Source organism: Zosterops lateralis (genome assembly GCF_965231275.1).
Source record: "Zosterops lateralis genome assembly, chromosome: 8".
Lineage (NCBI taxonomy): Eukaryota > Metazoa > Chordata > Aves > Passeriformes > Zosteropidae > Zosterops > Zosterops lateralis.
The window spans coordinates 10,908,243-10,980,331 of record NC_139768.1 but is presented as its reverse complement, the minus strand read 5'-3'; the positions used below and the strand labels follow the sequence as shown (position 1 = coordinate 10,980,331).

General features: G+C 39.1%; 2 protein-coding genes across 5 annotated transcripts; both read left to right on the top strand.

Moving 5' to 3' along the window:
* The first annotated feature begins 11,489 nt into the window (after positions 1 to 11,489).
* Positions 11,490 to 53,178, top strand: ERCC6 (ERCC excision repair 6, chromatin remodeling factor). 4 transcript variants are annotated; one of them, XM_083866446.1, is made up of 21 exons: positions 11,490 to 11,531; positions 12,293 to 12,726; positions 14,973 to 15,093; positions 17,078 to 17,186; positions 18,841 to 19,564; positions 26,621 to 26,746; positions 30,468 to 30,626; positions 34,538 to 34,673; positions 39,963 to 40,133; positions 40,582 to 40,758; positions 41,085 to 41,201; positions 42,244 to 42,339; positions 43,153 to 43,371; positions 44,100 to 44,210; positions 44,639 to 44,758; positions 45,762 to 45,856; positions 47,617 to 47,762; positions 47,846 to 48,547; positions 49,150 to 49,351; positions 49,676 to 49,754; positions 50,207 to 53,178. In XM_083866446.1, the coding sequence occupies exons 2-21, from the start codon at positions 12,296 to 12,298 to the stop codon at positions 50,630 to 50,632; spliced, it is 4,467 nt and encodes a 1,488-aa protein (XP_083722572.1). In that variant the 5' UTR covers positions 11,490 to 11,531; positions 12,293 to 12,295; the 3' UTR covers positions 50,633 to 53,178. The 4 variants fall into 4 exon arrangements, with proteins under 4 accessions (XP_083722572.1, XP_083722571.1, XP_083722570.1 ...); XM_083866445.1 differs by lacking the exon at positions 11,490 to 11,531 and adding an exon at positions 11,851 to 12,156; XM_083866444.1 differs by lacking the exon at positions 11,490 to 11,531 and adding an exon at positions 11,851 to 12,191.
* A 4,200-nt stretch (positions 53,179 to 57,378) lies between these two features.
* On the top strand, positions 57,379 to 62,699 carry LOC310912132 (bone morphogenetic protein 2-like; the record flags this gene model as incomplete). Its single annotated transcript, XM_083866396.1, has 5 exons — positions 57,379 to 58,170; positions 58,261 to 58,400; positions 59,153 to 59,269; positions 60,397 to 60,598; positions 62,257 to 62,699. The coding sequence occupies exons 1-5, from the start codon at positions 57,711 to 57,713 to the stop codon at positions 62,697 to 62,699; spliced, it is 1,362 nt and encodes a 453-aa protein (XP_083722522.1). The 5' UTR covers positions 57,379 to 57,710.
* Between the last annotated feature and the right edge of the window lie 9,390 nt (positions 62,700 to 72,089).

Below are 72,089 nucleotides of genomic sequence, written 5' to 3'. Positions count from 1 at the left end.
CTCCCCTATGACTTGCCAAGAGCATTTATTTCTGCTACACTAGGAACAAAATCCCAGCTATGTCTCTGGAGCATTACATATTGCAGACTCTGTCTCTTTGGCCCCCTGCATTAATTTTCTTCAAATGACACCAAGGGGCCAATATGTTAAGTTTGCACTATTGGTCTGACAAAATTTTGGCTTCTATTTATAATCATTTGTATAAAAAGCATCAGTTTGGGTAAGCTTAGGCCTATTGTGGAGGGAATCGCACTAGCACAGATCATTCCAAAACTGCTTTCACTTTCTGTACTTGCTGAGGTTTGTATTTTTGAGGGAGTGCAAATTGTATCAGGGATACTGACAACTCTCTGACGTGCAATTGGAGGTCTACACTGGAAGACTCTATTAATCCCAGCTTTGGTCTCCTGCCCTTTTTAAGAGGATTTCTTTATAGAATTAGGTATTGATCCTACTCAAGTTATTGGAGTTGATTCACAGCTGCATGACTCCATGGCCTGCTGGCATAAACAGACTAAAATCAGATGAATACTATGAGCAGCAATACACAAGGTGCAACAAGGGCAATTCCAATTACATACTAACGATGGAGATATCTGAACTCCTCTGGTCCTCTGCCCCAGTGTTTTACTTTCCTTATTGTTCTTTTTCTTTATCTTTCAGATAGATACAAGAATCTAAGATTATTTCTCACACGTTATTCTCTCAGGTTTGAGTATATCATGGTTGTATGTAACCCATGCTACGGGCCTTCTGATGTTTCTTTAGGCTGGCTTAACTGTAAAAAATTTAGCCGTCATTAAGTACTTTGATATTTAGTCTAAATTTTGGGGTTTGATATTGTCATAATACTTTCAGTTATAAATGAATGCTGTCCCTAGCAACTTTACAGAGAGAAGGACTGTAAAAGAGCACATCTTTACCCAAAACATTCAGGGAACACAAAGGCTTCCCTAACTGTGATAGGTGGATCCCACTCAATCAAAGCAATTCTCTCCTGTTCATTCCATGGTTTTTCATGTATAAGTTAAAAAAAATCTTGCAAGCTCCCTTCTGATGCAGAAGCTATGGGTTCCTAGATCTCCTAGCTCAGCCTGCTCACCTGGAAAGCATACTGAAGGCTGACAAGGTTGTATTGTGTCAGCAGCCTACCCCCAGGCATCTTTTCTGCAGCCTGATGGTGCACTGCATATCTCAGCCATCTACCCCCACCCAGCAGTTCTGGGAGGACCATGTTCCCTACACTGATACACAGTAAGACAGATGTTTCCAGGACTATCACACATCCTGCCTGACCGTGAGGGAAAAGCTGCACCGTGCCAACATTCCAACACACGGAAAGGATGCAAAGCTTCCACTAGAAAAAACTTGGGTTCTGTGAACCAATTCTTGATCTACTTTGTCTTATTCCTGCAGCAAGATACAGGATTGGGGAAGAAATGTGTAAACATCCTGAATGGATTTAGCAAGGACATATATTTTAATGCAGGTCTTACTGGCTCACAGTTCCTACTGTGTCCTGAAGGAGAGAATAGCAATACCTTTTGTAGATACCCAAACAAAGGTATTGCTGCCCAATCACGTGGCAAAATACAAGCCAGAGCTCCTGCATTCTATAAGTACACACTGTATACCCTACATTATAGCAAGCATCAAACTCAACAAACTGAAGATAAAAACATAGGACAATTCATTGAGGAATCTTGAACTGAAGTTCCGTCTCTTGAGCACTCGAAAACTAAGAAAATAAACTAATAAGGTAACTGATTGATCTACACTTGGGGAAAAAATTGTTTGATATATACAGCAAGAGAACATAGCTAATTAGAACTATCTCTTGCAAAAACAGACCAGCACATGGACAGGGTCCCACGCACCTCATGTCTGCCTGTTTCTAACTACATTCTGATCATATTTGTCAGCCTCTGGAATTTAGGAAATACAAGTTTTTACATGTGTTCTTATGAAAAGCCCAACAAACTTTTGCAGCCTTAACTTCATATTTTTATAATGAAAAGCATCTTAGCAGAGGCTCTATGGAGCCTGGATCTGCTCTAGTGTAGTCTAGGGAAGGTTGCTTACGGATTTCAACCTTTTAGGCTCAAATCTAAAATAGTTCATTCACACAAAGCAGCTCAGTGAAGTCAAATAATGAGGCTTAGCCTAGGCTGCCCTGAGATATTTTATTACAGATGAAACCAATTCCCTTTGAAGATAAGGGAATGCTTTAGTTGATGGACTCTATTTTGCTTTTGGCAAGATCTATGTAAATCTGGAGTAATGCCATTAGTTTCATAAAAACCTCACCCCAGATTTACAGTGATGTCACCAGGAGCAGGATCCAAGCCCTGGTTGATTGAAAAAAAAAAAACCAAACACTTTAATTGAAACTGAATCTTAAAGTAACCAGTGGGAAGATATTTTCTCAATTGCACTTGCGATTATTGTTAATTTGTAGTGAGTTATTAATGTAGTCATTAAAGTTGAAGAATTCACATAAATCAGTATAATTTATGAGAGGAATTGAGTGTGCCTAATTAACTCAAATTGTTGGTTATTAATTTTTATTTTTTTAAACCAAGTAACCAAGGCTCTTAATGCTATAGTCTGAGCCATTAAAAAAAAAAAAATCTAGTCTGTTTTGACAATGTACAGATATTTGGGATTTAGAGCATAAATGAAAGGCCCACATTTTCTTTAGTAAAATTTCCCTCAACTCAAACACATTCAAAGTGATATGCAGGCAGAATTAAGTTCTTTCTTAGTTAGTCTCTCAGTGTTCTGCTTCCAAAAATTTGAATTTTGGACAAAAATAGCCCAAAAACATATATGAGAAAAGCAAACTTTAAGTAAAAAAAAACACCCGCCATATTCTCCAAGATCATTTCTTCTGATTTTTGAGCCTCCTTTTTCCCTATGACTCTTAATGTCAAAGCATTATGCCAATAGTGAGCAGGCTAGAATCATCCCATACTTTTAAATGATATTACATATAACATTAGGAAATCATTTGAGTTCCTGGCAAAGTCTACTTCTTCCTTTATAAATGATAAGGCTCAGGGAGACCATTGTCATAATCTGGTCTGACCTTCTGCTAAACAGGCAGCCAAGCACTGAGAGGGAATAAATTGTGTGTGTTGTTAGTAGTGAGGCTTTGTATATTCTGGACATGGAAGACTCCATAGTGCCACTTAGAAGCTTGCACTGTTCTTATCATCTTGATCTGCCAGGATTAATTGATGGAAATTCTCTATATTTATTCAGCCATCATAAGAAATTTCATGATACAGAGCTAGGATTATACAACAGCAGAGACACCTCCTGGATCATTTTCATCTTTTCATCCCACTCTAAGTTGTATCCAGTACTGCCTACCATTAGACCACAGCCTCTAGAGGCATTTGATGGAGGTATGGGACCTTTTAAACCTCCCAACACACACAGTTAAACTCCTACACTGAGTAAGGACCCTCACTGATGCTCAACTTGGGTCATTGTGACACACAAAGCAGGCTGTGGGGGCATTGCTATTTCATCGGCGATGTCAGCAGTCAGAACATTTATCCAGATCCTATTTCAGGTTGCAACAGGCTCCTTGCCTCAGAAGATGTCATAGGGTCAGCAGAATAGATCTGGAGAAAAGTCCAGAGATGTGAAGGAGAACACCAACCTCAGAACAAGTCACAGAGGGGTTGTAAAGCACATTGTACCACAGGCGACAGCAAGACACTGTAAAGCAGAAAGATGAAAGATGTTTTCATATTATTCTGAGAATTTATACTCAGGGTCCAGTATGTAATCCCAAGCTTTACAACGGTATGATCAAGCACTTTTGTCTCATCTTTCTAATTCTCACCTCATGCCCCCTGGATCTATTTAAAACAGTGCAGTTAAAATTATTTTCTTGGCCTGGTATCTGACCACGTCATATAAACCAAATCTGAGCCAGAGGCAAATCCACTTCAGCCTGTGGTTCAGGTTTGGGTTTAAATCAAAAGAATGTTTGTGATTTGAGTAGATGGAACATTAACAAGTAACAACAATTTAATAGTCTATAATAATAAGTTTACTTTGAAAGAATAGAGTCACAGATGAGTCAAAAGAGGAAACTAATCCCCTGGGTGATATGGTTGTAGGATTAATATGGTATGAACATAGTTAGATCTTCAGAGACATGCAAGCCTATCCAAAATGCAGTAGGATTTGTTTGGCACCAAGCTTCCAACTTTGACTCTATCCTAATAAAAATCAGAGTTGTATATGTCTTTTTATTTTCCCCTGATTTATATAAATGTTTTTCAACAATTTAAAGAGCAAAGCCTTCCTGAACTACCAAAATCTCGGGGCCACTATTTTTGCAGCTCTAACAATTTTACTAAGACATCTCCTACTCTGTGACATTTTAATTATTCACAGCACCAGTGCACTACAAGTGAAACATGCTGTGTATTCTCCATTCACTCATTCATTAGTTTTAATTAAACCCTCTAATTTTATTTATGCTGTCATGGACTGATTAACAATTTGCAGCACAAACCAGGAAGTTTTAAACAGCACCTTGAGAAATCTTCTTTGCTCTAAACAGGGATCTGCTATAATAACTACAAATCTGCTGGATTATGTTCTGAAAGGCAAAAGGAACTACATCAGTGGCTTTTGCAATGCAATTTTATTTTAGCTCCTTAACAAACCATATCTCAAGGCCTTTGGTGAGAAATGCAGATGATGAAGTATCCAAGGGATTCAACAGAATGAAACTGCAGACAGACACAGTGAAAGTTCCTTTATTAGAAGCAGTCTAGGGCTGAGATGGAGCAATAGGAACAGAGTACCAAGTCCTACTCCAGCAGAGACTCAGGACATTTAAAGTGTTGACAAAAGGATGAGAGGCACTGCCTGGAACCTGTTAAAGGATAAATTAATGAAACAGCTTAAGTAATTCTAAACAGAGTCTTTGCACTCGTAATTTACACATTTTATTGTTCTTTTAAATTCCTGTTGTTCATTTGAAGTGTCTGTAACTTGCACCTGACAACAGACCTGTCTCTCAAGACTTCCATCTCAGTGATCTTTGAGCACCTGAACTCATCAGCATGTGTGCTACACCTCAAAATGCAAAGATTTAAGTTCATTCAAAGTAGCCACCCATATATCTGTGCAGTGTCCTGCTCAGCAATTAATTCTGGTCCCCAGATTTCTAGACAGACCTTCCTTCACTCTTCACATCTGTTGTTTCTGCTCTGTTCCCATCTACATATCTCCTTCTCACATTTGTTTCTGTCTCTACCGGCACATCTCAGCTGTGCTTCTCTTGCTCCTTCAACAGTGTTTCATTCCGCTCTACCTGATTGGAAAAGACTACCTCAGACCACTTTTTCCATCTTTTCCTGTGAGCTGTAGTTGAGCTCACCAACTGAGTCAAGGCAGATAAAATTCTAGGAGAATAAATAAGCATCTCCACTGAACAGGACTCATTAAAGATTTGGGCAGGATACCCAGAGCTCCTGGGCCCTTTCTTTTACCCTACTTTCCTTCTCAGCTCTCTGCTCAGAACAATATATGCTTTATACAACTCTGAGATACTGCCAGCTGCTGTGGAGCCCACAGATAACTATTCCCACTCTTCTATGCTCTTTTTGTGCAATATAGAAAAAATGCAGTTTACAGGCATTGAAGTCTACCACGAACCAGAGAGCTGTGCACTACCTCCCATTTTTATGGCACAGAATCCGTGCTGCAACAGGCCAAGCTAACAGAGCAAAGAGAGAGAGGGAAAACCTCTTCAGGGACAGCAATCATTCCTACATAGCCCACCGCCATTACTATCCCTTTGCTATCCCAAGCCTATACTTTGCTTATAGGCTTGAAATTAGGGAGAAGTAAATACAGAGTGAAGCACTGACATTTCATCTTCCTGACCTCTGCCCCAAGTACAAGCTGAGGCCAGACAGCAAAATCGGTTTGAGTGCATCAGTCCACACTAAAACAACACAGTCCTTTATCCTTTGGCACACCCTTCAAAATCTGGTCACACAACAATTCAGTGGGCTATTTATAGAGGCTGCACTACCTCCAGGCCTGGAGCAAAGCGTTGTCCCAGGAGACCCCAGCTAAGACAAAGCAGAGCAGTGCAGGCTGAATCTGCCTACCTCATCAGGAGGGTTGGATTTCACTCTGGCCAAGAGCGTTCCCAGCAACAAATGAGGCCTCCCATAATGTATTCCAATAAAAACAGAGGCTTTAAAAAGAAATCAGTGTTTTGTTCCCTTCCAAGACGTATAAATCGTTTTAAATTGTGCTATTCTGGAAGCATTTGTGATTTCTTTTAGGCGATGCCTCCCTCTAGTGTTAAAGCCGGCAGGTGGCCACCACCGGCTCTCTGACAGCCCAGTTTTTGAGGTGAAAAATTTTCAAGTACTCAAATATTTATAATGCTTCTCTTCCTGGCACCATCGACAGTTCAAACACAGCCTGAGCAAGATTCTGCCAGCAAGCTCTAAGGATCATCATAGGTGCCAGAAGTCATTGCACGGAGACCTACACAAGTCAACAGCAGGTGAAAAGCATCAGCCTTTGGCTGCCTGGGTAAGGCGGCAGAGGAAGATCCTGGTTCTGGGATGCAAGAGCCAGAGCCTTGTCCTAAGCTTGTCAGAGAACAACTATGAAATACACAAAATGGGAAAGGCTGGTTTGAAAAGACAATAAACACCCAGGTTTGTCTTCCCTCTTTGCCTGCAGAAGATTGATCCCAACAGCTTATTACATGCTTACTCAGTTCTTAAAACTTCTATATTTTTTTCTGCTTTTTATACAAGACCTTAAAAAACATTGTGCACACACACCTGCGAAAGATATGTAGCAAAGACACACATGAAGCAACAATCAGGCTGGAAACTCAGAAAAAGGCCTCTCATAAGCTGCAGCAGACTTACCTAGAAAGTCACTTTTTAATTCCTTTGGAGAAAAATACAGCCCAAATAACCAGACACAGAGCTTTCCTAAAAATTTGGTATTATCAAGAACTTCCTTACACGTGAGCTGTTGTCTAGCAATATTTGTGGGAAATACAAAAGGTGAGCAATCTAACCACAGAAAAGCAGTGGGAGAAACCTTCACTTCTGGAATTTGCAGTCATTAGTTTTCCAACCTAGTAGTGCATTAGGAGTAGATTTCTGCATTTAATTTCTTAAATGCACCACAGCAGGGAAAGTGAGGGAAGGAAAAAAACCCAATTTTATTTCTCTGCAATATAAAGAGTAACAGTTATTGCTTGCCAACTACACAATTATTTTCAAAGAGCTTAGCATCTCTCTTAGGTTGATATATTAGCTTTATTACACTGCCATGGCTCTGAGAGATACTTGCCACTCAACTCGTTGGTACAAAGAGATACAGATGCTTTATTACTGTGGATGGAATTCCCATTTCTGCCAATGCTGCCGGCAATTCTGTGCCCTCCTGAGAAGTAATGCAGCCCTCAAATCATTTATTATCTATTCTCATCACAACTTCACAGTTTTGGCATTTTGTTTTAAAAGTATCAGTGTGCCTCAGTGTATAGCATTTTCACCACCAGCACAGAAATCTCCTAGGGTGTTGGCTCAGACCCACAGTTGATACTTCATCAGGAAAGGATTGAAAAATAGAGACGCTAAACTGATATGCATTAAAATCTGCTGCTGCCATCTGTTTTTTAGCAGAACAGTGGTGCCTGTGGGTACTAGGACACTCCATACCTGACTAACTGACCCCTCCAGAATAGTGTTGGGATTTTTGGCTTCTAAGTTGGCCTCAGACAGAACAAGTGTAGCCAAGCAGTATTTCTAGGAACAGCTATAGCACCTGAAAGCACATAACTTCTTAGGGAAGTTTTAGGTGAAACCTCTGGTGTCCATCCCATTTCAGAACTCTAGCAGGTAAGGGAAAGTTTATTCTTCTGAAATTCAGCCTCAAGATTTTACAAAGTTGTGGCTTATTCTAAAATTCCATTGCAGTATTTCCTTCCTCTGTGTTTGACAGACCTGCCTCTCTTTTAAGCACATGACATTTATTTTAAAGATCATGTGTTTCAGGCTACATGAAAGATAGCTAGAAGAATCCGCCCCTGGAACAATCCAGCAAGTCATGTAGTGGATTTTCTACTGTTCAGTGTATTAAAATCAAAATGTGATATCCTGCCAAGCCATCAGTGCCACCTCATCTCCAAGACTCAGGCCTGATGTACAAGTTACTGAGTATTTTTAGTGTCAAAGAAGGTCAGAAAGAATTATCTAATGGTCCTGTCTGGGCTGAAGCTCTATGAATAATGAAAATCTTAGACTTAAGCACTTTGGGACAAAGGAACATCTTTAAATATTCAGTAAAGCACTGAATCCACTGGGACTGCTCCACTAAGAAAAGTGACAGTGACATGCCTGAGGCTCAGCCATCTCAGGTCACCTTAATGCATGTAAACACTGGTGTGATGAGAGCTCAAAGATGTTCAAAACTCATGGTCACTTAACTCTGAAAATGTACTGGTTCTGATTAGTTTTTTCTTAGTCTGTGCAAGTTTTTCTATGTGGTTGCTCCATTGTGATCAGTCATAGTCCACTTACAGTATTTCCTCAGAACAAAACCCTTAAATACATTCTGCCACAAAGTCCTTCCTTAGTCTCCAGTTTGGCAGAACACATACTAAAATCTGTGAAGGAAAGGCCTGCTTGAAAAGCAAGAATGAAGATTTGGCCAACTGCCAACTGTCACACCCTTGACAGCACAACCAGCTCTCAAGCACAAAGGGCCTGAGAGGATCATCTCCTGCTAAGAGCCAGCACTTAGACACAGGAAGTTGTTGCTGGTTATACTGGGTGCATCCCTGGGATCTGTTTATCACAGTTACATGGATAACTTTAGAGCAGGAAACTGAACAAACCATGGATTAAAAATTAAATCACTGCCCCTTTCCCCCTCATCACTGACCATAATTTACAGGACCTAATTTTTCATTATCCAATTCAGAGACCTAGAAACAAATTACTTTCTTTCTAAGTTGTTATTCTATTTGAGCTTCCTTGGGATCCTGAGTTTTTTCACATCCCTCCAGATCCAGTAGCTGAGCTCTGAGCTGCTGCTTTACAAGGTGTGCCAGGATTCTTCCCAGAAACCCCACAAGGCTGATCGTAAGGGAAGACACACAGTTTAACTTCCCAATCTTGCTCATTCAGGTAAAAGAGCATAATATCTGCATATTAAAACTTGCCAGGACCAGGTCTAGCAACAGTTGTCATCACTAATGCTCACATACAGGGGAGTGAAGACTGTGTCTATGTTACAACATTAAAAAAATAATTTAAAATAAATCAAATGAGCAGAACTTGTCCTGCCATGAAACCACACTGCCAATGGTTTTGTAGAGTAGCTGCACTGCAGCAAGCAGTTATCTACATGTAGAAAAATAAAAATAAAAAAAAAAAAAAGGAAAACAAAATTAACATAAATGCAATTAAATACTTTAGCAAAAGATAAACACGTATGCACAGATGCTATGTGAAAATATCAGAAGTCATATGCATACATAGCCAAAACCAGAACTGAACTTTTGGTTCATTAGAAGATAATTTTTTGTGTGAAAATGACTGCACTAAAAATATAACTTTAAAGACATTTGGTCTTATAATACAGATCTTGTACTTTTACACCCTTTTAGAGCAAGTCAGGCAATAGGAGAGAGTGAGAACAGAAGGAAATGATAGATCTCCTCTGCTCAGGTAAAACTGTGTGTCAAGGTTGGAAAGTTAAAGAAAGACACAGTGCTGCAAATGCTCCAAAGACAGATCACCACAGAACAAGCTTTACAGGCCTGTGGGGTCTCTCCCTGCTTTGACTTTAATGGAGCCATACAGATTTTCAGCTGCTGGAGGATCTGGTTCAGCAGACTTCAGTCAAACAGCCTCCATTCACACAACCTGGGAGCCTGACCCAGTTTGCCCAGACCAGCTGTACAATTTGATTTTTATTGATACACCATTCCCAGAGTCTGTGGTGTTTCATGGGCAGACGTCATTGATGAGCCCCCAAAAGGAACTCTCCCACATTTTTATATCATGGTTTCAGAACACTCCCAGAATGACCATTTTCGGTCCCATATATGCCCTTATATACAGAGCACAATAGGGATCTTTATCATCAAGCTCTACCCGGGATCCGTGGAGTCACAGTCAGGATACAGTGTAACTGTTTTGTTTTGCAAGTACCTGCTCTGATGCAATATTTAATGTTGCATTATAGCCCTTCTTCTGATTTTAGTTGTGACCATCTCTGACATTAATAATCTCTTAACCCATAGAAGTCTAACATGTAGGAAGATCTTCAATTTCCTTCTGTGCTTAGGAAAGAAGCAGGCTGTCATTTGAAAACTTTTCTCCTAGCTAATAATACAAACCTCTTTTTTCTGCTTCCAGGACAACTTCTCTTTTGACCTTCATTAATTACTATCTGGGAAACTGAGCCTATCCCTCCATGCTGCAGTTTAGTTTTGACTAAAACTAAAGCTTGACATTGCTCTGTCCTTAAATGCCCTGGTTGCTGCTTTTCTCAGTCTGCTATAAGACTTTGCACTTCATATTTTAAATTGTTTCAGCAGCTACAAAACATCATCCCTTCTACTTAGAACATGGTAATGAAGATTTTAAAAAGCTTCCTCATCGTAATCACTAAAGGGTATTTAGAGTAATAGTGTACTTCAGAGCAAAGGAAACAAACAAGAATTTATCAATATATAACACATCAACATTTGTTTGATGAAATTCCAGGTCCACATCTTAAAGGTATTAGAGAAGCCATTCTGTGTTTCCCTGAGGCTCACAGACATTACAAGGTAGGAAAAAGGTAATTGAAAAGAAGAAACATCTTCAGTCAAGGACCACAAATTGTAGTTCAGAATAAAGCCGGGAAGAGCCATTAACATTTTTGGGAATTATTCTTTAACATCAATGTGTCCTGCTATACATTTATCCTGTCACAATTAGACTAAGGCTGCCAGCAAGTACACTCAGTTCTGCTGCCCAACGGAGGGGGAGCTGGATGCGGGGGTTTCACGCCGCTGAAATGTGGGGTCAGCAGGAGGGGGTCAGCAGGAGGAGGTCAGCAGGACGGGGTCAGCAGGATGGGGCCAGCGGGCAGAGGAAGAGGCAGGAGCCCCGGGACACTATTTCGCTCCCGCCGCTGTCACCAGCGGAGGCCCGGGATCCCCTCACGGCCCCGGCCCCACCGCGCATGCGCAGGCGCCCCGCCGGCCCCGCCGCTGCGGAAGTGATGCGCGGCGCGGTGCTGCGCAGGCGCAGTGCCGGAGCCGCGCCGGTTGGAGCAGAGCAGCCCGGCCCGGCACGGCCCGGCGGTGCCGCTCCCGCTGCGGGGCCCGGATCGGGCACAGCCCGGGGGGAGCCGGAGCCCCGCGTGTACCCGTCCCACCCGCGCTTTGCGGCGGAGGCAGCCTTCGGCCGGCGGCCCGGCCCGGCCCAGCCCAGCCCAGCGCTCGCTCGCACACAGAGGTGGGTGAAGCTCCACTCGTGCCCGGGCACCGCTTGGTGCGGGCGGGGCAGAGGGCCCCGGGGTTCCTCGGAGGGCCGGGCGTGGTGTGGAGGCTGTTGCCTGAATGCGGGACCGAGCCCTGTCCGGGCGTGTTCCGAGCGGGTGGGAGAAAAGCCTGAGGTGCGGCTGAGATCCGTGGGCTGCCGTGCTGGGGGAGGGAGCTGGGCACACCAGCTCCAGGCTTGCCTCTGTAACATTAATTTCCTGAGAACTGAGGTGCCTTATGCTTCACTTTATAGCTGAAATGTCAAACTAAAGCGTACGGTCAGCTACACTCGTTAGGGCTTTCAAAGGCAAGTCTTAACTTGTTTCTAAAAGTTGTAGTTTTGGGGTTTGGGTATGTTAAGTTGCACATGTTTTTCTTAGGTCACGGTTTTCTGGAGCATGACCATTTACACACAAGGCTGAGTTCACTATCTGGCAAGAAAAGTAGTTTTTACACGTTGTCTTACTTGTTTTCATGTCAGTGTCTTCCAGGAGGGTTAAATATAGTTGTCTCTGAGAGGTTTTGGGCACTCTTTTGATTGAGGAAGTTGGTGTGGAGATGCCTCTGCAGGGAGGACTGATGGAGAAGTAGACTGCCAGGTGTTTTGAAAGAAGAATTTATCATAAACATGCTTGTTGGTTTGCTTACTTTTGGGGGGGCATAGTCTTCATGAAGAGCTCTGTATGTGTGCATATCTTTATGATAATGTTCTTCTCCTTTGTTGCCTTTGAGCAGAGGATGCCAACGCACAAGAGTCACCTGCCAGACAGTACCCAAGAGCAAGAGTCTGCCACTACTCCAAGCAATGATTGCCTGCAAAATGAGGAGGACTTGGGAACTGAACAGGAAAATGGCATTTGTGACAATGGTGTGGGTAACAGTAACGGAATTCCCAGCTCTGACTGCCAGGCTTCCACTTCCACGGCTGTTCCTTTGGAGGTGCCCAGAAGAGGACACCCCCTTTTACAGATCGACAGGCAGCAGATTCAGTCTGTCTCATGCAGTGCACACGCTGCTGAGCTCAAAGATTTGGGAGTTGATGTCTATGACCAGGATGTGTTGGAGCAAGGAGTTATTCAGCAAGTAGATAATGCAATTAACGAAGCGACTAAAGCAGCAAAAATAGCTAATGCATCAAAAGAGTATGAGTCAGTACAGGAGGATTTAAGGTAAATTGTGTTTTTTCTTACTGTTTCTTTCTGCTGCTGACAATCTAATAAGACTTGGTATCTCATGTTTTTAAAATCTTAAAGAGGAAAAGATGTTTTGAAAGTGCTTGATCACATGTACTCTTTGGAGTCACTCACCTTTTAAAAATGAAGAAAATATTTTTCACCTCAGACAGTGCTTCACTGCTCTTATTTGACTTATCTAGTCATGCATCAAGGCAGCAGAGTAGAGTGCATCTCCTTTTTCTGCTTTGTCTCCTACCTCACCAAGATGCATCTGTTTTCTGGGCAGTGGAGAATGGCATTATACTCTGTTATTCAAAGCTGCAGTCAGAAAAAATGTCACTTCCTCAATTCTGTGTGTTTTGTGGGATCATCTGCTTTGAGTTATGTTCCTTCTGTAACTTGGATAACTCCATTTCATGCATGTCCTACAACCAAAACAGCCTTATCACAAGTGTCTGTAAGAAGCTTAATGATGCCTTAGAAGAATTGAATGCTTAAGTAACATTGATGCTATTGATAGCAGAAGACTTTGAGGAATAGGATCCAGTAATCTTTCAATTTTTGATCTCCCTTTCTGTTTCTAGTCTCATTGTAGAGTTACTGTGTGAACTATTGCAGGTAAATTATACTACCTGTGTATGTTTCACTGTGTTGTATTAATGGTGTCTTTTTTAGTGCTCAGGAGTGCTGTAGGTCTCAATTAAATGCACTTCACTAATTTTCCAGTTTGGATGTGGAAATGTGAGATTAAATAAGTTTACAACGCTGAAATGTAATTTTAGGTGTTGTGGAGCAGAACATAATGAGTAAAGTGGTATTGAGAGAAAGAATAGAACAGCATAACCACTACAATTAGAGTATGTGGTTATTGAAAGAGTGGTGTGCAGCGCTGTTAATTAGTTTACATTTTCCTGGTTGTTTTCAGAAGCTTACTATGATTTTTCTTATCCCTCTATTTTTACCTTTCACTTCATGTCGTAAAACAAGATTTACATGAGGGAATGCAAATGGTTTGTGCAGATTTGCAGAGCATTGTCTGCATGAGATGTAATGTAAGAATCTGAAAGTGGATTTTCGGGAAAATTAACAGGTGTAGCTGACTTTGAGCAGAGGGACTAACAAAAGTTAGACATGAGTAAAGGATGATAGAATTGCTTAAAACCCTGTAGCACAGTGAATGCATGACTGGAGAAAAAAATCAGACAAGTGTTTTTTGAGTAGTTGGCAAAGAGTTCATGGTAGAAGTTGCATGATTCTATAATATACACACAACTTCAAGCAGAAAAAGGAGAATAAAAATGTTTGAAGTTAAATCCTGTTTAAATTTCAAAGTCCTGTTAATTAAAGTTTTTGTGGAAGAAGAGAGTGTCAAGAGACTCCAGGGCCGAGGAAGCAAGAGCTAGATTTAGGAGATGTGCAGGAGGATGGTGTACTGCAAACCAGCACAACTGGGGAGTGAGAAAGAAAGGGGATAGTTCAAAAATGTTACAAGAGAATGGAGAAGTGAGGCTGGCAGTGGTTGCTGGGGAGCTGGTGGAATGTATCTCCTAGGAAGGATAGCAGTGGTAAAATTCAGATTAGACCTGGAAGTAAATGAGGCCCAAAGATTTCCTCCCTGACGACAATTGAGGCTTCCTTAGTGCTTTTCTTTGCATCCTGGGGGCGATAAAAATAGGCCTACTTTGCAGGTCTTGTGAACAGTTGTCTTTGACTTTTTTCATAATGCTTTGAGATTTTGTGTATTGTTATGAAGTATTCTGATATATGAATTGACAAACCTGGGTTTGTTGATTTGATGGTGGGGCAATTCCTTCTTCCTTTCCATAAGAAATGAATTTTCTTATATAATGCCATCAAACCATTAAAATAATTTTAGAAAATGAAAATGTGGGGTTTTCCATTTAGATTTTTAGTTTGTGTTTTGTTTACCTCGAATAATGAAAACAACCACACTTGCTTGTCATCATCAGACTTACAGCTTTTGAGTACTAAATACTACAGTGGTTGTTCAGTTTATTTAGTATGAGCAAAATTCAGTTTAAAAATATTTTACGATGTAGAACTTTTTTAAGTGTTTAGTATTTCCAGTGTTGTTTAAATATATTATGCTTATTCAGAACCTTACCTTTAGACCTTTAAGTTTTATGGTAAATCTGGAATTTTTGAATTGTCTGAATCGAGAATGTGCTATTTTTGTTTCTAGAATTTACCAGTTCATTGCAATCTTACTATTTTTTCAGATCATGTACAACATCTCTGAGACATATAAATAAAATTATTGAGGAACTTTCACCTCAAGCTGCTGACAACAAAAATATTAGCAGAAAACTAGATTCTGTAAAACGGCAAAAATATAACAAGGTAATTGGATTACAGTAATTTCTTGTTTAGAATACTTAGTTTGTACTTTGTCTTAAGGTTTGGTTTATGTTATATAATTCTTAATTATATAGTTCAGAGTCAGTCTGGAATTGCTGTTCCTTTCCTTTGGAATGGTTTCTTACTAATTTAAAGAATTTAAAGTGCTGATTTTTTTTTTTTTTTTTTATTTAGGTTTTGGAACAAGATATATAAAACTGAACAGGCCCTGTTCCAGGACCTGTTCAGAAGATTGATTTGCATTTATTTAATTAAAACCCTCATAGTAGTATTTGAAGAGTTGACAAAGCCTTGTTGAGGCACGATTCAGTAGTTTAACTAAATCTCAGGTCTCACGGTTATTCCTTCCCTGTGTTCTTTTCCTTTAACCCTCTTTCATTATCTGTATCTTGTCAGTACACAAAGTTTCTCTCTCTCTTTAGTGAGCCTCTCTAACTCATTGATTTGTCACAAACTGCTGCAGCTTTTTCCTGCCAGAGCAGTGAGTTAAGGGAGTTGTAGAGCAATCCAGCTGGCATCAGGGTAATGTAGGCAATAGACCTTTACAGCTGTGAATAGGAAAGAGATCTGAGAAAAGAGGAACCTCTGCTGCCCAGGAATGTAGCACCTTGATCAGCTCACTGTCTGCCGGCAATTCACCCTGATACTTTCTCTAATGGTAAACCTGACTGTGAAACTTACTGTCCTTTGCCCTCAGAAGGTCTTAGGTCATTTGCCACTGACTCATTCACTTGTAGTTATTTACCTTGCTAATTTCAGCAACCCAGATAGTACTGTGCTGATGATTTAGCCAATTAGAAGAGTGATGGGGACAGTAAGAGCAGTGGCAAAGTAGCTGGAAGTAGTAGGAACAGATGACTTAAACCAGACTTACCATTAAAAAATGATCACTATTCTGCATGTTTTTGTACTGCTTGAAGAGATTTACTCGTGTTAGCTCAGGGGTAGTTCAGACCTCCTTACAAGTTTGTTGTTAACCATCTTTGAAGTGAAAGAAAAAGAAAATCTCCTTTTGAAAATCATTAGCTATAAAAGTGGTCCTAATAACCTGAATTTTGCAATGGATTTGTTTTTTTACTGAAGTGTATGCCTTTCTAGGTGAGGTAATACTTCCAAAGCATAGGGTTACAAACGAGAAGGTTACCTTGCCTGTGACTTTGTTTTGCTGGTTGTAATGTTTTGTTCCACAAATGAAAGTTAGCAACATCAAGGAATCATACGATTGCAACTAGATAAACTGTTAAGGATATTACAATCAGAAAAAAGGTATAACAGAAGAATTATTAGCTACAAATGATTTTCATAGCAGTAATAAACTGTACTCCTTACATAATCTGTAACATTGATCTTCTGAAGTCATTCCACTTTTTATTTTTTGCTGTTAAATTAACTGTGACCACTCCTGAACTAGCCATGGACAAACACTTATCGGGATGTTGGACTGATTTACAATTTCAGTTCCTTTGTAACAAAACATTCCAAAACTTCTGGGATGATGAATAAATCTTAGTAAGTCTTACAGCTGTTATTTGTGGCTTAGTAATCATGAACCCAATCTTGCAATCATGAACAAATCTCTTGGTGTTCTCTGTGCATCTCTGCAGTCTGCTTTGATGGGCTTCTTCACTAGAATCAACACATAAAATGGCCTTAAGAAATGGACATAAAAATTCAGTGTGCACATGAATTGTGTGTGTGAACAGCCTGATCTTACTATACACACATGGTAAGATAATCACACACCCAAAATTGTGTGTCTCTTGTGGGATGGAGCCCTACAGGTATCACGGTGACACTTTTTTCCCACTTTTTTTCTTTTTTTTCTCAAGTGTGATATTTGTAAATATTTGAATATGAGATTCTGTTTGAAAATACTACAAATATATTGATTTAAGTGTTGTTTAAAAGGTTAGCAAATTTATAAAGCAGATTAAAAATAAAATTACTTACACATTTCTTGTTGAAGGAGCAACAGCTGAAGAAGATAAAAGCAAAACAAAAACGTCTTCAAGGAATACTTGGTTTAACAGAGTTTACTGATGAAGCAAACGAGATTGAATATGAGGAAGATGAAGGTATGTATAAGAAAAGGCTGAAAGTTCTGTTCTGCTTTGATGTAATGCCTTTTTTTTGGTTTGAAGCTATTTTGTAAGATTTTTGCTGGTAAGGAGACAAATTTCAGTGGTTATCTTTCAAAGAGAGTTAAGAACACTTACTCTGTACACCTGCAGATTTGCAAATCTTGGCATATTCATGTGGGAAGTTTTAAAAAATGGATGTTAATCTGTGTTCAGCTGTGTAGGGATGGCTGAGGCACATTAGGGTATTGGGCTTAATAAATTGGAAATCCTAACATTTTTTTCACAGCTAATTTGATAAAGATGACTAACATCATGATTGAATTACATTTTATATGCTGGATGCTATCAATCAGCATTAACAAAATTGGTTTTTCTTACTGTTGGGAAGTATCACTAGAAATGGAAGGGGGAAGTGCTTCTTCTTTTTCAGGCTGCAGTGTGATTTTTAAAATTGAACATGAAGTTTCTTCCAGAGCAGGATATATGTTGCCTGAGTGTTTTACTGGGTGTTCTTTCTCTCTGCTCTCTGCAAACTAAGGTTGGCCACAGTCAGTAACCTGCAGTATTCTGCAAGGCAAGTTTGAGTCCCACTGGTGTCTGCACATCACCTTTGGATTGTATTGTTATTTGCTGAGGTGAAAAAACTGTGCTCTTTGACCCTTGCACATGGGGCTGGATTAGATTCCCATCTTGCAGAGCTCATGCTTCTCTCCTGATCAACAACACTTAAAGGAGCCAAAGCCTCAGTTAACTTTTCTCAGTAGAAAGCATCTCAAATCCTCTTTTCTTTGGAGGGCTCATGCAGCAGAACTCAGGCACCCAGTGTTTTGAAATGTAACTAAGAACTGAGTGGAGCCCAACAGAAGAAATGGAGCAGTTCCGGTAGGAAGGGGTGGAGAAATGGAAGGGTTTTCGTGCCTGATGCAGTGCTGTTACTCATTAAACATATGATAGATACAATGCTTTAAAATGAGACATTTAAAGCTGTGCTGACAATTATTTTCAAATTATTTTGAAATTCTGGGCCTTAATAATAGATTTCAGGTCATAATTTCCCTTTGGCTTTCTGAATTCAAGAGCTTTTCTTTTGGGTTTCACACAACAGTTACTCTACACTAGTTTGTGTACAGTAACTGTAAGTGCATCTGAAAGTGCTCTTTTATGGCACAGTGCTGTGCAGCCAATCTAACTTTAAAAGTCTTCATATTAGTATTGTAGGCTAGTAAGACAGGTTTTGGGTTTTTTGGTTTTGTTTTATTGTTCATTGATTTTTTTGTTGGGTTTTTTTGAAGCATATGGTTGGACAGTCTATGTTTTGTGAGATTTTTGTCTGTTCTGTTGTGGTAATCAAAATGTCAAATTTTAAGCTTATGAGTAGAACTGAAAAGTCAATAATAACATTGAAATGGACAGTGTTGCTGCAGATGGGAACACAGTGGTTTCTTGTACTGACCATGGCAACATGGGTGGAATTGACCACTAAGGTGGTACATTAGAGTTCATGTATCTTTGGGAATTGTAATTTTATGGTAGTTTTTGCTGCTTTGTGTTGCTTCAGAAGTATTTGCATTTTGATAGAATGTATGACTGTGTTTTAGTTATACAGTAGATGTTAAAGACATGCTGTTTGTTCTGACTCTTGTTGCAGAACCTGGTCCATCATCCCTTGGCAGTATGCTTATGCCAGCTCAGGAAACAGAGTGGGCAGAGCTCATTCGAACTGGTCAGATGACTCCTTTTGGAACTAAAATACCTCAGAAGCCAGAGAAGAAGGCACGACAGTTAAGACTAAACGAAGCATCTGATTTTGAGAAGTACTTGGCAGACCAAGCTAAGCTGTCATCTGAAAGAAGGAAGTTATCTCGTCACAAAGGAGCAAAGAAGAAAGCACAAGCCAAAAATGTTCCGTGTGTGGCTCCTGCAGCTGCCACAGAGGAAAAACGTGGTAAAGCCCTCTCAAAAACAGATAAACGCTTAAAAAAACACTTGAGAGAGCTTCAGAAGCATGCCCTTCACATTCATTCCAAGGCCAGGATTCCAAAGGAAAAGAAATACCTTGAGGCCAAGAAGTTCAGGCATGAACAAGAGGATGATAGTGGGGAATCTGAGTATGTACCTGATGAAGAGCTCTTTGATGCAGAGGCAGCAGAAGAGGAAGAACAGGCGTCTTCTCTAGCTGAGGATGATTCTGATTATGAACTTAAGAGTTTATCAAGAAAAAGAAAAAAATTGGTGAAGAAGAGTTCTAAAGAAGCTGATAGTGATGCTGACTTTGTTCCAAGCTCTGAGGAGGAAGAGCATACACCAGGAAAGCACAGAGTGAGGAGGTGGAGAGATGATGGAGATGTGGACTACTATAAACAGAGACTAAGGTTAGTCCTAGACATTTTTCTTAGTAATACTAATAAATTAGTATGTTAAACATGAAAAGGACAATGTTTATTATAGACTGCTAAGGGAGTGTGTTGAAGTAAGGGAAATTAGGTAGTCAGAAGGATCATAGATAGCCTTCCAGAAAGATTCAGACATGGAGTTCAATTACAAGAACTTTGCTGTTAAATTTTTCTTGTTGTTACAGGTCCTTATTTGTAGATCACCTGTGCTATTCTGTGCTTTATGAAATTTCTATAATTTATGTGTTGGTGATCACAGGCATGTTGTCTTTTTCTAGTATAGTGGTTGAGCTTCATGTAATAAACTTCAGCTTGTTGGTAGCATGTGTACTTTTAATTAGTTACCTTTACTGAATATCCTTCAGGTAGTTGTATAGTCCTCTAGAAAATCATGGAACTAGAAAGCAGCTTCTCTAGAGTGAAAGGAAGAACATGTATTAGAACTGTCACTGAAGGGTGATTGATGACAGTGATGAACCCTAGCACAGGAACTTGATTAATGCTTGGGAGGCTCAAATTTTACACTTTTATGGAAATCTAAAATCTTATGGATTTAAATGGTGCTGTGTCAGAGAAGAAATCAGGAAGTAGAGATATAAACACCATCTCTCCTGTGGTGAGAGCATGAGTTGCTGTGGAGGAAGAGGTACCTTCTGGTAGCAGGAGTGCTCTCAGTTGTAGAAAATCTCACGTAGGAAGAGCCCAACTTGACTTTGACATCCCAGGTTACAGAGGCAGATCAGGAACTGATGTAAGGCAATAGGTTTGCAATCCCAGGATGTTGCTTTTCGAAATTAAAGCATAGTTTATTGCTCTTGAATAGAAATTTCAGCAAGAGGCTAATCTGAACAATGTCCAAAGGGTCAAAAAGAAGTACATTTTCTATTGGATGCGTTAACAAAAGTTAATTGTTCTTAATCAGTAAAATATTTACTGTTTTATTGAGCAAAACTGTATTCTTCACATTTAAAGTAGACCAATATTAAATCATTTTTAATTCAGTGTTTTCATCAAGAGTAATTTATTTTGATTGAAAGTTTTAATATGACTCACAGTTTAAATTCATTCAAAAACGTTTTTTGAAAACGTTTTTTAATAACGCTAAGATTGTGACAATTTATCCTTAGCAAAGTCATATCGTAGACTACATTTCTTTTGGTTACTGAAGTTACAATAAAAGCCTAAATGAATTTTAGAAATATCAATAACTGTAATTGCTACCAAAACACTACATCTCTTAAAAATTTCATAGCTACAGTTATTGTGGCTGTTAAGCTGCAGCTGTCCACATTGATGTTTTTATGCTGACACCCCCAGGTAATCTTCATTATGGGAAATGCCATGAGAAAATAAAATGTAGTGAATTAAGAAACATATTAAGAATGCTGTAGAAATGCTGTCATTTGCTTACATTTATATCTTGTTTCATGTCAGTTTTACTTTTGAATGCAAACGAATGGGTGAGATTATGGTATATTTTACCCGTGAGAGAGGCAGAGGAAAGTCCTTCAGGATTACTTTATTCTTCTGAACATCTAGTCTTGTGCTTGGCAATGAATTCAGTCCTACACTCTTAGAGACTGAAAATGAGTTTCCTTAACATTAAAACTTTTTGGAGATGGGGCTTCAAGAGATTGGTCTGTGTCAAGGGGAAACTACATTGATGTTGTTAAAGCATGATAATTAGCTAACTGCATGACTGTAGAGCATCTCTAGAATAAGAGACTGTTGTCAGAACAGGAGCTGTTGTCTGTAGGAAATGTCAGGCAAGAGAGCAGCCGACTCTTCCCTGTCCTCCTAAAGACTAGTTCCAGAGGTTTGCCTAGTCACTCAAAGCAAGGTGTGAGCAATGGAACATTAAAAGATAAAATTTAGCTATGAAGAATCAGCTTAGGATATCAGGAATTTCAGGTTTTTTCTCTTGTGTGGGTCTTGCCTTTCTCTAGTTACTGTTACAGGATCCATGTTGCTGTGTAGACATGCAGATCAACAAAATCCTCTGTTCTGAAAGGTCAGTGCCTAAGGTGAATTCATAGCTTGCTAAAATAGTGAACAGTACCAGGAAACATCAGGGTTATGGAGAGTAAGGAAAATAGGATCCTGTCATGCGCCTCTAGGTAATTCAAATATTCACTGAAAATTAGTGTATGGTCATTCCCAGCTATCCATCACACTGGCTATTATCAGCTGAACCCAGAGGCTTAGGTAATCAGTCTCTAGGATGGTACTGGAATGTCTCAGACTTGATCCCTATGAACAGGTATGTTATTAGTGTCTGTGTCATACTCAGTAGTGACCATCTTCGTCTAGAAGTGTTCAGAATTGGAGCTGGTGGGATCAAAACCTGCTCCGTCCTGCCCAGTGGAATGTTCCGATGGTTTAACCCCAGCCAGGCCCCACACAGCCACTCACTCATTCCCCCACCAGGGGAGAATCAGAAGGGTAAAAGCTGGAAAACTCATGGGCTGAGATAAAGGAGAAAGCAAAAGCCACACATGAAGCAAAGCAGAACAAGGAATTAATTCACTATTTCCCATGGGGAAGCAGGTGTTCAGCCTTCCCCAGGAGAGCAGGGCCCCATCTTGGATAAGGAACTTGGGAAGACAAACTCCATCACTCCAAGTGTCTCCTTCCATCCTCCTTGTTCCCCACTTTACGTACTGAGCACGATGCCCTCTGGTCTGGAATATCCCTTGGGGTGCCCTGTCCTGGCTGTGACCTCCCCCCGGCCTCCCGTGCACCCCCAGCCTCCTCACCAGCCTGGCAGCAGGAAAAGGCCTTTGCTCTGTGTGAGCCCTGCTCAGCAATGACAACATCTCTGCATTATCAGCCCTGTGCTCAGCACAAATCCAAAACACAGCCCCATTCCCAAACACAGCCCCATTCCAGCCACTGTGAAGAAAACTAACTCTTAATTAATCTAAAACCAGCACATCAGGTCATGGCACTGTCAGTTTATTTGAACACTATGGAAAGGATGAATATGAACCTGTTTTTCAACTTCTTTTACCTAGAAGCACAAAACAGTAGTAACCTTGAATGCCTATAAAATGTGAAGGAAATAAAACTTTTTTGTTTATTCTCAACAAGAAAACTGCTTTTTTTAATTGTATTATTCTCAAGCTTTGCAGATATGGAAACTGCAAAGTATCGAGATTTTGTTTATATTATTTAAAGTTTTCCTTTACATGTATTAAGATGCCAAGCATAAGTATAAAAAAGTAAATTTTTTTGCTTATATGTAGTTAATATGTAGCATTATTGACCTCAGTATGGTGTCAGTATAAGGTTATAGCTTGGAGTCAGAATAAACCTTAGCAGTCTTCAGTTACACTCTTCCCATACCAATTATCAGTATGTATCTGCCTGCTGCTTCAAGGAAGGAATTACATGTCATATTATGGGAGATCAGTACCATATCTGTGTTTTCATGTGTGTTCTGTATCATTTGTGGAGTACAGTTGTTTGACTTCTATTGCTGTCAAGTGCACAGAGGCAAAGCTAGGAAAGCTGCTTCTTTTCTTGTCTCTCAAGTGATATCCAGGCAGATGAGTAGCAGGGAGTTTTGACTGTCAGTATACAAAGCAGTTCATTCATAAAGAAAAAAAAAATGTGTTAAATTAAATTGGTTTTCATAGATCAGTTTTCATGTGCTAGCTTTCTTTGATGTATCTGAGTTACTGAATCTCTCCATGTTTCAAAGTTATAAATTAAAAAAGGATTAAATGCTACCTTTCCTGAAAGATACTTTCTAAAAACATTCTTACTGCTCTTTAAAGTGACAAAGCCAGGACACAAATGAAGATATATTTTCTCTCACTCACCAAGTACACCTTTCATTCTAAACTCAAGCGTGTAATTGTCTACATCAGTCTTAATTTACTTATGGAGGATTGTGGTACTAACTGCATGTATTTCATCTGTTAGGACATACCAATTAAATCCACCCATATAGACCATAAAAAGTTAGATCAAAAAAGCAATACTGAATGCGTCAATTTAGCAAATTAGAATAATCTGTAAGGGATTCTTAGCTGTATAAAATATAAAACATATTGTGCTTCACAAATGCAAACTATATTAAATACTCAGCTTGGTTCCTGACTGATTTTTCTTTTTTTTTTTAAATAAGTCAGACTGTGCTCATTACTGTTTTGGGTGCAGAATTTCTTTCTAGGGTATTGCAGTAAGTGGGAAATGGGCTTTAGTATCTGAATACATTCTTATATTAAGAAGAAATTTAATTGTATGATATATGGCTTTTATACTTTCAGGTATAAAATTATATTTATGTCAGTGACAGTGGACAATATAAGACAGATTTCTCAAAGGTCATGCTTCTGTTTTACAGAGACTTTGGTAATATAGTAAAGGCTGTATTTTCTGATTGTTTAGGCATACTAATGATGTTTAACTGATATGTGTAAGGAATATATTGACCAAATGGACAGTAAGTTACTATGTATTTAAGTCAAAGATGATGACCACTATTTCTCTCTCCAAAATCTGACTTCCAGGGAAAGGCACAAGACTAACCAACAGACTCATCTGGTATTGGAAATAGTGTTTGCTTCAGCTGTTTGGATAGTCACACTTTTCTAAATAAAACAATGAAGTTTCAATGTAGAATATCTTAATGGTGTGTGTTACATTAAGTTCACAGCCTTTCAGAAACTGAATGGCTTATTCAAACTTTGAAAGTTGTTTGTGGTAACAGGTTCTTGCTCTTTCTTTAGACTGGTAATTGATGGTTAAAAATCTCTATAGACATTTGGAGGAGGTGTAGTACTTTAATGAGGTAACAGAGCATGTAAAAAGGAAATGTTTTTTAGGAAAATTAAGTACAGGGTTTATTAGTTCGAATTTTAGGAGATATCCCAATATGGATCACACTTCCTGAAGAAAATGTAGTAGTTATATGGAGGTGAAGTGCCTAAATTCCTGGGTAGTTTCGAGTGAAGCTCGGAGTTTCTTTCCTCTTGGCTGTTTCTGGATCACTTTTCCCGGTGCACACTAGAGGGCAATCTGCTCCTTCCCAGGGGAGGTTGCTGCTCGCTGCTGCTGGTGGTGATTCCTGTTGGAGCACAAAATTAATAGCAAACTCTTGTACAAATCACTGCCCTGCTTGGCTTTAGTATGGATTGTTCACCTAGATGTCTCTTTGGAAGCTTTTTAATCTGTAGTTGTTTTGATTTTAGTGTGTTCAGTAGGAATTTCCTTCCTTGGTTTGAGTCCTGTCATAACTGAGTTGGATGAAATAATCGAGTTCTAGCCTGTCTCAGTTCCAGTAGTGATGCAGCCTGAAGCAATGACTATCAGCATTTGTCGGTTTGAATTCCTTTTTCTGACTCAGAAAAGTAAGACTCTCTGTTCCTGATAGCATAACACCGTAGTACTAAAGACATATAAATGTATTCTTATGTCTGCCTGCTAGACTCCAAACCATGAGTGTAATTTTCTAATTTAGCAGACTGCTAGTCTAAGATAGGTATTTCTGTTCCTGTTAGGATAGGTTTATAAAAGAGGAAAACACTGGCACTTCAGGTACTTTTAGTGAGTGATTTTACTACTTAGCTGGATACATGATTTCATGTAATGAAATAAGAGGAGTCTGATGTAAACATTAGGAAATCATCAGTTTTAAACAGCAAACTGAAGTCTGTCTTTGTTCATCTAATTTTTTCTCCATATGTGCTCTTTTTTTTTTTTTCTCCATCATTATTTTTGCTTCTGAAGATATCTTGACTTAGGAGATCAAAATATACTTCAGTGAAATTGGCCCTCTAAACCTGACCAGCATTGTGTTGTCTTAGCTTTTCAGTGCTTGGCAGTGATTGTAACTCATGTGTGTTTGGAGATGGTGGTGTACATTTTGAGTTAATAGAACAATACCAAGTTTGTGACTAAATTCCTTAAAGACAGACTTGAAGTGTTTTCTGAAAAGGTACTGCTGAAAAGTCCTACCAGAAACCTCACGTAATTAGCTTTCTTTCATGAGAAAGAGTATATAATTGTGTTACTTGTACATGAAGTATTGAACTTCTTCCCTGCTCTCTTGTTCCTAACACAAGTGTTTATAAACAAATTTGCCAGACATGCAGACACCATTGAGTGGAAGTTTGCTTTTGCACTGCATCCAAAACAGTAGTATGTGGATGTTTTTAATCTGTTGTGTACCTTGACAGTTTCTGTAGGAATTTTGTCAGTTTATCCTCCACATTCAGTGTGCCTGCAGTAAATGGCACCTTCAGGAGAGAATTCCACCAAAACCCAAATTGTCAGTGAAGTTCTGTTAGTTGAGTAGTACAAAGCCAGCTAGAGTACACTTTACCAGAGGCAGATGGGTTTGGGTCACTGAAATACAAATTCATCATTTCATTGGAATGTTGAAGATCCTTTGGTACTTTTTCAGCAGTGAGGGAATGATGGGACAGGAAGGTAATTCTCTAAGCTGCCTGGAGTCCAAATAAGATGAGGCTGCAAACCAGAAATCACACTGTAATTTCAAAACCTAATAAAACTCATTCTCTTAATAATGACTGCTTTACAGATTTAGAGCATGTCACCCTGAAGATAGTGATATTTCCAACTGAATCTTCTGTGTAAGATTGCTTCACTGCTTCATATTTGTCTACACGAAGGAAGTTAAATTTAAGTATTTGGTTAAATTAATAAAAGAACTTTGGAATACCTAAACTTTATCAATATTTTGGTGGGGGGTGGGGGTAAGGAGAGGGATATTTAGGAGTCTAAAGTTGCCAGGTTTTTTGGTGCTGTTGACTGTTGATTCCATTATATTAACTTTTTTGTCTATAGAAAATTGTAACTAGCTATCAAACATGTAGCTTTTATAATATATCAGATATTTCAAGCATTTACTTGCATAATTCTCTCCTCTGAAGGATTACTATTTTAAATCATTACGTCAGAGCATGTGTTTTTGTTGGGTTTTTTACTTGATCAAAATTCATTGTCATTTTTGTACAGTGTTTTTTCCAAGCTATAATTGAATGTTGTTTCCTTGTGTCATTCCAGGAAGTGGCAAAAAGAACGTTTGGGGGACAAAGAACGTCAAACAGCTGAGGAATTTTCTGAAGAAAGTGACGTTGAATTTGAAGAGGGTTTCAAAGTACCAGGATTTCTCTTCAAAAAGCTTTTTAAGTATGTATTGTGTACTTTATTTCAATATTATGGCGCTGTATGCTGTTAATGATATTAGTAGCAATAGTCATGGTGATGCCCTGATTCCTTTTGATGTAACTTTTGCTTCAGTGAATGATGCCTCAACTTTTGCTTCAATTGTTTCAGTAAGAGTCTTTCTTTAAAAAAGATTTCAGGATCAAACTTCAATGAAATTAACTTACTGTCAGCACAAAATACCATTATATGAAAATACAGGTGACAACTGGCTGATGTGAATATTGTAAATGTGTATTAGCTAAACTATGAATTGAGGAGCTCTCCTTGTCTCTTTTTTAAAATAATTTCTTTTATTGATACATGCTTGCTCCTAATTCACATGTGGAGTGGTAGAATAACTTTACTTTGAAACCTATTGGCAAGATGTGATAAAAGAAAGCAAGAAATATGATGTTTCTCTGATTGAGTGGAGTGAAATTTTCTGCCAGTAAAACATTTGGAGAACTTTAAGTAACTACTGAAAGTCTTTTCAAAGTAACTACTTCTAATTCATGTTATAAAATAATCTTGAACATTTTGCCAGGTAAAACTTTAAAATATAGAAAGTGAATTCTCAGTTCCTTTGGTAGATGGAAAACACTCTACAACTCATTCTTTAGTTATTTAATGCTTAATTACAGATTTGTACATAACTGTTCTCTGTTTCAGTTTTTATAAAACATAATGCCCAGTGATGCTTTCAATTTCATCTCAAAGAAAAAATTACAAGTTAGCAGCTGACCAGTTAATTTTATCCATAATCTCTCCCTTAAATTTCATGCATAATGGGCTTGAGTTCACTTTTGTTGGCAACATTTCACACAGCAGGAAAAACATCTTCTCTTTCAAAAGCAAACTCTTGAAATCTTACTGTAGTAGAAAGCCCTGGTTTATAATGGGCGTGTGTGGTATCCCTTCCAAGAGAACCACTTAGTCTTGACCTCAAAGAAATTACCACTGTTGTCCTGTAGTCATCAGAAGGAAAGCACTAGCTCTGAAATGGGATTGAATTAATGACTTGGTTGCTGGGACCATACAGAGCCAATATGTGGTCTCCAGTTGTTTATGAGAAGGTCCTGCACAAGTATTCATCTTGAGGACGGATGTGTGGTCTGAGCAACCCGAAGGGAAATGAATTAGAGCAGTCACTAAAAATTAATCTTGAAGATGCAAGCCTCACTAATGAAGGGTATCCCTGCAAGCATGAGTCAGTTGGCAAAACTTCTTAAGTGGTTAGAAGGATCAATTGAGTTGAATGATTTGTCTGACTTGTAACTTAAATGCTGAAATCTCCAGTGTAGGAAAGCCCATAGTCAATAGGCATTAAAGTGTTGACTTCTGAGCAAGTTCAGTACAAAACATGGCAGTTTATTGACCCAAGGACATGTATAGCGTGTACTTTAAGTGATCTTCCTGCATAGTTACATTCCAAGGAAGTTAGCTCATGCTGGAAATAGGAGACCCTCAGCTTTGTTCTTTGGTAAACCTGTTAAAGTGGAGAGTCTGTTTCTTCCATGCACACTTGTCTGCTTTGCTAAACAATGAGCAGGAATAGCATTGATGCTGCTGTGGAACAAAACTGAGTAGGCTTGCAAACATTGCCTTATTCTGTCTGCTCCAAGCCTGAGAGAACACTCTCTGTATGGAAAAGAAAACAGCCTTCATCACTGTTTGCTTCCAATGTGTGATTTCCCTGATAAATCTGAAACACAATTTTGTCTCTGCAGCTGAACTCTATCTGCTGTGGTGAATTATGAAGGATGCATCACAGCATGATTGTTCATGTGAAATACAATGCAATATAACTATTTTGGAAGGCCAGCAGCACTTCTATTTACTTCCAGAATGTTTTTGGAATAAACAGTAAAACAAAAAAAAAACCCATAAAAATTGGTGCAATAAAAGTGTAAGATTGGAAAGAATTATTAATTATCTTTCCATATAACCACAAAAATGGAGGAGGATTTGTTCCCTTAAGTTTTGAATAGTTACAGTTATTGCATGTTTATATGATATACAAAGAAAGAACCTGCATCCATCATGTTTTTATATAACCATGGAGCAGAACTTTTCACAAGCTTAATTATCTACTGTGAAACTTTCTCAGGAGAAGGAAGGAGAGAGAGAAATATGTTTATAAATTCATCTAATTTTAAACCTCTGTATCTAATCCTAAAAAATAATACAAATTTATATTACCAAGTTCTTGAAGGGTTGTCTTCTGAAGAGAAATGCTGAACATTTGTCTGGGGGAGCACCTTCTTACTGGAATTAGGGTTATCTTCAATTTTTTAATGTTTGTCAGAAGATGTTTTGTCTTCATAAAATGTAGCAATGATAGCATCTTAATCCAATTATAGCTAATCCTGCAAGCCATTTCATAGTTGTTTTATAGATTGCTGCATTTTAAGGTGAATTAATTTCTAATAAAAGGGTTTCTTAAGGGCTTCGTGGTGTAATGCTTTTGAGACACTGGCAGATAGTGTGATGTCTGAACCATTAGATGTGTTCTTTGATCATCTTTTTTTAACTACTCAAGCCATTTGTTTGTCTCCATTTAGCATTCTCTAAATCCATACCAAACTCATCACAAATTGATTTTTAATAGTACTTTGTAGACACTAGTGTCATTAGCTGTCAGTAGTCCTAAATATTATTTGTTCAAGGGTGGAAACAGGATTTTGAAATGCACAAAAGAAATCGCCCAAAAGGAACAACTCCAATTTAAAAAGAAGTGTTTTGTTCTTTGCTGTGCTGTGCACTCCAGAAATGCGTGTTGTCAAGAAAATTATCAGTAACCCTTTTTTCCTGTAAGTTGCAACATTCTGAGGTGCTGAAATACGTTTGATTTTTTTTTTTTTTTTAAGTGATTCAAAGATGTGATTTTTCATTTATTTCTTTTGTCTTCAATTTAACCCCTACACATGGTATGTTATTTCTACTGGTCTCTCTATTTCATACTGTTATAAAAAGGTATGTCCTAAAGTGATTCTCAGCCCAGCATCTTATCTTCACCTTTTTAGCTAGTTGTCATAAATCTTGCTTTCTAGTCCACTTCTTTTAAGTGTAATGTATTTTACCTTGTTGCTTGTATGATTTCCAGTGAAGGACTGGGAGTAGAAAATGCTCTGATGCTTTCACATAATGCTCTACTGTATCCCATGCACTGCAGTAGTTCCTATTGCTTAACCTTGGGGTTTTTTCTTCATTGAAAGAGACTAAATGTTATTAAATAAATGTATGTAAAAAAAGGCATGGTTTGGCAGATGTGGTTAGTTTTTGTAGTGTTGTTTGAAGTCTGTACCCCTTACAACTTTTTCCTTCAGTTCAAGGAATGTGTTCCAAATAATATTATTTACTGGACCCTTGCATGTTGTCTTTCCTGAAAAGATAATGCTTCATAAGAGTAACTTTCCAAGTTGCTTTTAGCACTTAAAATATATATGAAATAAAATACCCTCTAATTACAATGACTGTTGGTTTAATTAGAAATGTTTTAGTGTTGCATAAAGAACAAAAGTCACATGTAATGTCTGAGTGCATCAAAAATGTATGACCTAGTAAATACAGCACTCATGTAAAACACACATCCAGCATGTTACAGTAACTGGTATGAGAACCTTGCCAAATGATTAATTCATGAGTACTTTCTGTTGTGATCTGTATTATCAAACATTTGCCATCTTCTTTTTCCTTGTTTTAGGTACCAGCAGACAGGTGTTAGGTGGCTTTGGGAATTGCACTGCCAGCAGGCAGGAGGAATTCTGGGAGATGAGATGGGATTGGGCAAGACCATTCAGATAATTGCCTTCTTGGCAGGTCTGAGCTACAGCAATATGAGGACTTGTGGTTCAAATTACAGGCAAGTGCTTCTCTGCAGACTGTCAGTCTGTGGAGCTCAATTAATATTTCATCAGATGTATTACTGGTGGAGGAGGGTCCTGTGAATTATTAATGACATTTCAATTACAATATTCCTTTAATTCTTTTAGTGGGGGACATCAAAGGAAAAATTTTACGAGACAATGGAGCTGTAGGGCAGGAAAAATTAAACATGTAACACTTTTAATGAATTCCAGGCATTGATGCTTCATTTTGCAGATGAGCCACGCTAGATATTTTGGGTCAATACAGTGTCTAAGGTTACCTTCCACAAATGGATTGTTTACAAACTCAATTACATTAATACCAATAGTTTACACAATATGGAATTTTAAATTAGATGTAATACCTTTAGTTCCATTTATTAAATTTTACATTAAAATATTTGTTCTGGCAAGCCACCAGGTAAATGTTTTACAGGAAGTATCAAGCTGATTTGCAATGAAAGTTAGAGTTTCTGATGGGCAGGGAATTATCCATGCCAAAAATTAGTAGTAAGAGTAAAACCATTAACTTATACGGAGGAATTTCCATCTGCTTTTGCTTTTTTATTGTTGCTGCTTTTCAAAACATATAGTGGTGTGACTGGCCTTTCTTACAAGATATTTTATGGGGTTTTGTTGCTGAACAATGTTTTAAAATTTCTTCTTCATAGGTGGAATTGCTGGCAAGAAACTTGTTTGTGCCCTCAGATTTGCAAATGCATCCATGAATAGTATTTGATTTTTCTACTTCTGTTGCCCTGTGTATCTGATGTAAATGGCTAAATGAAATTTAGCAACTATCATAGTACTGTACTAATCAAAAATAATTATCTTTATATAGAGGTACATTTAAATTATGTTCAGCTTGTACATGAATTGTAAAATGTTTTATACAGAAAATATTCCTGATTTCTCTCTGGCTGCTTCCTGCTACAGGCTTAATATTTTAAAAAAATATTAACCCTGTAGGTTCTTCAGTTAGGCTAGTTTTATTTTAATTTGGCTATATTTATTTTAACATTGCTGCTTGATTAAGGATGCTACTGTACAGATTATTTTATATTCCCTATCCCACTTGGGAGACCACTGCGTTGATGGAAATCCTTCAGGGACATCTCTTGACACTGTTAAATCGTGCAAAACTGCAGTAAAACTTTGAAAAGGCCAAAATCAATTTGCCCATCTAAGTTGCAGCATTCTTTCTGCATGTAAGATAATGTGTTGCATTTCATGTTTTGTCTGATGTGTGATGGTCATTGAGTCCATCATGACAGTAATTCCCTGGGAGGAAATGAGGTTTAATGTATTGCTGAGGCTTGCTCTGTAGGGCAGACAGTCTAAACAACTTCATCTTTCATAGTCAAGTATTTCCTCTCCTGGGCTGAGCAGGCAGTGAGTAATACAGGTAACCAGTAGTCCTGGTTAACTTATTTCTACTTGCAAGAGTGTAGTGGGATAGGCAGGGACTCCCTGGGCAGCCTCTGTGCCAAGCCAGCACTAAGAGGGGCAGAGTTTTGTTCTCAGTGCTGTCAGTGTCTTCCATCCTGGTTGGGTCTCTTACCTTGGTGTGTAACAAAAACCTTTCGCTACAGACTTGCCTTCATTTATTTGAGATGTCAGATGAGAAACTGACAGAAAGTTTATACACTGATTATTTGTGCTCTTCAGGATACTGAGACATAAACATAAACAGCTCAATCTCTACTTGGAGTGGCAGAGATTAATTTCCATGGTGCTTAGATAAATAAAAATCCATTGCCCCAGAAAAAGTGTGTTGTCCTTTCTTTCTCAATCTCCTAATTTCTGTAGGGTTTAGTTATTGTTTCTGCTTGAAAACTTTATTTACCAGTCCTTGGCAATGTTTGGTTATAATGAAACATGTTTCCTGTGCAATTTTTTGAGTGTTTAAAGGTTATAAATAGAGCATGAGTACAGTTTCCTTTTTCTTGGTAGCAAGTTGCAGGAATAGGAACTTATGTGCAATTCTAATTGCATCCAATTAAATAACAACAAATAAAGGAACTTGTGAATTTGGGCTTTATAAACCAGAATCAACAGAAGAAGAAAGAGATTTGGATATATTGACCATAAGCTATTAGTACAGTGCAGCTGTGAAAAAGGGACAGAATACAGTATGACTATATTTGGAGTAGGAACTGGGCAGTATCATTATCTCAGTACGAGGCACCCTAGTAAGACTTTGGTTTTGAATGTTTGAAGTGTCACCTTTGTTCAAGGAAAGCAAATCTAAATTGGATGGGCAGCAGAGCAAATCTTGCAGTGTTGCAGTGATTAGGAGAATGAAGGATGCCTCCTAAGTGTGGCAAGCAGAAGTATATGGTTTGTTTAGTTTTGTGGAACAGCTCAGGCTGGAAGAAGCTAGATGACTTTTATATAAATAAATAAAAGCTCTCAAGAGAATAATAAAATGTTGGCTAGTGGAAAGTGGTTAGAGTCAGACTAGACACAGAACAGTTTTCACACAGCAAAGTAGAGGGGAGGTGGAGTTTCTGAAAATTGGTCCAAGGAGGTGTGAACTCTTTGTGTAAGCTGAAGGAGGGGAAAAAAATTTGGATAAGCCTTACATGTGAGCTTGTGTGATACAGACCAGGGAAATAAACAGACATATGTTGTTACTACCCATGAAGAGTGAGAAACTAGTATGTTTTGGGAAAGTTGGCTTTTTCGTTGTAGGTATTTTTAAGAGCAGTAGCAGTGATTATTTGGATTTGTAGCATAGTTAAAGCTATTTTTTGTGTCTCCAAGTTCCCTTTTACTTCCCTTTGCATTGCAGGGAGTTTTTTAATTAGATCATGTGAGGTTGTGTTATAGTATTTGTTCATAATAAGCAACGTCCAGGTTGTTGTTCTGCATATGTATAAGCTTTTAATAAAGAATATTATTTCTTAATGTCAGCAGTTTCTGAAGACATTAAGAGGTTTGATTTTTTTTAAAGTAGTGTGTTGGTGGTGTCTGAGAAATCCTTTACTGCTATCAGTGTGTGATCTTGAATGTATACTGTGATCTTTTGCATTGTTTATTTATTATCACTTGGATGGTACATAGACACAAATTTGTGTATGATAACTGAAGCTATTGCCTTTGTTTGCAAAGTCATTTTGTTCCATTTTTAAAAGAGGAAATATATTTGAAAAATAACTGCTAGTAACCACTACTTAATATATTTCTTACAGGATTATTGATATTTATTTGTGGCAGTAGTATTTTTTTATTTGGTTGGTGTGCAAGGGAATTTTCCCCTCTTAACCTTAAGAGCAGCTCTGAACTTCATAAATAGAAAGACTTTGTTTCAGACCTCTTTAGTAATTCTCAGAAACAGTAATATAATTATGAATAAGAAGCTTATGAGACAGTTTGAGCCAAGCTCAGATCTCAACTTCCATGGATGATATAGTCTGCCACTTTAGAGTCCTTGTCTTAGCAATAAACCATGATGATGAGAGTACAGTATATTACCATCATGAAGCAGAACACCTGTGTGTAAGTCCATTTGTGAGACTCTAGCTACACATTCTGTATATAGAAGTAATAAAATAATTGCTTGTAATGATTTCTTTTCACTTATAGAAACAGCAGTCACTAAAACTTGATTTGTAATATCACAGAAGGAAGTTCCCTTATGCCTTATTGTTTGGAGCTTTTCTATTCCTGTTTATCTTGATGCATCCATTAACTCAATGAGTGTGTTCTTTTAGCAGCACCCTCTTCATCTTCCTTTAAAAAACTGACTTCCAGGAAAGCAAATTGCCAATTCATTTCCATAGCTCTCATATTCCACCTAAACTGTAAAGTATGTCATTTTAAATGTGTGTATTTTAATGAGCCACTTAATACAGATTATTTATTTCACATTAAGGTTTTTTTTTCCTTGAATACTCTATTTTAGGTACCAGGGATTGGGTCCAACGGTGATTGTTTGTCCAGCTACTGTGTTGCATCAGTGGGTAAAAGAATTCCACACTTGGTGGCCTCCATTTAGAGTTGCTGTGCTCCATGAAACTGGTTCTTATACAAAGAGTAAGGTAATGTTTGATATCCATTTTGTAATTCCTAAGGCTTCATTTTTTTTTCTCACTAGCAAAAAAAAAACCCTTTTGCTTAATGCTTCTGTGTAGGAAAGAGCTTGTGTCCTTGCTCTGAATGTATTAGAAGAACAGAAAGTTCATTGTCTTGTGTAGATTTGGTAGTAAACTGGACTAAAAGGGGGATGACACAGAATACATATGTATTATGATAAGGACTTTGTATTGCTTGAACAAATTAAACATAGTAACAGGTTTCTTGCTTGAGTTTTCCTTGTGCTGTAGTCCATGCTAGGAGTTTATGACTAGACTGCTTGCACACCAGATAAATGCTTGTAGCATTTCTGAATTCTCTTCTTGAATTTCTTTGTATGACTCTGTCATTGATCTGATATTTAATGTGTTTTGCATGCATGGGCAATTTCTCTTGGTATCACTTAGTCTCAATTTCTTTAATGACAGAGTTACTTTGTTAGTTTTCATTGTTTCAAGCAGTCTCTTTCTGTCTTTCAGTTTTCTTTGTCAGTCTTTTCATATGCATGTTCTTAGTCTGTTTCTTAAGTTGGAAAGCTTGACTTGTCTGAAATTTCAAACTTTGGTACCTTGCAGGAACAAAACAAGAAAAACTTAGATTTTTATTTTCCCCTCGCCTTATATTTCAGATGTTTAAATGGATTTTCAGGATTCAGCAAAGCATTTTTAAATTTCTCTTTAAATATTTATTGAATTTCTTGTAATGACATTAAGATTATATGGTGCTTAATTGCACTTGATTAAACACATTCTGAAGTAATTGATACAGTTACATGGCAAAAAAAAGGAGTAGCACACTCTAATGTGCTAATAGCTTCCTGTTGTTCAATTAACTTGGTGTTTTCAAGCCCTAAAAGTCTGTTGACCTCAATAACATGGTCTCATGTCTTCCTAAATTAAATCTTGTGTGCTTATTTTGGGCTGTTTCTTAATCAATGGACCTGACAGACTGACTCAATTTTTTTCCATCTTCAGGAATAGTAAATTTTTCAAGATTTCACCTTCCCATTGTCACCTTCAAATGCATATTCAACAACTTAAAATTAAAGATATAAGCACTTTTGAGCAGATTTAGAGAACTGAACCTAATGCCTGATTTTCTAAGAGCTGCAAGAGTGCTTTTAAAAAGTGTTGAGGTGTTGAGGAACATTATTGTCCTCCAGACTAACTGGACATCAGACAGTGAAGATCTTAATGGATTTTGAGGACTACCTTACCCTGTAGTGGTTGGCCAGCAGGTTGTGGTAGAACACAGCTTGTTCTCTACAGGTCAGTGAAAGAGGGGCAGGTGATTTCTAAGGGACAAAGATTAATTGTAAAACTATTGAATGAGAATATTTGTGTAGTTTTTAGCATATGCGAAGCTTCAAAAGAGAGGCTCTGTTATTCTTTTTCTAAAGTAACAATGGCAGAAAGACTTGACAGTAAAGGAGGGAAGTGTAAATTTCCCATTTCACCCCTTGGACTATGACTAATGGCCTTCAGCTGTCTATAAGGGAAGGCAGATTGGTGTTTTAGATGATGAAAGGAAGACACAGTAGCAAGTTGGAGGGGTTTCCAACACTTCTGAGCTTGTTTAAGGCGTTCAGATGAAATGTAAAACTTGCTCTTTTTTAAAATTATTATTATTTGTGGTTACAGATGATTATTTAGCTCTTCTATGATCATAAATGTGCTTAAATTGGAGCAGTAAGTGGAACCAGATTTAAGTGATAGTCTTCCCCTGTGAAGTCAGCTGTCAGTTTGAACAAGGTATAGCATTTGTGGCTAAATGTCCTGTGGTGTTGTCTTATGCTATTAAGCTCCTGCTGTGGTTTACACTCAAATCTGATCTGTAAACATCAAGTGCTCTGAGACCTCTAATCATGAGAGAAGAAAAGTAGATCTAATGTAGTGTATCGCAAGTGCTTTTTTCTTTATGGTATAGAACAGAAAGTAAGGAGAAAAAACTTTAATTGTGTTGGAAAAGCCTTCTGTGCAAAGAGCTTGTCCTGTTGTTTTAAAATGTCAGTTGACACATGAGCATTTGTAAATCATAGAATATAAGAGGCAACTTGAACTTTGGTCATTATGTTTAACATATCACATGTGGCAGGAGGCTGTATTTTTTAAGTTCAAGGCTGAACTTTTAATTTCTTAATCTCTAGAGCAAGTATCACTGCGGCTAAGAATTCCTTCTGATGTGATGTCAGTCACATACCATTTGTAGACATGTAACTTTGCATTCTTTTATTCTGGTCAGATGCAGGACACACAATGCAGCCCTAGAAAGTAATTGTCAAGTTCATGATGCTTGCAGCTGTGAAACCATCTACTTGGAAATGACTTTACACATAAAAAATTTTAGACCTTCTAGCCTCATAGTAGAGTACATAATCTACATGTAAAAAAAATAATTTCAGAGGTTACAATTATTGGCATGATTGCATGTGGAACCTGTATTTTAGCCAAAGGCTCTATTTCTGAGTTAAGGACCAAACTCAGATAAAATTAGTATCATGCTCCAAGAAGTAGCATTCTTGTTAAATATGTACTGAGTGCTTTAGCTCTTTTTATTGCAACTTTTACATTATTAAACATTATAATGTGTTCTTTTGAAGCCTCTTCATGGTGCCATTTAGATTTTTTGTTGGGGCAGGGAAATAATAAAGAGGTTTTATATGTTGAATTTATGGATCCCCAGGCCTAATGGTTGGTTATGAGATAGTGATAAGCCTGCTGAAGAATGCACTTTTGATTCACAAATGATATATGGTTGGATAAGTGACTAGATACTATCTCTGACTTCATGTTTGCCTCAAAGGTATCTGAATCTTGTAGTTATCACTAGTCTATGTCTTTAAGTTCAGTCTTAGCATACACATTTCTGTCTAAGAAAATTACCATTTTTAATGCATTATACGTAGTAGTTCAGATTTCAGGTGCTCTTAAATATTTTTAAAAGACTATCAAAAAAGTCTTATTACTGTAAGCATTAGTCAAAAAATTGTCCTGTTTTTGTACCTTCAGAAACAAACTTGCAGGTACATTGAGGTACCCACAGGAAAAAAGTATTTGCATAGAGATATGTCCTTAGAATAAATCATAAACCTTTTAGTCTTAAGAAATGGTGCTTGCTAAAATTCATTCAATCTTTGTACATCTCATGTGCTCCAGTGAAGACAAGGCAACACCATCAATTTATCACACAAGGCTGGGAGGAAATGCTGTTCCTGAGTTGTAAAGGTTTGAAGTACTGTGCTGAGCCAAAATGCAAGTTCATAATTACTCAATCTACTTACATGTTCCTCTATTCATTAGCATCAGATAAAGGCCAGAGTGCAGAATTTCAAAATTAGGTAACTGTGCAATCTGGCATGAGTAGGATTTATTTCTCTCAAGCACACATTTTTTTAATTTAATGTAACGTGCATGACCTGAAATATTGCACTGAAAGGTATTTCCAGAGAAAAATTAAAATTTAGACATGCCTTAATCTAATGAATCAAGAACTGTGGACTAAGAATACGTTGTAAAAATAACTTAAATTATAAAATACACACCCACAAGAGTTTGTATTCAATTTTAGTTTTGTTACCATGTTTTAAAATATTTAGAATTATTCCAAGAGCAGCCCCTAAAGTGAAGGCAGCCTTGAAAAAGTATCCAATGCAGTAAAAGGAGACTTAGTAAGTGTTGCAGTGTAAGTTGATAAAATGGTGTTGTTCTATTTCTTCATTGTCAGCACAAATCCTTGTTTATTAAAAATTTAGCTTGAAGGAAACTTTAATTAATTACAGGTTCAGTAAATCCTGACTAGGATTCTGCCTTGGTGTGTTTACAATGAATGGCCTTCATGTGCCTGTGTTTCACTTCTGTTCTCTCTGCTACCTGACAGCGTGATTTATGGCTGTTGTTTTCTACGAGTCCACTGTTTGCCCTCTAGGAGGGATTGGTCTCTTGAGCCTCCATAATAACAGCAGCACTTTCACAAAACATCTTTTAATGACAAGAGTGTAGCATTCTGTAAGTCAGGCTAATTGCAGACATACCCTATTAATTGCAAAAATTAGGAGAGGTTACATATTTTACAAGCTTTTAATTTTAAATCACCCGAGATGATTTGTCTTAAGTGTTTGGGTAGAGATGTCTACAATATTCTATGACAGACCATTGCTGAGACTCAAGAAAAGTTGCAACAATGGATAATGTACCAGGTAGAATTAAGCTTTGGTGTCCACACCTGCAGAGAAATTCTAATTTGTATGTAATACAAATTATTCTAAAGATTATGTATTCTCTTGAGACTCATGATATAAATATTAAACAATGTGTTGTGGTTTTATCAGGAGATGATAATCAGAAAGCAGATATTCTTGAACAGTTTAACTCAAAATGAGTGTTTTGAATCTTGGGGTGTGTATGACAGTAAGAGGTCATGGGTATTGACACCATCTGTTTTTGACATGGGTTTTTCCCTTTTGTTTGGTTTTTGATGGTTTTTATCGGTTGTTTTTTAATTAAAGACACTTCAAGTAAGAAGGGGTTTGTCGTTCCAACAGCAAATTTTGGTAGTGGTTGTACTTTCTGTTTTTCCCTTCTCATCATCTGCTGTGTAAATCTTCTAGATTTATACATGGAGGATAAATGCAATAAAGATGAGTTCTGAACACTGCCAAAAGTGATATGGGCTGTTCCTGCCCTACATAACTTGCAGCTATAAAAGCTAGTAAAAACTTGGGGAAAGGTTAAAGCTTACAAGAGAAGCACAAAATTTGAAGACTGATATCAACTCTATTAATCCTATAATGAGAAGGGTTAGACAGAATTTAGGATTAAACAAATAGATTTTTGTATTTGTTTTTCAGTATTTCACTTGTTTAATTTTCCTCTAACATTCTTGGTCTTGCTTGCAGTACACAGAGCTGGGTTTGTGAAGTGAATATAGGAGACCTTGAAGAAACCCATTACCTTAATCAAATCTAATGTTTTTTCAGAGATTGCCTTTAAAAATTTTGATAATAAAAATCACTGTTTCCTTCTGACCAGGTTTTTGATAAATTCTGATTTGCTCCAACACAGTATTCAAGTGCTTCATTCTTTGACAGATGAGCTAAGAATCATATAATCAAAATCTTGCATATACTTATTTTCTTTGCAAAGTAAATTATAGATCTGCTTTTGTAATACTTTTTATATGTACCTTGGACAGCAGATGTCTGTATGTGTAGGTCTGAGGATTCTGTCTCATTGAAAACATGCATCTTTTGTTTTTAGGTGAAACTAATTCATGAAATTGCTTCATGCCATGGGATTTTAATTACGTCTTACTCGTACATTCGACTGATGCAGGACGACATCCAGACATATGATTGGCATTATGTCATTCTGGATGAGGGTCACAAAATCCGAAATCCAAATGCTGCAGTCACACTTGCATGCAAGCAGGTACTTTATAAAAAATAAATTTAAGTGCTCTAGAGGGATGTTCCAATATCTAATAGCCTATCATAAAAATATATGTTTGATCATTAATAAAGAATAAAAGCATAAATTGCAGTGGTCTGTATTTTACTATTTAACTTTCTTAACATTTTTAATGAATTTACATGGGTAAATTTACACAAGTATGGTAGAAGGAAAAAAAATTAGAAATTTTAAATTGCATAGTAATTTACCAGTAGAGATAAATGTCAGATTGCTGGTGTGAATTTTCTGCTAACAGTTTATGAACAGTGTATTGCAGAAATCTGGGTTTTTTTCATGAGTGTGAGGCCGCATATTTTGACATGAGAATTTATTGATGGTGAAGTTGAATATCCTCTGAGGCAGGAGGCAGGATACACGAGGAACCATGAAAATAACTTTCTTTTGGTTTTGTGGTTTTTATCAATAGTTCCGCACACCCCATCGAATCATCTTGTCTGGCTCCCCTATGCAAAATAACCTTAAGGAGCTCTGGTCCCTCTTTGACTTTATATTCCCAGGAAAACTGGGAACACTCCCTGTGTTCATGGAGCAGTTTTCTGTCCCAATAACGATGGGAGGATACTGCAATGCCTCTCCTGTCCAGGTAAATGCATCCAAAATATCATTTTGCTTGAAGGAAAATGTTCCAACTGTTACTGTTGTTTCTAGTCTGACTTCTAAATGTACTTAAAGCTGTATGTTCTAGACACTAACCAAAAAAAAGAGTTGTATTTGTGTATTACTGCTGGTTACTGCTCACATGAATTTTATTGCAATTCATGTTGTGTTGAACATGTAACTATAGATCCATGTAAAATAAGCCATTTAATTGTATTAGGATTTTCCTATTGCTAATTATGTAATTTTGCTAGTTGGTTAAATTAACATCAAGAATCAAAATACAACTTGTGCCTTTCTTCCTTTTCTTAGGTAAAAACTGCATACAAATGTGCCTGTGTGTTACGGGACACCATAAACCCCTACTTGCTGCGAAGAATGAAGGCTGATGTAAAAATGAGCCTTTCACTTCCAGATAAAAATGAACAGGTTTGCTTATTTTTACTACTAGATCTGAATCCTCTCCCTCCCCAAAACTCAGTCTTTCATTAAAATTTGGAAATAATTTGTGCTAGTAGCAGATAAAATGCTGGATAAGGTGCAGAGCTTTCAAGATTCATATTCTTTCACCATGGTACTGGGTATTAAATTGTTGCTGTCTTACAGGGTCTGTATGAGTTCACTTCTCTAAAAAGTAAAGTATAGATGAAGTGTAGTCAGGGCTACTTAATACTGTCCCCTTAGGTCTCAAGTGCATTGAAATGAGTTTTCTGTTTCCTTTTGTACAGCAGGAAACAATTCAGCATTGTTTCCTATCTTAGAAAGATTAATTTGTGCAGCAAATAATAGAGAAATACTTACAGGCAATTGTTCATATTGCAAGCTAGCTGCCCTAAACATTATAATAAATTTTCAAAATATTAGCCTTGTGGTGTGAAACTTGCTTGCTTTACTACAAGGTGGTAAGTTTCTTTAGGAAACATTTTCATTCAAAGTAGAGGAGGTTGAAAGTGTTAGTTAACTTAAATTGCTACAAATACTGACTTGTAGTACTTACTAGTTTTATTTTTTCAGGTTTCAGTCCTTCAGGCTTTCATGTGTTCTGTCCTGTCTCCTTTCCTGTCTTCTCCCTCTAAAAGAGAAGTAGACATGTTAGTCTTTGTAAAACAGTGCTGAAATGTACATAATGAAGAAGTAGGCCATAGTGTGTATATGCAGTCTAATGATCTCTTTTTAACCAATTTTTTAACTTCTACATATTATTTTTAATGTTTAGGTATTAAACAGTCTGCACTCCTTAATCTAAAGAATGTGATCATAGACAGTTTAAACAAATCTGATTTTTGCTCTCATCAGTTACAGTGGACTAGATTAGTTTGATTTAGAGTATAATGTTGGGTGCTTTGCAGGATGCAAGGAAGTGATTTTGTTCCATTTTAGCCCATATAACATCTGTGAAGTTTCATTGTAGCACATGGTAAAATTCTAAAATTCACACAGGTTGGGCTTGAGCGCTTGGTTTGTTTTGTAGGTCCTCTTTTGCCGTTTGACAGAGGAGCAGCGACAAATCTATCAAAATTACATCAACTCTAAAGAAGTTTACCAGATTCTCAATGGAGACATGCAGGTGGGCATTAATAAGGATAGTGACAGGTAGGGTTTGATGGATAAAATCATGGACTGGCCTTTGCATTCTTCTAGCTGGATTCTGAGCAGTAAGGGAAGCAAACACACTGATTTCTGTTCAGCTTTTCCAGTTGTCTATTTTTTTCTCAGAAATGTTAGATGAAACATATTTGAGTTAGTGATCTGCATGTAGTGACATGACCAGATGAAAGTAGGAATGGAATGAGCTTCAGAATATGTTTGTGATCTTGGGAACAAATTCTGGCTTTTTGGATGACCTGTTGTAGGTAACTGTATGCATGCTTTTAACTAATTGCCCAAGTGAAGTGAAGGAAGAGTGTAACTAGATCTGAGAGTACAGTTCAGGTGTCATAAATTTGTCATGCAGCACTTGATGAATTCACAGTACTAACAGAAAGAAGAGCAAATAGCAAACATCCTTGTTACTGTCTTACTGGCCACATCTCAACATCTTCTGCCTCCATCCTCACAGTGTAAGTGTTGAAATTGCTGTGGCCAGGTGAAAGGCACAACTAGGGTAGAGTTTCAGTTGCTGGCTGCTGCTGCCTGTGTAGAATCTGCTATTCCCTGTGACTCCTGCATTGCACACATCTGGTGTATTTGACATTTTTTTGTATGCGATGGATATGTCTTCCTTCCATTTTAGCCCTTGTTTGTAGGAAAAGGAGTATTATTTGTTGGCTATAATGTGTAATTCACCATATTTTCTTGTCTTATGAACTGTGAAATCCATTCTCCCTGCATACAAGTGTACATCATGAAAATAGAAATATTTTTCTCCTGTATTCTTTAGATTCTCTTAGGACTATCAACTTTGAGAAAGATTTGCAATCACCCTGATTTTGTTGCTGATAGTCCCAGAATTCTGAAAAGTGTGCCAGATGCTGAAGCAGAGGATCCAAATCAGTTTGGATATTGGAAACGTTCTGGAAAAATGATAGTGGTAGAATCCTTGCTGAAAATATGGCACAAGCAAGGTCACAGAGTGCTGTTCTTTACTCAGTCAAGACAGGTAAGATGAGCTAATTGTTTTTAGTTTTAGCTATTACTATTACTTAAAACATGTGTGTGAATTCCAAAAAACTTCTGAGTAGAACCACCTTTTGTAGTGTTTCTCTCATAAAATCAACATCTTACTGAAAAAGTTATTGAAATGACTGATGTCTTTGGAATAGTAAGAGACCAGTTCCCAAACTCAGTCAGCTTTACTGGAATGACACAGCATTGGGCAGTGGCCCAGTTTCAATAGGCTGGGTCAAAGCTGTGTCAGTAGTACCTGTGTGCTGCCAGGCTGTCTCTGCTGTGTAGTTTCAGGATACAGTTAGTGGTCAGTTTGCATGCTCTGGGTAGTGCCTGTGCATGTCTGATCCTCAGAATTGGTCTCTTCAGGACAGTGGCACAGGCAATGACCTTTGTTTGTTTTCCCTATGTTCTCACAGTTTAGTCTTCCGTCTGTGGATTTCCTTGGGGTGCTGCACCCCGGTCTGTTTAATTGTCTTGGACCTGTGGCCCTGGACTTCCCAAACCAAGCACAAATACTCCACTGCATTCAGATGTGAAATAAGTTTTTCCCCATTTACAGAAGTTGGTTTTCTGTCACTTACGAAACTGTTTCAAGTTTTTCATTGTCATTGTTTGATTGATTGACACTGCAGTTAGTACCAGAAATTCTTACAGGTTCATCACACAGATGCTCAGTCTTCATGTCTGAATTTCATTAAGTCTTTTCCATCACCACAGATGATGCAGATACTTGAAGTTTTTGTGAGATACAGAAACTATTCCTACCTCAGGATGGATGGAACCACAGCAGTAGCTTCCAGACAGCCTCTTGTAGCAAAATATAATGAGGTGAGATGTTCCATCCCACACATGAATACATATTAATGAGTATGACTGAGTTCTTTTATTCCTTTTTGTTCTATTTTTAAATATACTACTTCAAGTTGGAGGCACAAAACTGGAAAGTTCAGGGAAATTAAACCCCTGTCTTTGTGGGAGAGGGGAAAGAAGTTTCACACTTAAGTTGGGTTTTCTGCTGAGGAAAGAAACACATTTGAGAAGGGGGAAAAGCAATTTTATTGGATAACAGTAAATGAAATTTATATCAGACTACTTTTATTTGTCAAAAGAAATACTAGATGAACAAGGAAACGTGTTCCTTCTCTTGGCTTCCTTTGCATCTTTGCATATAATGCTGATAAAATAATCCAGGAAATATTTTTTTTATGTTATGTTTTGGTAATTCTTGCTTTAGTAAGTTCTCTCTTGTGTCACAGGACAAATCTATATTTCTTTTTCTTCTAACAACTCGTGTTGGTGGCATTGGAGTTAACTTGGTTGGTGCTGACCGGGTTATTATTTATGATCCTGACTGGAATCCCAGTGTAGACACACAGGTGAGTTTGATTTATTACATTCCATTTACCAGCTAAGTCGAAATAAAGCTGAAGACCAAATGACATTTATCTCCTCAGATAGTGTTAAAGCACTATGTTGCTCTTTCCTAAGCTGCTGTTCCCAGCAATGGTCACTTAGGGTGCAGCTCCACACTATGATTAGTCCTGTGGCAAAGCCAATTTAAGTGGTTCCCACCACATCCCCTCTATGCTGTTCCACCTTACCACTTTTCAGTGTTGATTCATGTAGTCGGTTACAGTACAGTCAGACAAACAGTTCAAATGGCCTGTGTTTTTAAAATACATAAATCAAATGTTTCTGAAGGGAAAGTACAGCTGTGCAAGCTCCTGAACAGGCAGAAATGTTGGTGGTGACTGCAGGGTGAGAAAAGGAGAACAGATGCTGCTCAAATTTGCTTTCTAAGTAGATAATGATATGTAGCTGTGACCTTAGAGAGATGCTCTAAGCTTTTAGATGTTGTTCACTATCTCATGATGTGATAAGACTAATTTATCAAATCATGTGGTGGTTATATGGTGCTTACAAGTTTGAGAGGAAAACCTTTTCTATAGAAATCCTACGTAGCTCTGAGATCTGTAAGTGTCTGACTTAGAGTGCTCTGTATTAGTGGTTCGTTCAAGATCTTTTTAGGAAAGATTTCATTTAAGTTAAAAGGTCAAAGGAAAGGTGTGTATTAAAGCTTTATTGTGAAATTTCCTTCTGGAATAAGTCTATATAAAGTACATATTGTAGGTAAAAGTTCCTATTCTAACATAATCTGTTTATTGATAATTTTTGCATAGATTTCTCGGTACAATCGGAGACTTTCTAGATCTTTTTCCTCTCCTGCTGAGTTAGCTATCCTATGCTCTAGAAATATCACTTCTTGAAGTATTTGTTAAATGTCCAAACTCAGTTTGAAAGAGCGTTATCATTAGCTCTCTGTCAGATTTGTCACATTTGATAGGCTCATGTCTGGTAACCAAACCTTTTGTGTTCCAGGCTCGGGAACGTGCTTGGAGAATAGGCCAAAAGAAAGAGGTGACTGTGTATAGGCTGCTCACTGCAGGTACTATTGAGGAGAAGATATACCACAGGTCAGTCAGAACCATTTCTTGGACACAGCTGCATGCTCAGGAAAATGTTTGTAGCAATTCCAAGGTGATGTAACAGTGACATACCTGTGCATGTGCACACATTGCTTGTAATCCCCAACACTGGTCATGATTAAGCACATCGTGGAAAAGTTTTCAAAGTTTATTCTGAGAAATGGAGAACCTTTTTCTCGTTACTACACTCCCAGCTACAATGATCCATCCCTAGCTGCAAGACCCTTGTGCTAAATGTACCTTATCAGTCTGTTCAGCAGACATCCAGAATTCACTGTAAAACAGAGTATGAGGCATAGACAGAAAACAGTGAGCACCTTATTCAGAACATGAGACTGAACAAGTCTGAAACACAAATTCAAATCATCAAGTTTTTTATATTCTCCTTGGGATGAGTCAAGATGTATGTGGTACATATATCTATTTACTACTATGCAAACACAATTTGATTTTATTCCCAGTTCATTCCAAAGTGAAATAATTAAATCCCAATAACTACCAGTCATATTCATGTTATTTATTCCAAAATGTAGCTAAAGCCTTTAAAGTGCTTGTATTTCAAAATCAATGGAATCTTTTTGGTTTGCTTTTTCCTATTCAGCTTTCCCAGTAGTTAGCTTCACTCACATGAATTCCAGATGAATGTACATGGGAATCCTGTGTTTAGAACTGAAATACCCTCTTGGAAAATTCAGATGAACAAAAAGCTCTTAAATAATGAAATGCCCACACTTACTGAATGCCTTTTTTAGTCTGTTTTGCCACATGGACACAAAGCATCCGCTGTTGTTTGGCTTGTGTCCCTCTGGCACACTTCTGTTTGAACAACACTGACTGCATCAATGAATTGGACTGTTAACAGTCAGAACAGCCATCAGAAATTCTTTTCTTTCCAGAACAGTGCAGTGGACCTTGTACTTTAAGAAGTTGTCTTTTCTGTTTTCCTGTGTTTTCTTGCCTGCAAATGAAAACTTAAGTTTTTTGACCACTGGATTTAAAAACAATTTCCCCGCTTAATGTCAGCAGAACCAAAAGTGTGATAAAAACTGTTTGAGAGAACTGATTGCCAGTTTCATTTAGGGATGTATTTTCTGTACAGAATAAAACAGCTTTTGCTCTGGGCACTATGTAGTACGATTGTGGCGCAGAAGCAGTTCTACCAGTACTAGAAGATTTCTTGCAGCTTTGTTCTACAGATTTGTTCCTTTTGGTCCTCTGCAAGTGGACTCTTTCCTTCTCAGCCACAAGTCTGATTCCCCTTTTCAGTAGCTGTCATCCAGTCATCACCATCAGACTGAGCTACTCTGTTGCTTTTGATTCCTCCAATCAATTGAACCCATAAAATGTTGTCATTTTAACAAGCTCTTGTTTTTCTTTCAGGAGCTTTCTGATTGTTTTTATTGTTACATATGCAAGCTTTTAAATTTTAATGGACAAAAAAGTTCTAGCTGTGAAGTTATTTATTGCTTAGTTAAGGGATGCCTCATAGGACATCTCAGGATGGTGGTTACCTGGTGTGTTATGGGGTTGTTGCAAAATAATAAATCCCTGTGTTTAACAATCTACTTGGTTGTTTGAAAGTTACTAACGCAAGATGGTCTTTTGGAAACTAACATCTTCTTCCCACTGCTTAATTGTTCTGCAGAGTAATGTTTGTGCTTATAGTTTTCTGTTTTAGTAATGTACTCAGTACTTAAACATAGCTAGACATTGTTTCATGCACAAAATACTTTTTTTTTCTTTTTTAGACAAATCTTCAAACAGTTTTTAACAAACAGGGTGCTGAAAGACCCTAAGCAGAATCGCTTCTTCAAATCCAATGACCTTTATGAGCTATTTACTCTGAACAGTCCCGATGGGTCTCAGGGGACAGAAACAAGTGCAATTTTTGCAGGTACATGGTTTTTTTTCTATTTGTTTGGAAGAAAAAAAATGTCTTAATTGTTTAAGTGGATACTAATTTCATTCATCCCTCAGGTACTGGTTCAGATGTTCAAGTCCCAAAGCCACCTGATAAAGATACTTCTAAACGTGATGTCCATCTTGCAGAAAGCAGCTCACACAAGAAGATCAAGTCCTCCAATTCCTATTCCACCACGCACACGAAAGATTCTTCTTCTAAAGTAATAGAGACAAGTGAGGAAACTGAGGGAAATTTGGAAGCCTTTGACCAAAACAGCTACACAAAAGATAACGCACAAGCTGCTACTGATATAAATTCATTGAATGAAAACAAGGAGGAATGCTTGGAAAGTGATGACAAATGCACGTCCCAGTTGACGCCATGCAATGCCGGGTCTTCAGAGAATGCCCAATGTCTGAGCACTTTGGTGGCTGGGGAAGGACCTGGAGCAGCTGATGATGCAGATGCCAGGACAGATCTTAGCCTTACTTGTGATGCAGCTGGCTCTTGGGAAAAGCAGGATGCTAAAACTGAGGATGGGCAATTTGATAATAATCATTATAAGTGTATCTCAAAAACAAAGCACAAGGTGGATGTGCCGTCACATGAGAGCCACAAAGATAAGTCTAAGAAGAAACATCACAAAGATGCCAAATTTGAAGGAAAACGTATTCCTCATCTAGTGAAGCAAAAACAATACAAAAGGGAAAATAGTGAAGAGCCAGACTCAAAGAAGAATGATGACTATGTCTTGCAGAAACTTTTCAAAAAATCAGGTAACAGTTATTGTTTGGCTGCTGACTAAACAGAGGTATATAAAACCTATGCAAATGAGGGAAAGAGCAGATCTGTAACTCTGATGGTTAGAGCTACAATACAAAATACGTTTGTTCTGTTACTTTACTGAAACTTAAAATGTTCATTGTTTAATTTAAATTTAATTCCAGTTAACTTTAATTCCAGTTACAAGTTTGCTAATTGCCTTGGCACAAACTGTTTAGAGAGATCCTCATTTCTGGATATAGAAATATATGTGGTGTTTCTCCTGGATATTTTCAGGGTGTAATCAACCTTCATTTACACAAAGATTTCACTTCTGTCTGTCCTGTCCATAACAATGGAAATGATCAATTTGCCCACATAATTGCCAGGTCTGTTGTGAATAATGACCTCATCAGCACACCACAAGTGATTTGCTGTCAGATTGATTACTTTACTGATGAAGAAGGGGGTTCTCTCATTAGAAATTACTGTACTGATGTGCTTAATATAATCACCCTGAAGAAGGAAAAATGCAATTGTGGCATTCACTTCAAAAGTGAATGTTTGATTTTTCACATAAATTCACTCCTTCACCTTTTGTATCCTCTGGTTTTAGGGGTACACAGTGTCTTGAAGCACGATGTCATTATGGACGCTTCCAATGCAGATCATGTGCTGGAGGAGGCAGAAGCCAGCAGAGTGGCCCAGGACGCCTTGAGAGCCTTAAGACACTCTCGTCAGCAATGTTTAGGAGCTGCTTCTGGTGTGCCAACCTGGACAGGCACGAGTGGTCTTTCAGGTGCACCACCAGGAATAAAGTGAGTGCAGTTCTCACTGTGCTTTCCCAAAAACAGGAGTTGCTAAGAATGTTAAAGATACATTTTTTTGTCTTGATATTTGCAGTAATATGCATCAAAGTCATGTGTGTGTTTTATATCTAATATAGACTAGAAAGCATATTACAAGTGTAGGTAGTCCATTCTGAAGTACAAAGAAAGCATTATTGTTTTACAGTAGAAGAGAGAGCTTAGCAGAGGGCTCTTGGGAACCCTAACACACAAACCCAGTCTGTCTTTGAAAAAACTGTCCTAGTCATTTTGAGAAGGATGTTTCATGGAGTTAATTCTTCCATGGGTTTTTAGGAATCGGTTTGGTCAAAAAAGGAACTCCATGCTGCTTAATTCACATTCCACTTGTGCATCACCTGCAAAGAAGCACAAGGTAAGAAGCACAAGCTAATATTTCTGGTTTAATAGCTGATATATGTGTTGATGATTTTTGCAATATATCTGACTGACACTGTAGGTGTGTCATACACATTTGTTGCATGATTATGTAGAATTCTAGAATTTTTTAATGAATTTTGTTTTGTTAATGTAATTTTTTGTTTGTGAATTTCATTTTTTGTTTTGATGAAGTCTAGTTAGTGTCAACAGTCACAAATTGCACCATGGTTTGCTTATCTGTCTCAAGACCAGCAATGTTATTCTTTCACTTTCTAAGTTTTAAAGTTGAGACCAGAATACATCACCTCTTTATTGTATATTTCAGAGTGACCAAGTTCTGAGTAGTAGTGTTTGTTATTTAAGTCTAAACAACAGGCAGATTTTGTTTAATAGATCCTGTGGGTCTCAAAATGCAACTTTCCCCATAGTCTGTATGTTTATTTGCAGGATGGAGACACAGTAAAGAAACAAAATATAAAGTGTAGTTCCAGTGAGCACTTCAATGGAAACTCTGGAGAATCATCATCCAGTGCTCTGCACTCTTCATCCTTATTAGCTCGTATGAGGGCAAGGAACCACCTTGTTTTACCCCAGCGGAGCAGGGAGGAGGGTGATGAGAACCACCAGCCAGCCCCTGCCCCGGTGCAGGGCTCGACAGAATACGACGAGCTGCTTGTGGACCTGCGGAACTTCCTGGCCTTCCAGGCCCGTGTGGACGGCGAGGCCAGCACCCAGGAGCTGCTGCAGGAGTTTGAGTCCAAGCTGCCTGCAGAGCACTCCTGTGTCTTCAGAGAACTGCTCCGCAACATCTGCACCTTCCACAGGAGCCCAAATGGGGAAGGGGTCTGGAGGCTGAAGCCAGAATTTCGATGACCCTTGAGCAGTGAAGGCCTCTCTCTGTCCAGCTGACTACCATTCTTCTCTCCAAGGAGAACATTGTGTGACTTGGAAAAGTTTGAAGTATTTTGTATTTCTGAATTAGTTAATGCCTTGAACAGTCAGTGGTGCAGGACTTGTTGCAGGCTTAAAGCTAACTTAATTTCTGATTTACACTATTTATATAAAAGTGCCATCTACCTCATAGATGAAACAATACAAAATATCAGCACCTTTTCTTCAAAAGAAATTTTAATATAAATGGGAAGAAGAGCATATACTGACCTTTTATTATAATAAGAACCATGGATGTTGCCATGGGTTGTAAGAATTTGATTTCTGTGAAATTCCAGAAAACTGCTTTCTTGATTTCCTGTATATTACTTGAATGATCATAGGGCACACAGTGTGCCATCAAAAAAAAATGGAAAAAAAAGGGGTGGGGGGGAGGTGATAGTAGCTAGCATGAGAGATTCACTTGTACTGACAAGTGCATCAGAATCATTTTTTGTAACTTTCATCAATAGTGAGAATTTTGTTGTAATGTTTAACTGACTTGGGAAATAATTCTAGTGCCATGGAGGCTTAATCACAAAAAACAGAAAGCGTGGCAGGATATTGAGTTAACTTAAAACTGATAATTATGGAAAACTTACTAAATTCCAGAACACCTATTGACACCATAATCAGCAATCCAGTGACAATCCCATACACCACTGGCAAGTGCTTGCTCTACAGTATTTCTTAAAACTGAGGTGGCAATAACTGTTATGTTTGTCATAGGTTGTGGACTTATAACTAAAATCTCATCAAATGTTCATATGTTTCACTGTGATTTATGTCCAGTTACCTCCTGGACATAAAGTTTTATACATTGACATTGACTGTTAGCTCAGAGGGGGAAGGGTGTCACTGTATTTTACTCACCATAATCATTTTTGGGCATAGTTGGAGCGTATACGGAAGTTTCATGTCATTCATCTTCTATAGCAAGGGAAAACTTGAAGTACTAATACCAATTATGTGTAGCAAATCCACGTACAACATTGGTTCTGTCTTCAAGGTACTCGTGCTACACAAGTAAATTTTAAGGTGGAAAATGGTGGACAGATTTTGAGAAGAAAACCACATTGTTGCAGCAACATTAAATTACTGTGTGACTTAAACTGGAAATAGTTAAATATGCCTAATGTCCTTCCTATCCCTAAGCTATGGAAAGCTGGACTACTTTTAGGGGTTTTTTTGTTGACTGTGAAATTATCTTGTTTACTTTAAGTGGAAGTACTGGTATTCAAAGGTGAATGGTGAAGCAAGAATACAAACTTGCTCTTTGTAAAAAAAAACCTTTAAGAGACTTCCAATGGCTTTTCCTCTTGTTTTTACTCAGTGATAAAGGGTCTGTAGAGATTTGCAAGAAGTGGTGCTTCTTGACTTTTCAGAGGCTAGAATTGGACAGGGCAAACAATTCAAGAATGTTTGTTTTCCTAATAGCATTTGAAGATGAGACTTCTAACTTCTCTTTCTCTGATCCTATTTATATTCACTTACATTCCCTCTTTCAAAAAAAGGTGAGACAAGGAACTTGGGCTGCAACTGCTGTTGATATGACTTGAAATGGCTCAGAAAAAGAGTAAAAACAAAGCAATTTTCCTGTCTTCTTCAAAGCTATAGGGAATTTGAATTGGTTTGGGTGTCATGTCCCCATGCATCTCTCCTTATCCCAGCAACAAACCAGGAATTCAGCAGTCAGCAAAGCTGCTTTTGTCACCTTATCTGTTAGTTTTGGTGTCCTGTTTTATTTGTACTCCAAACTTTAAAGACATAGTTCCTGTATAATAAGGAGAGTTTGCAGCTTCTTGATCTGTTAATGTAAATAGATTTGCATGTACTTTTTTATAAATTCTTAGCTTTTATGGATTTATTAAAAAAGAAAAAACAAAAATGTGTTCTAGAAGTCATTGGGCCATGGGAAGAGTGGACAGGGAGGCATCTCCTGTGTGCTGTGTGCACTGACCAAATGATTCATATTATCTTTAATTATATTTCCATTATTGAGACAGTTTCAAATCATGCATCCTAACTAGCTTTTTTTTCCAGTACTTGCATTTGTTGAAAATCTTTAGGGACTGAATTGTACTAATAAAATACTCAAAAATTTAATCTCAAAAGCATATGTGATTAAAGGTTTACAGAGTGATTTATAGGTAAAAGTTTTTCTAGAATTGAATATAGCTACTATACATTTTAATGTAGAAGAGTTATTTCAGAATAACTCTACTTTATTCCATAAAACATCTGATTTTTGATGGTTAGCTTTACTTGTGTAAAGTGAATTTCTTCCACATCTTAACAGATCATCTGAAGCAGTTCCTCACTAACAGTGTTGCATACTCAAACAAATCTTGCATTTTAGCTGTCTCAGTTTCCAAGTACTCAGTGCTGTAGTTAGTAGTTGCTACTTTATTTGTGCATGATTCCAAAAATTACTCATGTGGAATGTGTGTGTTCTTGTATTTGTTTTCTTACCTCAGTAAAAAAAAGGGGAAAGCTGGGGAAAAAAAAAAAAAAAAAAAAAAATTAAATCTTACTAAGGAAAGACATGTCAGCATGGAACAGTGATTATAAACTTTAAACATAAAAAAGCATACTACACGGAACTACTGAAAATTTCTTTCCTGTAAAGGTGCTAAAAGCTGAGCTCCGTGTTACTGTGGGATGTGGCCCACCATCCACATGGCTGAGCAGACAAATGCAGTTGAATAAAAATCTAGAAAGTAAATAGCAGGAACTTTGATTGTTCTGTAAGCAGTTGTGGGAACTGTATACACTGCTTAGGTAAAACATGCTGAATTGATATTTTAACAGCAGAAGGTAAAACATCATAATTGTTCCTTCTGGTTTCAAGCCGTATTTGTAAAGGGAGAGGTAAAAAAACCCCTTCTTGTTCATAAAGATCTTTTCCTTGTCTTCCCATCCCATCCTCCTTTTACATTATTCCAGGTGCTTACTCACCTGTGTTCACCCTTTTGCTGAATATGTATTGCCAACCAACACATCTCTGGTGTAGAAATAAATTTTGACATAGAGAAAAAAAGACTTAGCTAAAGGTCATAGGCCTTTGACTTTTCTGGTCTATAATGACCCACCACAAAACAAATGTAAGATGCTGAATATATAGATTATTAGAAATGGTGATTAAAAATACTATTTTTAAATGCGTAACTTCTGTCTGGCTCAGCCTCATTGCAAAGGGCTGCACCATGTGGAGAATTGATTCTGATGCAGATAATAAATGTCATCCTCCCAAATAAAGCTGTAAAGAAGTGGGGTTTTATATCTGCAAGTTTTGGCTTCAGGTGACAGTTGTATGTTCTGTATAGATAGTTGTACTCAAGTCATAAGATCAGCTTTGCTTTTGATTCCAAGATTGTTAAATTTGGCTAAATTATAGTGTCTTCTACTACTGCAATTCTCTGCCTTTCAATAGGCTATAACAGAAGGGACAAACTTGATTGTTATTCTCCTTTTCTCCTATTCTAAAATAATTTTATTTTAAAAATAAGGGACCAGGTAGATGAATAATTAAACTGGTGGGATAATATTGAACTTGAATTATTTTTGCATACAGGTGTGGTTCATATGTAAAATCCAACCATTACAGTTTAAGCAGTTGTCTCTCTTGAAGGGAGGAGGTGTTAAGGAACAGTGGAACAGCTGTATCTCAATGATTCAGCAAGGAAGAATGTTGCAATGTCTCTTATACTGCTGGTGGCTGTACCTTCTCAAAAGATATATAAAGACGGTGAAAAATTTAAATATGAAGAGACCCTGTAGCAACTTTATCCAAACTTGGCTTATTTCCAATGTATAGGCTAAGAAATTACTAAATTTCTTCCTATTTTTATCTCGTGTTTTACATTGGGTAGCATAGTCACTGAGATGATTTAAAATGTGAGGTAATCTACCTGCTTGGTCTTTTAGGAGCAGGTGTGTCTGGAATTTCCTGCTATAAACCTCTGGGTAACTTTGGATGCAACACTCTAATTCCTGCATTAGTTTCTCCATCTGATGGACACAGCCTTTAGAGGAGAGTGATACATCTTTCAGGTCCTTCAAAAACGCTTCAAGAAATGATAGCACAGTACAAAGAAGTCCTGGTTGGAAAAAACAAGGAATATGATATTTTATTGTCTAGATCATTATTTCAGCAACTCTAATTTACACAAAACTATCATAAACAATTGCTGAGAGTGCAGTTTTTGAAGGGCTTGCATAGGGCACATGTCTAGGAGTCAGGATGTGCTGGCGAGTCTGCACTTGGGAGTTTATCTCCTCTGGGAGAGGTATTTATATATTAGATACATGGTAAAAACACTTTGCTACTTAGGGCCATTTATAATGTCCATGTTCCAACATTCAGGCTAAATGCTGAATATACTAAATGCTTACTAACTCAGTGGTTCTCTCCATCTACCCAGCCCTCACGGGATTGCTATTCTGGGCTCTGAGGTGATGTCACCACTCCTACTTCACATAGTATTGCTGATGTGGTACAGTCCTGTGCCTTCAGCTGAGACTTAGTAGATGAAGCTTTCCTTAGTAATTCTTAACTTGTTCTGGTGGCCATGGTTTGCTACCTCTCCTACCACTAAAAGTAAAGAGGAGTCTGACATCTTTCATACAAGGGCAATTCCTCTTTACTTTTTTAAATGGGCCTAAGCTGCTATGGAACTGAGTGAAATACCTCGTGTTCTTGCAGCCTGCCTGAAAAACCTGGGGAAGATTGCAGAGCATCATCGTTTCATTCAGAGAGCAGAAAAGTAATCTTCTTTTCCTCAGAAAGAATAGACCTGTTGTGAGTCATTAAATTGGGAACTACAGAACCAGCACAGAAAACACAGAAGTGTCAGGCAGCTGTGTTAAGAAAGAAGCAGCTTCCAGCCTGCTCTGCCCACGGGCTCCTACTGTTCATGCTAATGTGACATAAATGAGAGAAGGGAGGGTGTGTTCTGACCTGAGCTCCTCCTTTCTGAACGGCAGGGTTGGACTTGCCCTTCAGTCCAAACTTGATAAAGTTCTGAAATGCCCAATGAAGGCTCCCAAGTTTGCTCTGCCCACTAATGATACCATGCAATAACCATCCTTTGTCAATATTGCTATCTTGTATTCACCACAGATGTGTCAGGCCATATAATAAACACACCCATTCTTACCCATATGCTGTACCTGACAGCCAGATGATTGTGAACTCTTCAGAGCCAACAAGCTGTTTACCCAGTCATTTGAGAGAGAAGGGAAAGCAATGCCAATGCTGAACTCTAGAGAATCCATCTAAAATTTTAAGTTATCTATCACAGTTCCCTACAAATTCCCAGCTTTTCCTGAGCTCCCAAAGCCACACTGCTCACAACACATAAGTTGAGAGAACCTATTTTTATTGTACAGAACAGGGAGGTTGAAGCCTTGCACTAATTGCAAACCAGGACTTAGAATCATCAGAGGAGCTATGACCAACTCCTGCATAAGGCTTACATAAGTGGTGAGTCATGCAGTCTTACAAAAGAATAGGGAGAGAGGCTTTCATTATGTTGTTTGCCTAATCAGAAATATGAAAATAAAAGAACACAGCACTCAGTGGGTTATGTTTGGCTAACTGTAGGCTGAAATTTCTGCAGTTGCACTACGATAGAGGCATTTCGTTGTTTGTGGTCCCAGCTTATATTAAAGAGAGAGGATTTTTTCATAAATCTTTGCCTCTGGGGCAGAGTTAAGGTTCTTTGGGAACCCTAGCTATGTGTTCCCAGACATTAATGTCTGGAAGCAGCACCATGAGAGTAAAAATGAAGGTATATGCCTAGGGAGGATACTGGGAGTAAATGAAGAGACCCAAGGGCAGGGTAGGGTTTGTGAGGATAAGCATGTGAAGAAGCAGTGGAGTGGAAGCAAGCCTTTTTAGGTTGACTGAAAAACAGTCTAGTGATGATTTCTCTGATGTTACTAGTCTCTTTCAGGTAGCTGAATGGGTATAATTTTATCCAGCACTTTTGCTAGGTGTGAGCTGAGATACCTGCAGCCCTTGGAAAGACAACTGGAGAATTTTGAAGATCAAAGTTGGTAGAAGCTTTATGTGCAGCAACAATGCTCTTTACACTGGTCTGATTAACCCATCACTGCTTCTCATTTTACTCCACTAGTCTTTTGCACTTCACGGGGCAAAAATTTGGGATTGTGTGGATCTGTGGCCTCTTTGTCTCCACCTTATTCTCCTGTCGGTCCCCCTGTTTGCTCAGTGCAAGTACTCCTGTCTAACATAGTGTGGCTAAGCAGAGGAGCCAGCAGACAATTTTATCTGCCGCACAAAATACCTCCCAATGTTTTCCTGCCTGGAAAGAGAACACAGCACGGTGTGGCACAAGCACAACAGGCACTGATGCACCAACCATCGGTAAATTGCCAGACTGCCTTGAAAAGGACGACTGTGCAGGATCCTTAGGGCTGGGGTGGGTTCGTTTGGGTTGGTTTTCTGTTTTAGTATTTCTTTAGGGGTGTGGAATCCCCTTCATCAACCAATGGGGGGGGGGGGGGGGGTGTGGAAGGCAAATTATTGAAAGATTGTTGACTCTGGAAAATATTTAAGCCTTAAAATATCTCGTCAGAATGTGTATTCCTGGCCCTAATCCTGAATATTCCGAAGGCTGGACGGGAAGGTACCGAGATATCCCGGGCATTCCGCAGGCTGTGGACGGGAAGGTAACCGGGGATCCCGGGCATTCCGGAGACAGGGAAGTACAGAACCTCACGCCCAGGTCCCAGTATACTTTTAATTGCTGCGGCAACGACAGGAAACATCATCTGAGCTCGGGAATCTCCAAATCATAGCCCTTTTTGGCTGGGGAAAAAAAAAAAAAAAAAAAAAAAAAAAAACAAAAAAAAAAAACAAACAACACCCAGATGATTTAAAGGATAGGGGTTTCGCAAGTGCGGTCGGTGTTCTTCACCGACACCAGGCCCTTCCCGGGGCCTCACTGCCCAGGAGCGCCCGGCGCTGCCCCATTGAGGCCTTTAAGCGCCGCTGATGGCGCGGCCGCCCCTGCCCGGGGCCTTTGTCCCTCAGGGCTGCGCGCCCTGCCCGGCGCTCCCCGCACTCCCCTGGCCGCGCCCAGCCGGGCCGGGCCGGGCCGGGCCTCTGCCCCTCACACGGCGCGGTCACGGCCGCGGGGCCCCCCAGGCCGGGCCCTCCATGGCGACCGGGCCGCCGTGCCTGTGGCTGTGCCTGGCCGGGCTGCTGAGCCTGAGGACGGCCACGGCCATGGCCCTGCCCCTGCGCCCCGAGCCCTGGGACCAGGTGCTGGCGGCGGCCTTGCGGCGCCTCAGGGAGGTCTTCGACATCGAGGAGCTGCCGCCCGACGTGCTGCCCCGCAAGAAGCCGCCCCAGTTCATGGTGGATCTCTTCAACAAGGTGGCGGACGCCAACGGCATCACCCGCGCCCCGGGGCTGCTGCAGGGGGACGTGGTGCGGAGCTTCGAGGACCGAGGTGGGCCCGGGGCGGGGGATCCCCGCGGAGGGCGGGCAGGAGTGGGCCCGGTGGGGTCTGGAGGGGATCCTAAAGAAGGGTCTCTTCCAGTTCACGTAGACCACCACCACTTCTACTTCGACATCAGCGCCATGGAGAAGGGCGAGCAGATGCTGAAGGCCGAGTTCAGGGTCTTCAAGCTTAAGAAGACGCATCGGTCCAGAAGGTCCGACGTGCAGCACTTCTGCAAAGTAAGTGGGGAGATAGTTTAGCATTTAATTCGCTATCTCTGTTACTAATACTGAAAATAAGGAGTGCAGCTACGTATCACACAAACCCGCGTTATTGTTATTTTTGTTTTCTCATCCTCACTTTTTCTTTGCCTCCAGCATGCAAAGAAGTAATATGAAGTTTTGACGTTGGCTTTACACTGACTGACCTTTGGCTGTGAGCTTTGCTATGGCTGTGAGCTTTCCCTAAAGATACCAGTGTCAGACGTATCCCAAATCAAACTGTACTTTTTTGGGATTTTAGATGTTTCAAAATACAAATTGAAATTTATCTGCTGGAGCTGCTCCGAAAAATAGTAATAGTAGCCAGGGGTTCATGGGAAAACAGGGTGGGTGAGGAAATTGAGTGTATCTATTCCTCTGGCAGACGGCAGGAGTGGACTTTTTGCAGACCTGAAGACAAATATGTGGAGGAACAGAAGACTTGGATGGTATCAGGTGTTCAAAACAGGATAGGGATGGTCAGGATATTTTTCTATAGTATCTATAGTCTGGTATCCTGCTTCTCAACATATCTAGAAGTAGATGTATGTAGTGATAACTGGTTTTTTTGTCAAACTGTCCAAAATCTACTTTTTTACCTCTTTTAGAATGACGGTCACTTTTACAGCTGTGATGTGGCAGAAACCTGCATAATCTTCATCCTCCTATTTTGCTGTAAAAACAATCAAATTAATTTCTTACTGTTTTTGTTGTATATTGCTGTTACTTAGGTGGAAGTGTATGAGCTCCTGGACAGTAAAAATAAGCCACAGAAAAAACATCTCATTGCATCAAGATTATTGTCCCTCTACACGGAAGGCTGGGAAGTCTTCAACGTCACACAGACAGTAAGCAGAGATGTCTGACTTAATTTTATTTCTAAAACTTTTAAGGTGACACCTTGTAACTGCAGCATTGCCATTAAGCTGGGGTTTGAGGTCAGTTCAAACGGAAGGACAGCAGCAGAGGGAGGTGCTTTCTCTCTACCCTTAAAAATAGGCCTGGTGCTACCTGAATTAAAGAAGTGTTTATGAGCTGCTAGGAGCACAAACACGGTGAGAACTGAGCAACCCAAACACAGTGAAAGGAGGGACAGCAGGCCAAGTGTGTCGTTGTGACTAAAACCTTGGGTTAGTTGGCATTGGTTTTGTACTAAGAGTAGGTTTTCATTTCTCCTTTTTATTCTGGCAGCACTTCTGTAGAGCAGTAAACTTCAACGTTGTGTTTCTGGAGTTTATCGTGGTTGGACTGCCTGCCATTCAGCTTCCCCCATAGGCTTGTGTGTTTGTGAGCCTCAAGATTTGTTTTGTAGATATCCATAAATTGTAACAGTAGGTGAATGCCTTTCCATAGCAAAGGAACACTCAGGTGGTTTAAAGCTGTGCTCTGGGACAGTGTTTTTCATTGCCTGAGCTTTATGATCAGACTGAACAGCAGCATGCTTGGATGATTGGTTGAGTTCCATCTGAAGTCATTATATTCCTCCTAGAGAATGGTCTGGCCTAATCGATCAATGTGTAATTATAACAATTAGATAAGTAAATTTGCCCGATTGTGGATTTCTTCAGATGACTTGGGTTTTAGATTTACAAAAGTCTTAACAGTATGAAAAGTCTGGAGAGTTCATATTACTGTGTTGAGAATGCTATGAAAAATAAATTTCTGCTGAAAGTCAGAGTTTATTTTAATATTAATTTCTGCACTCAAGTCTTCACTGGTAAATTCTCTGAAATTAATTATCTTTCTGTAAATGTAGCTTTGGGGAATGCATATGCTATTTTGTATTTTTAAGTGTTGAATTACTGGTTTAAATATTAAACTCAATGGAGTCTCAGCTATACAGTTATCTCACTTCTGTTGCATGTCCTTATGCTCTCATAGCTTGTTGCCTATTTTCCTAATATAAATATTGCTTAATCATAATGCTGTAATTAGAATATTGAAATAACATTTTTTTTTTCTTTGTCTTCACCAGGTTTCCAAGTGGGTTGGAAACAGCAGCTCCAACCATGGCTTTTGGATAACTACCACGTACGTTTCCAACGATGGGGTGAAACACGACGTGGTTACATTTGCCAAGAGCCAGAGCACTTTGCAGGAGAGTAGAAATGCTCTCCTTGTCCTCTTCACCAACAGCAACAAACGGAGGTCTCACAGCTTTGTACACTCTGCTACAAGTAAGTGCACTTTTAGAATGCGAATTGCCTGTTCATTTTCTGTTACCTCATGTAGACCTAACCTCAGTTATTTCCTTGCAATATCAAACTGGTTTGAAGTTCAGCTTTGTCAGTGATCGAAATTTGATTTGATAGTCCTTTCTATTAGGTCACCAGCATCCTAAATTGCCCCTCCCCCTCATAAAAACTATATGCCAGAAATATTCATTAATCCTAGGGGAAATCTGGTTTATATATTTATTTTGTAAATGGTTCTAATTTTTAAGTACAACGTATATTATTTTTGTGGTGGTGAAATTTGTGTGAAATTTGCATGAAATTTGTATGTTAGGTTTAGACTGAAAAAAACTCAGTGACCTGGAATACTTTGTCGAAATTCTGGTAAAGTATCTGTAAGTAGAGTCATTAAGTGTGATTTTAAGAGTGAAAGAGATTGTTAAATAAGCACTTTGAACTTCTCTGTCCTTGGCTTGGTTTTTAAGCACCTATTTAACTTCAGTGACTAATTAGCATTGTGACTAAAGGCCGCTTTCATCAAAGACAACGCCCTTGTGCCTTAAAATACAAAACACTGTCTTACCTCTCCCACTGGCCTTGGTGTAAAATCAGCTAAGGCTGGATTTTAGGGCCTGATAAACACTAAGAGCAAAAGCTTGAAGGAGGGGTAAAAATCTTGCTGTTCTGGCTTTCCAGGTTTTCTAGTAAGTATTTGCATATCAGAAAGAAGCTAGGTAGGACAATACTAAGAAGTAGGTGGTGAAATTGATTAAAATTAAAAAAAAAAAAAATAAAATTAGGCTGGTCTGGTTTTTTTTTGTTTTCCAAATAAGAACTAATAGCGAAATGCTAGATTCCCTTTAATGAGCATCAAGCTCTGCACGGGATGCAGTGTTAGGATTGAGAAATTTCTTAACAAAGAAACGTTCTAGACTTGCCCATTGTTACTGGTGAGTGACCACACAGGTTGTTCTACATATCAGTGAGTTTCAGCTTGTGTACATGGAACTCCATGGACCTCAGGGCTTCTCAGAAGATACTTTAGGAAAATATCTTATTGTCAGTACACTTCATTCTTCAGCAGTGTTCTGTAAACCTCGTGGTGGTTTTTTGTAGGATCAAAAATTTAAAAAATATGTTTTTTACAATGTTACTTTACACATTGTCGGGTTACTAGTGTAGGTAGAGTTCCTGGGAGAATACTGGAGAGAAAAATGCTGAAAGAAACATAAGGTATGGGTAGAGTTCCTGGGAGAATACTGGAGAGAAAAAGGCTGTGATCTCCACCCTCTGTTAGCACTGCCCAGAATAATGTGTGTTGTAGGAGTGGCTGTATGAGGACAGTTAATACCATTCTGACCAGATTCAGCCCTGAAGAGAGACTGTGGAGTTCACTGAATATTTGGAAAATCATTGCATTTTTCTTTTCTATTTCTGCTGAACTGGGGCTTTTCCAGGATACAAAGATTTGACAGATTTGGAAGTATGGCTGAAATGGCATTTAAATACACACCCTCCGGGTACATTCACAGATTAGGCGCAGTTTTGTAATCTGTTCTGAAGACCTTGATGTAGATTTCTTTAATAGACTTTCATGCAGAATACTGTTCTTAGCAAATGAATTTTTTTTTTTTAAGTATTGACATATAGCTTCCTTTCAGAATCAGAAATAAGCCCTGCCCAATCTGATGCTTCAAGTGTTTCTCATGACACTGGTGTCATGGAAAGCAGCAGTGCCAGCAGGAGCAGGAGACCCCGAGCTGCTGCAGCTGCCAGAAGCCCGTTGACAGCGTGTCACAGAAGGGAGCTCTATGTAGACTTCCAAGCTATTGGCTGGTCAGGATGGATTATTCACCCAAATGGATACAATGCATTTTCTTGCATGGGATCCTGCATCTTCCCTTTGGGGGAAAGTCTAAATGCGACAAATCATGCTACAGTTCAGTCCATTGTTTATACACTGAAACTGTCTCAAGAAGTCAGCATGCCCTGCTGTGTGCCAGATGAATTGAAGTCACTCAATCTTCTCTACTTTGATGACAAACAGAATGTTGTCCTTAAAAATTATAAAGACATGGTGGCAACAAGGTGTGGTTGTCATTAGCAAGACTTTTTTTTCCTCTGCATTTGATGTGTACCTGGATGCAGTTCTCCATTTGCCACTGAAGATACCAAAGGAGATGGCATTTCAGTTTGCAGGGCAGGAGAGAGACAGAAACTGCTCTGTGCTTCAAATCCTTCTCCTCTCACCATGGCTGTGTGGGAAGGTGGCTGGCTTGTGAAGAGCTGTGGACTTCAGGACCTCCATGGAGAGCTCTTTGAGTGCCTGTACACCAAGGAAACTATTAAAATCAGGAACTTGATATGTGAAGGAGTTGAAACACATTAATTAATTAAAATCAAATTAAGGTCTTGTTCTGTATACCAAAGCTCAGAATTTCCAGTGATGTGACAGGAGTGGCATCCTGCCTCAATCCAAGATGGGATGCAGGTGTCTTAGTGGCAAAACCTTAATGAGTTTTGTCTGCATGATCCAGTGGGGATGTGCAGTCCTACTTTGAGCTTTCAGGGTAAGTATTTGCCCAGAGCTAATTTCTACCACTTGAAGATCATGCATTACCAGGACTTCCTCCCCTGAGCTTTATGCAGCTCTATGGAATGCAGGGATCTCCTTATAAGTCCCCATGGGACTTGCTAGCCACTCTGAAGGAGCCCATAAGTCAGCATTTGTCTGAGAATCAGCATACCTGGCTTCTAACTCAGGGCTGCAGCTCTGTGTTGTGAGGCCAGTGCCTGTCTCTGCAATGGCTGTTGGGGTGTGTGGCACCAGGGATTGCCTCTGTATTTGCTGTACTGTGGGCTCCTAAGCTTGGGTCAGAATCCTCATGGTTTAGCAAGAAGAAAGAAATCCATGAAGCTTTGGAAGTCCATGAGAATATGCTAGATACTGGCCTGGTCTGGGGTCTGGGGCGAGTTTGGTGAAATGTACTTGCTGATTCCCTCCCCATCTTTGAAGAACAGAAGGACATAGGCTTGGATAGGGGGGGACCCTTGAGATCTTTCAGTTTCGCTACAGTTTCATGCAGGTAACCAGCCCATTGCTGTTTCTCAGTCAATTCATTGAGGTGTATCTTAAGCCTGGGTAGGTTTCTTGTCTCCATTAACCCTCGAAGCAGGCTGACCTCTCACAGAATGTGGCATCTCCCATGGGCAGAATCTTCATGGAGAATTTTTTTACTCCAATGAGACGTAAAAAAAAAGAAAAAAAATGTCATGTCTTTCTTTCTGTAAATATTGATGTCTATAATGAATTTATTTTATTTAAAACCCAAACACTTGGGGTATATTAATTTAATCTGTATTATAAAATGCTGATTTTTAAATAAATGTAATGTAACATTGGTATGGTTGGTATGTTGTATTTGAACCTCTTTCCTTGAGTCATGAATCAAATAATTTTCCAGAAGAGATCATTCCCAGTGGCTTCAGTGGGTACTACTTTAAGTCCTCTGTGTCAAGGAGTATAACAGATAAGGAGAATAGGCATATTTCCCTTCAGGGAGAGACCAGTAGTTATTCCTCAAGTGAAAGTATTTTGATGTTTGTCTCTAGTTGCCCTGGTAAAGTGGTGTGTCAGCCTGGTAGCAGGGCGGTTCTGACTGCTGCATCAGCCACACCCAGCCATGGGATTCCGTTCCCTTGCCAAAGGCACCTTGGGAAGCATAGAGGGCCATAAAGGATCTCTTTTTACTGTTTAATTCCCCAGGCTGTTCTTTTGCACTTTTCCCTTTTCACTGCAGAAGTACCTGTGGTGTTTTAACTCTTCAGAACCACACCTTGGGAGTGGCAAGATGCATCTACAGTGAGAGTCTGGATGAAGCTGTTTCTGAATGGTGACTTCAGCTGATGTTTTATCTCTGCCTCTTTTGGTAGAGGCCTTAAGAACTGAAGCCAGAAGTTTTTACTGGCAGCATTTGGAGTGGATTGGCAGAGGCAGGTTCTGTGTCCAGCATTCCATCTTCTGTCCAGGCATGACAAATGCTGCCTATCAGCTTCATCCTTGACTGCTCAGCCCAGAGAAATGCCCATTGTTTCTCTAGGATATCTTAATGTGTTTCTTGTTTCAGATGCCAAGAAAAAAAAAGGAAAATTTCTACTGAAAATCAAGTATGATTAATAAATGAATGATGAGCACACTGACTGCTAGCTAACATACTGCTGCCCTACAATAGGTGAAATATGCACAGGCAAGCTAGGAGCACTAGGTAGTTTTGTGCACATTAAATTATTTTTTTTCTGCACCACTCAACTTAGTCTTATTATGCCCCATTAAACCCTGATAATTAAAACAAAATATATTGGAATTGTTTATCCTGGACTTTGTGAGGAAATGAGGTTCATAATAATGCCAAGGGAAAAAATTTACACTACACCACAACTTGTAATTAGAATAACAATTAAGCACAAGTCGGCTCTTTCTTTTTGTTGCCTTTTTTTTTTTTTTTTGTTTTGCTTTAGAATAAAGGTGAATTTTCTTCTTATTCATTAACTGAAACATGGGAAAATTCTAAAATAAGAAGAAAATCCTACTCATGGTAAAACTGAAGCGTTATGCTCAGCCCCATGACAAAGTGTTTGGTCCAAGTTTGGAACTAAAATGGTCCAGGCATGTGAGGTATGTACATCACACTCTGCTCCTTGAGGTGGGGAGAGCACTAAACCTTGTCCTGACAACATGGCAGTGGGGTCTGCTGTGGGAGGCAGCCAATGGTAAAGAGCACAAATTCACAAGAGTGCTCTCCTCTTTGTAGAAATGTTCGTTTTAAAGGATTTCTGTGGTGCTCCTTTCACAAGGTATAGGTGATGGGAAGGTGCTTCTTGACACTGAAGCAGGGGAAAGGATATGCTGGGGGCGCCCTGGAACAGGTAAGTCAGAAGGGATGGGCTTCGGAAAGTTGATCTGAGTTGGTTTTCTTTTTTGAGAGGAGAGGGCGGGGGTGGGAATGGTGTGCTGGAGAGGAAGGGAAAACTTCTATGTACCTGCCCTGAGGAAGATGGGGCTCAGCAGTGCTGTAAGCTCTCTTCTATCCACTCTGCAGGCTTAAAAATGCTGTTTGGTATGAGGCAATCTTCTAGGAATGCCCTGTGTTTCTTCCACACTGCCAAGGGTAATTACTACGGTTCCTGTTCGCATGGCAAATGGGACAATTACTTGAAAAACTCATGGAGGACAGTATTTATTCATAGTCCTGGAACTTGTCTCCGGGAAAGAGGAGTGGCTGGGTGGTAAATCCCAGGGCTTTCCCACAGATGCCAAACCCTCCAGACTCTCACCAGTCCCTTTCAGATTGCACATGCAAATGCGTGTATACATGTGGGTACATTCTCATGTACACCCGTGTGCACACGCGTTCACGTTCAGCGGCAGCTTCACTCCTGGTTCATCCCAAAGGATGGTGCAATTTACCCGGAAATGAGATAGAGTGCTCGGGCTAATGTGAGAACATTGCCACATCCAGAGGGTGCATTTCAATGGCTTTGTGCAAAAGTATGTCACACCCAAGTCCACTTCGCTCCTGGCCTGGAGTGCAGCTCACCTCCAAGGAGAGTACTTAGTAGGTGTGAATTTGCCTTACCTTTGGTGAATGAGACAATTGTACATTAAAGCAGCTAATAAAATGTTTTATTTCTTCCTATTGGGTTTATTGCCAGAAGCCATTCACGGAATAAGGGAGACTGCTAATTTCTGTTGTCACAGGAGTGTGCAGCTTTAGATTCATGCATATATTAACTGACATTATTCAGAGATAGATCGTGGCCTGCCTTATTGTGGAAAAAAAAAAAAAAAAAAAAAGCTGCAAATTTTCCCTGAGAAAATGACCTGATACTGAGAAGTGACTAAACTTCGACTCAAACCATTATTTGAAACTGTAAATTCAGGCCTTGTGACACAAAGAGGCATTATGGCATAAACCCCGGTAGGCTGGTTCAGATCTGCTCACAGAACCTTGCTTGGTTAACCATCAAGGTTCCATGGGATTGTCAGGTGGCACAAAACTGGTATGTGTATTTAAAAATCGGCATAGACTTTCTGCTGTGATCCACATGATAGTCAACTCTTCATTTGTGTCAAATTTTCTGCTAAATGTGCTGAGCCAATGTTTGTGGCCAAGCAACTGTGTCCTCAAAAGCCATAGACTGAAAGAACTTCCCTTGGAAGTAAGTCTATTCACAGCTCTTGGTTAGAAGACTTGTTTTATCCATGAAGAAACACCTTGGTATGATATATTCACTAAAAACCCAGACAATTCCCCTGAAAACCAGTGTTGTTCTGCCTCATCCTGGATCTGAATCACTTGAAATGGTAAGCATAGGTTTGGTAAAGGCACAGCTCCTGGCAGAGAACGGCAGGCACTGAGGAAGGCTCCTGGCAGACTAATCTTGTGTGCCACTGGAGATGCCACAAGGTACCTTCTTGTTTTCCATTGAGAGGGAAGGCAGGAGTGATTTATGGGCTGTTCATAGGGTGGGTGTTCACAGGGCCAGCTCTAAAAGGAAACATGCACGCTGTGTCTAAGAGAACTATATGAAGGACAGTGGTGAAGGTCTGTGGTGGTGAAGAATTTGCAGTCTGGATTGAATGAGTATGACACTCACAGGGACATAAAGAAGACAGGAGATCATAGGATAAGGCCTGGCATACTGAATGACTTCTCAGTGGTGTGTAATTTAAGCTAATATCCCTTTCTGTTTCACCCACTTCTTTTGCCATGTCATGGAATTTCTATCCAATTCAATTTGTTGCATAGCCTTTGCCCAGACTCTGGTTAGAGACTTTCCTCTCTGATGTTGCATGTTCCTTTATCTAAGGGTCATGTAATTTCTGTCAACAACAGCTGTCAAATGAGAAGAATATATGTATATGTATGTATATACCACTATATACATACCAGTATATGAAGTCTCCATTAAGGGCAGAGGGAAGAGAGAGAAGGAAGGCTTACTTTCATTACAAATGGGACCAGGAACATAAAAGTTCAATTAGCAGAATGCATTTGCTTTGCACATTTTAAACCTGTTGTAGCTACTGTAACCAGCACATGCAGTTGGGTCTAATTGCTGCTTTCCAGCTTGACCTAATTGATGCTCTGATCTGCAGTCACCTTACCTCTATGAGTCCCCATGTTTCATTACATTTTACCCTTGCTTCTGAAATCCTAAAATTCCCATGGGGAAAAATAGACCACAGCAATCTAGAGCTTTTGTGTGTGAACTGACAATCCTTTCTCTCCTGTAAATTTCTTAATCTACCCATGAACAGTGAAAATACAGTGGGTCGACATAGAAGTTTATTAGTTACCCCAAAATACTCCTTATTTAGGCAGGCATAACTACTTATAACTCACTGGGAGTTTTACTTAAACTCTGAATTAAAACTGCAGTGATATAAAATCAGCTTAGAGATAATTTCATAACCTAATTGGGGTGTTTATATTACAGGACTGTACTATTCTCAGTCTCTGCCCATAATTGCAAAGGAAGAGTTCTCTGGTGAAGAATGTGTCAGTATTTTCCATGGAAAATTATTTAAAGGAAAGCTTTTGAAATATGAAAACCTCATGGTTTTAGCTTTAAATAAGCATTTCAGTCATCATAAAAAAAAACCCTCTAATGTCTCCTGCAGCTTTGATTTCAAACACGTCACATTCTTCATTAAAGCAATCATTGTTAAAACAGAGGGACATAAAGCAACATAGGATTTATTCCTTCATTAAACTGATGATCCGTATATGAAGCCAATTAACATTATGAGTCTGGTGAACATCAAGTGTAAAGAGGTTACAGAAAATTAAAAGCAGTCACCTTGGTCTTTATCTAAAGAAAGAACACTTTTACATTATAAATTATAAGAGTGTCCAAGCGGGACAAATCGGCAAATTTGGTTAATTGGAAAATACATTTTACTGCACATGAATTAGGGTAAAATAACCTTTTAGCTGCTAGCTTTTTTCTGTGGTCAGGTATTGAGAATCACAAGAAAGGAAGCATTTGGACATGGAAAGGCAAGAGAGCCATTTCATCAAACTGAGCTGTTCCTTGAGTTTTACAAATGATCCCCTCAAAACTCAGTGCTTCCAAGGAAAACATCCATTCAGTGATTTTGCTCAGCAGTCCAGCCCTAGGTTTTGTTTTCGTGGGTGAAAGATAAGAAAAGGTGTGTTTGTGTGTGTAGCACAGGAGCAGTTCTGCTTTAAGACAGACACCATCAGCAAAGTGTCTATCCAGAATTATACTTACTTGGACTTTGTCTTGCAGACCTAGTAACTAATATTGATGTCACAATAGTAATAACAACAGTAATAATAATAATAGTAATAAAAATTAAGTTTATGATGGAGGCTTTAAGGACTTTACATAAAAAGGTGGGTTTTTTCCTGAAATGCTGTAGCTCTCTCTGTGATTTCATTCTTGTTTTCAGTGCTTGCCTTTGGTAGCTGGATCAGAGAAACTACCAGAGAAATACTAGACATGATCCCAAACAACTCGCTGCACGTTTTTGTGGTCCCAGGTTGGCAGGACAGTGTCTGCAGCAGGGGGACACGGAGGGCCGCAGGAGCAGCTCTGCAGGCAGCCTGTCCCCGGGGAGGGCCGGGGGAGCGGGGCCGGGGTCGGGGTCGGGGTCGGGGCTGGGGGAGAGGGTCCGAGGCCGGGGGAGCGGAGCCGGGGCCGAGGGAGAGGGTCCGAGGCCGGGGGAGCGGGTCTGAGACCAGGGAGCGGTGCTGGAGCTGCGGGCGCTCTCCGTGGTGCTGAAGCGCCGCCGCCCCGGGGCTCCGTCCGCCCGCCCGCGAGCAGCACCCAGGACTCCCCAGCGCTAACTTTTAATTACGTCAGCCCCGCGTTTCGAGCATTAAAATTAAACAGACACCGAGCGGGCGAGGGGTGGGGGATTATATATTGCTTAGTTATCTCCTTGTTTTGCCGCTGCTGGTCCTTGGGAGAAAGTTGAGTCTCGACCGGCTCAGGGTTCTTCTGCTTCTATTTAAAAAGCAGCGACTTGGAGCACTTCCCCGTGCTCCATTCCGCCTTCTCCCCCTCCTGTAATACGCTGAACTTGCAGCCTTCAAACTGCTGGGGAAAGTGTGTCTTGGAGCCAAAAAAGCAATGCAGCCCCCTGACTAGATAGAGCAAGGCCTGAGAGTGCCATAATGAAGTTATTATTATTTTATTAGGGGTTCTTATGATAAAACGCTATCTCACTCATCTCTTCCTGATGTCAGAGAAGAAGGAAAAGGCACATCTGTCTCTGTGCAAAGGGATCGTACAGCACTGGCCCTTGAAAGCTCAAGAGGGAGAGACTGGCAGGAGAGATCCAGGCAGCACCTCTGGGTTATGGCCTTCTTTTTAAGGTTACTTGACCTAAAGCTTGTGCTGCTGTTTTATCGAGTGCAGTCAGAATCAGAGCATTGGTTTATGATCTTGTGTGATGATGTAAAAGCCATCTCAATTCGTAGTGTACTTTACTGCTCAGAGACTTGCCTGGATGGTGAGCAAATATCTCTGAGCAAATATCTGTTGTCAAGCAAAGATATTCCTAAAAGTGTGTGTGTAGACATGTAAACATATATAAAACAGACAGCCTTCTACATCTGTTACTACTCTGCTAAAATTGTAACTGAATGGGTAAGATAGGATCAGATCAAATCGATTTGTACCTCAAGTAAAATTAATTTTTGCCTTGCTTTGCTAAAATAATGCTCCACAGAATGGAAACGTAACTTCAACCTGAATATGCATTAGGGGAATTTCCACATCTATGCCTAATGTAAAAGACAGAGCAGGTGATATTTCTAAGGCTTATTAGTGTTTATTTAATGAGATCATATGTACAGAATCAACTTTCCAAAGACATCATCTCTTCAGAATCACTATTTCTGCACCTGTATTGCCTGTATCCATCTCTTTTGCTTTGGTATGAATGTGCTGTCTTTAAACTCCCATCAGATCTAAGAGAGCCTGTGTAGATTTGCTCGCCCTTCCTGCACAGAACATTACAATCTTTATAAAATATTAAATTTGTGTAGTCTGCCGGAGAAGCAATAGTTCCAAAATAAAATCAGCAGTCTAGACGAAACATAGACACCAGAACTTATCAACAGTTGTCTGACTTACATCTTCTGATGCATCTTGAGTGGGTCATAATACCAACTTTATTTTCAGTGGTGCATAAATTAATTACACGCATTTAATAACCAAAATATCATTATATTCCCCCTTTAATATCATAAAGGCTTTACGCCAGGGAAGCACTTAATGTGCAGGGGGCCATAACAGGCTATTATCCTTGTGTAATGCTATTACAGAACCAATTATGCGCCATTATACTTGCTTTTTTTGCAGTTTATGTGATTTGATCCAATCCCGCGTCCCTGACTTGAAAATTTCATCTGGGTACTTTAAAGTCTAATTTTCACCCGGGCTGAGGCAAGGGCCATCTCTCTCCGCTGAGCCTATGTCTCGGATGCATTTTAAAAGTAATTGCGAAGGGTCCCGCCGCATATCATTTGCAGACGGGAAGCGAGCATAAATCCAGAGACCCCTCGCTGCGAACAAAATCAAACTTTGCCGTGGTACGATCGCTTGGAAAGGCGAGGCGTGTGCAGAGCGGCCCCCCAAAAGCCATCGGGCGGCAATTACCCGGCGCTCCGGCAGCCCCGGGGTGTGGGGCAGCGCTCAGGGACACCCCGGCCCGGGGGGGACACGCAGGGGGCTGCGAGCCCCGGAGCGCCGGAGCTCGGAAAATAATGGGATTGTGTTGCTGCCGTTCACATTCCTGGCGTTTGCTGAGAAATGACGGTTTTTTTCTTTTCATCCTCTCCACCCCCCCCCCCCTGCTCTGCACACCACGTGGGCCATTTGTAGGGCCCAATAGACCTATCCAAGTTACTCACTGTAGACAGCGCTGGAAATAATCAGATTAAGGCCAATTATGCGTGAGATTATAAAGGCAAGTGCTGAGAGGCAGAGCATGCTGTAGACAGATATAAAGACATCTGGCCACTTCCAGAACTCCACAGAGCCCTTCTGTCTCTGCAGCCAACAACTCTCAGCGCCTTATTCTAAAGCAAAACACCCCCAAACCTTACCGGTGATTTTTACTTCTGTTCGGTTTAGGTATGGATTACTGTATTCATGTACCTTCTGGATTGTTTTTTGTTTATTTGTTTTTAATATGACAGCATATAAATTTGAATTGTTGTTTGGGTTTTTTTTTTCCTTGCGGAGGACATTGTCACCCAGTATGTTGGATGCTTTAAAAAGAAGGCAGCTTTTAGGTTTTATTGCAGTTTCATTTAGGCAGAACAATTTAGATTTTCTTTTAAACCGATCAATCTTACCTACAAATATTTTCTTTCTTTATGTAACTATTTGCTCCATAAAGGAATATTTGAGATAGATAGACAGATAGATGGATAGATAGATAGATAGATAGATA

Bases quoted from the DNA above. Each gene is read 5' to 3' on its own strand.
- ERCC6 (XM_083866443.1), top strand. From the start codon at position 12,227: ATGAAGAGCTCTGTATGTGTGCATATCTTTATGATAATGTTCTTCTCC. The intron at 15,094-17,077 runs GTAATTGGATTA...TTCTTGTTGAAG, and splicing joins AACGGCAAAAATATAACAAG to GAGCAACAGCTGAAGAAGAT. The intron at 17,187-18,840 runs GTATGTATAAGA...CTCTTGTTGCAG, and splicing joins TGAATATGAGGAAGATGAAG to AACCTGGTCCATCATCCCTT.